At 33.7% G+C, this 62298-nt stretch overlaps 3 protein-coding genes and 1 long non-coding RNA gene across 4 annotated transcripts; all 4 read right to left on the reverse strand.

The window, feature by feature from the left end:
• Positions 1-321: 321 nt before the first annotated feature.
• LOC25497867 (F-box/LRR-repeat protein 3) lies at positions 322-2130 on the reverse strand. Its single transcript, XM_013592590.1, has one exon. The coding sequence runs from the start codon at positions 2128-2130 to the stop codon at positions 322-324; it is 1809 nt and encodes a 602-aa protein (XP_013448044.1).
• Positions 2131-6774: 4644 nt separating this feature from the next.
• On the reverse strand, positions 6775-7882 carry LOC25497868 (albumin-1). Its single transcript, XM_013592591.3, has 2 exons — positions 7744-7882; positions 6775-7317 (listed from the first exon to the last, which is right to left on the reverse strand). The coding sequence occupies exons 1-2, from the start codon at positions 7799-7801 to the stop codon at positions 7001-7003; spliced, it is 375 nt and encodes a 124-aa protein (XP_013448045.1). The 5' UTR covers positions 7802-7882; the 3' UTR covers positions 6775-7000.
• Positions 7883-19381: 11499 nt separating this feature from the next.
• Positions 19382-21569, reverse strand: LOC112416297 (uncharacterized). Its single transcript, XR_003006636.2, has 5 exons — positions 21535-21569; positions 21333-21415; positions 21157-21219; positions 20883-21066; positions 19382-19571 (listed from the first exon to the last, which is right to left on the reverse strand). It is a non-coding gene; the product is annotated as an uncharacterized lncRNA (long non-coding RNA).
• A 34019-nt stretch (positions 21570-55588) lies between these two features.
• On the reverse strand, positions 55589-60809 carry LOC25497872 (uncharacterized protein At3g27210). The gene is made up of 3 exons (XM_013592595.3): positions 60348-60809; positions 56830-56910; positions 55589-56191 (listed from the first exon to the last, which is right to left on the reverse strand). Exons 1-3 carry the CDS (start codon positions 60523-60525, stop codon positions 55773-55775), a joined length of 678 nt encoding a protein of 225 aa, XP_013448049.1. The 5' UTR covers positions 60526-60809; the 3' UTR covers positions 55589-55772.
• Between the last annotated feature and the right edge of the window lie 1489 nt (positions 60810-62298).

Here is a 62298-nt window from a genome sequence, read left to right on the forward strand (position 1 = left end):
TGCAGCAGATAAAATGCTTTTTTGTTTTGTTTACTACTGACACCGCGTATACACACCATTGCGGCCTATGGCGCCACAATGGTGGGCACCGACATTCCTTCACAAATTGCCTATGGCTGTTGTTAAAAATCCGCCATTCCACCATGGCGCCACCATTTAACAATTTTAGCATTACACTGTACATTATATAAAAATATTAAACTATTACTTAGGCAATTATCATGCATAGACTGATGAGTAAATGCACATTTGTAAGTTGACATTTAAAAAAGTAATTTATGAGAAAATTATGAAACTTACAGAGTTCAAACTTTCAGAATACTAGTAAAGAAGATACCCATGCTCTCTCAATTGCATGCAGTTTTCTACCACATGTTTCACTCCTTCTTCTGTGACATTATGAGAAAGTTCAAGTAATAGTTGCAAAAGCCCACTACAGTTCTTCGAGATCACATAGAGTGTTTTATCATTAACCTTCGTATTTGACAAGTTCAACACCTCCAGATTGGGAACAACAACGTTCATTCCAAGTAGCTTCACTTTTTTACAATAGGCTAAGTTCAAATGCCTAATCTTACAACATATCCTTAAAACTTGACAAATACCTTCATATAAGAGATTGCAACGATTCAAATCAAGCAGTTGCAAATTGGGGAAATTGGAAGCAAACTTTATAATGCCTTCATCGCTTAACCACTGATTTTTTCCCAAATAGAGAGACTTTAATTGAGGGTATACACCAAACTCCGCCAATGAATCAGAATTCTCTACACTCGTACTCTTCCCAATTCCTTCCATTTTGATTTCACCAAGTAGAGGACAGTTCTTAGTGAGTGCATACAAAGATAATTTTGTGAGCTTAACACAACAACTAAGGTTTATGGACATCAAATCACCAAGAAATGAAGACAATTGGACAACATGTTGATCATTCAGAAACGGAAGTTCAAGATCCAAATGTTGGAAGCCTTGACACTTGGATAATAAACAATAGATTCCAGCATAACTATGGTGGCCGAAACAATGTCGGAGGGTAAACCTCGTCAAAGGAAGACCCACCCTTGCAATAGAGTAAAACAAGTTATTTGAGATATTCATAAACTGCAAATCAAGACAAGTCAAGCCCTTCAAACTCACCAATGAGTCAATAAAATGTGAAGTAGGAATGGTCATGTTGTCATTCATATTGAAAGGGGAAAACGAAAAAGACCTTAATATTGGTCTATCACGAAGAGCAGAAGCAATTCCCACGTTAGTTATTTTATGATCACAGCTAAACAAGATGACCTCTTCAAGAAGCTTACAGTTGTCGAGCAAGTGGAGAAGGGATTGATTGTTTATGAGAAAACTAGAAAGATTAACCTTGCGGAGTTTAAAAAGTGAAAGTGATAGGGCTTCAACCCCATCGAAATAGCCATCGTAATATTTGGTGTGGTAACCAATGGGGTAAATGTAGCAACATTCGGAGTAACTAATGTAAAGTTCTTCGAGTAAAGGGAAACATTCTGCAATAAGGAACAGATCACTACTATTGAAGTTAGCGATGTGGGAACAAGTGAGAGAGGTCAAAGTTGTAATCTTTTGGGAGAAAGCTCGTAACCCATTTGCGGGAACTGTGGGTTGGTTGGAAATATTAAGTGATGTGATGTTCAATGATGGGAAACGAGAGATTTTGCGGAGAAGAGCGTCAAGGTCACCGTGGAAGCGTGTGAGGTTGAGGGAATTAAGGTTTGTGAATCTTTTAAAGAGGAGGCAAAGGAAAGGGCGTGTTGGATTGAAGATAGTGAGTGAGAACCGGATCCGGTTGGTGATGGAGAGGAGTTGCTTGGAGACAAGGGAGAGAGAATTCAAGTAGCGACATATGTTGCGGTTGTTAGGGTCGTCGTCGTTGAAAATTTCTTCGTGTATATCTGAATATGTTGATGAAATGGATAGTCGCGAAGATTTGTAAAGATAAGTTCCCTTCCCCTTCCTTTTGATTCGTAGAGAAGAATTGAGAGGATAAAAGTAGTAACGATTGTTGTTTTCGTTGTTGTTGAATATAAATTTGAAGATACATTCCCAACACTCATCAGGTAAATATGAATTTGTTATCGTTGATGACTGGATAGAAGTTCTCTTCCTTTTCATTGTGTTGCAGGTGGTGGTGACTCTTCAGTGAAAATAATGTTTTGTCCCACTGGAATTATGTATAAGAAAAGGCGATGAGAAAAACAAAAACACGCAAGAAGATTCACAACAAAACCATAATAATAATAATAGCTTCAAAAAAATTCAAGAAACTTGGAAATATTTCAATCCACAAATCTTCCTACAAAATTGAAATCAACAACAAAACTAGCACATGATTAAATCTATAAACAAAATCGCAAACATTCATTATCATTTCTCCTTCATTATAATAAATAAAAATGATTCCTCTTCAGAACTAATTAAAAGCTACAAAGTATGAAGAACTGAATTAATCAAAATTCAGAATTAACACTACTTATAAATTATCATAAATAATTTAAAAAAAAAAAAACCTGATAATAACACTACCAAATCAAGTTAAGCTTATCTTCAAAGGGTTTCAAGGAGATGTGAAAATCGTAGATGAACACGAAGACGGAGAGTGTGATAACAAGACCAGGGTTTTGATTTAGGGTTTTAAGGAGTTGTTTTACGTTTCCAACGTTTCCTTAGAATGCTTAAGGAGATTCTAAAAGATTTTAAAAGATTTTTAAAAAGTTTGTGGTAATCAAGACTCTTTGCAATTTAAAAAAAGTTTTGTAATATTCAATAAGATTATTTGTCATTTTTAAAAAGTCTTGAGGTATTCGATCAAGATTTTCCATCACTTAAAAAAAATCAAGGATTTTTAATAAATTAGATTTTGATGGATTTTGTGAGATTTTCTAGTGATATTTTAGTAATAACAAGTCTTTCATAAAAACATAAAGATTTTTTGGGATTGCTTTTCTTTTAAAATTTTACTCTCTCTCTATCTCTCTTCCCACTCTCTATCTCTCATACAAAAAAAAATAAAAATCAAGAGTCTGTATTAAAAATATTATGATAGAGAGTGTGTTGTAATCATTTCTTTTTAATGAGTCCTTAAAATTCATAAACTCTTTTGAAATTTTATAAATCCATAAAATCATTTCAAATCCTTTAAAATTTTATGATGTAAATCCATTGAAATTCAAATTGTAAATCATGATAATCTCTTAAAATCATGAAAGTCATTAAAATCCTACGAAGTCTTTTAAAATCTTCAAGATTTTTTTAAGTAAAAATTGTCCTTTAAAATTTTAATCCAAAATTTTATTTTCGAAATTATCCATTCCTATATGCATACATTCCTATCTTCGAGACCGACCGTCGGTGATTGTGAGTTTGACGGTGAGAGTTAGAAAAAGATAGAATAATGGATCCTGAAGGTGGTAGACGGTGGAGATGAATATTCCGATGGAGATTGAGTGTGAGAGTGATGGATACTTAGGGTTAGATTGAGGACTGAAATTGGGATTTTGGGTTTTGAAAATTTGGGATGGAGACTGAGATTGAGAAAGCGGGAGTGACAAAACATATGTGCCAAAAGCTTTCTATGAACATGCACCTGAAAAACAGTCTTAAAACCTATGACGGTTGAGCATACCAGTTGCTATTGTCGCAAAGGTGTACTCTGCAAAGCCTTATGACACAAATCATTATCTAGATTTGTTTAGTAAATCTTTATATAGGAGATATAGGAAATGGGGTTATTTTATCTTTGATTTTAGTTCCAAATTTGAAAGAGATCGTAGAGGCCATCAAATATTTCTTGGAGGTGGGTTTTAGATGGAAAAAAAAAATGAAGGCCTTGTATATACTTTTAATTAGGGCTGAAAATGAGTCGAGTCGAATCGAACCTGTCTGAATTGGACTCGATAAAAATTGGTTCGGTTCGAAACTCGACTCGAGTGCGATATGAACCTTTTTTTTAACTTGAGTTCGGCTCGTTTAAAGTTCACGAACAACTCAGTTCGCCTCGTTAGGTTCAACTCGTTGCTCAAGTAACATAACTCAAGAGTGTTTTTGTTTTTGTCAAAAGGCCATATCTTGACCTTTTTACTTTATTTAAAAAAAATAATGAACTAAGATAAAACTATGGTTTTTTCTAGATTACATTTGAAGAATGGTGGGTAATTTATCCACCAACCAATGAAAATGAGCAATTTGTTGGTGGATAGTTCATGAATACCACTTAAAAATATGTTTATGTGGCTAATGTGTATTGGTTGGGATAAATTACCCACCATTCTTCCATGGGTACCCTAGTTATCACCTAAAACTATAGAACATGTTTGTTTTAAGACTACAAAGAAGAAAATAATACGTAGTCAATTACAACTGCAACTATAGAGTACCATGCATTCACACAAGCGCTTTTGTTTTATAACCACCACTCCTCACTATTGTTTTTAAACTCCCCGATGTGGGACTAATTGTAATACACATATATTTAGTTAAAATCCTGTTAAAATCCTGCAAAAGTATGTTACCCCATTTGCTTCTTTTTTTCCTCTTTTTTTGGTGATATTATTTCTCTATTTTATTATAACTATCATTAATTGTTAATTAAAATAGAAATAATTTCTCTAAAAACAAGTACAAGCTTGTAATAATCTTGTACTTTTATTAATTTTTACTAAACTAATATAGATATTATCGAAAAAATATTTATATTATCGATTAACGAGCCAGCTCATGAAGCAACAGAGTCGAACTATATACAGCTCAAGTTCAGCTCATTTATTTAACGAACTTAATTTTCAGCTCAAGTTCAGCTCATTTAGTTCATGAACCAAGTTCAACGAGTTAATTGTCGAATCGAGTTCCAAACTATTGTCGAGTTGATTCGGTTCATAGCCAATCCTACTTTTAATAGTTTTCAAACTCTCTACTTTGTCATAATGGTCGATTGGGTGTTTGTGTTTTTGTGGGTCAAATACCCCTTCTACGTTTTTTTGGTTGTGGGTTAAATTGTCTTTGTACACCTCTCATATTTTTATTAAATTTTGATGTTAAAAAAATATCTACATATAAACATTTAAACACTCTTGTGCTCTTTTAAATTTCATTCGAATCATTCCGATTTTTTTAATTGGAAAATAATTATTAAATTGCGACATCCGGCACCAGATGGCATGCACTACCAAAACAAGTTAGGGTGCTGCAACACATTCGAATCATTACAGAGAAGTACTAGCAACACTTTTTTTTTTAACATTCTCTCTAGCATTTACTCTTTTATTAGGTGAAATCAATGTTAACTTACACTTTGTCAATGGAACCCACATAAAGTGATGGGATATATATTGATTTCACCCAAAAGAGAGTAGGTGCTAGAGAGAGTGATCAAAAGAGAGTGTTGCTAGCATTCCTCATCATTCTAATAGGGCAATGATATTTGAACAACCATTTGCTAACAACTTTTATGACAACCTCCTTTTTCTCTGTCCAGACATTGATTCAAAACAATGGAGAGAGAAAAAGGAAGAGAGAGTAAGAATATAATGTGAGTATGAGAGAGAAAGTTGTCAAAAAAAGGTTGTACAAATACTTTGTAATGGTACAAATTGACATTGCATACAACCGTTTAAATATTTTATAGGTCAAATATCGTCTTTTTAGTTTGACAGAATTCCTAAATTAGTCCTTCAAGTTTCAATTAGGTTCTTTTAGTTTGACACAATTGTCAAGTTAGTCCTTTAAGTTTCAAAAGTTTCAAATAGGTCCTTTTAGTTGATAAACTATTTCACCGTTATCCCTGCTGCCAGTTAATAATTAACAGATGCTGATGTATCTGTTAAGTTGTTGACTTGGATCAAAATGTTGCTTTTAAAAACTCCAGGCTGTCAAAAGCATTTGTTGTTGTTAATAGTTGCCTTTCTAAGACTATAAATGATCATTTGTGACCATTAAACGTAGCGTTTTGACACCCTGAAACTTTTAATCCGAGTCAACAACTTAACGGTTACAACAACATCAATTAAACGGAGGCCGACAACAGGGTAACGGTGGAATAATTTATCAACTAAAATAACTTATTTGAAACTTAAAGGACTTACTTGGAAATTCTGTTAAACTAAAAGGGCCTAATTGAAACTTTCGATATTAGGACTAACTTAAGAATTCAGTCAAAATAAAAGGACCAAAAGTGATATTTGACCTATTTTGTAACATATAATAATGAATTTTATAAAGGGTTAAATATCTTTTTGGTCCCTATAAAATTGAAAACTTCTAAGTTTAGTCCTTACTTAATTTTAATAGGTTTTTTAGTCCGTACAAAAAATAATTACTTCTAATTTTAGTCCTTGCTAAAATAAAGTTTGTTTAATTATTCTTAAACTCTTAAATTTTTGAACGATTTCATTAAGACAAGTTTTGAACACTATGAAAAGTTCATTTACTAAAATTTAGAATTTTTTAACATGAAACGAATTAAATATGATTTTTTTAAAACGACAAAAGTTAATGATAAAAGTAACAAAATATGGACGTATAAATCAAATTTTGTAACAATTTTTTTGCAGAGAAGCTTTTAGTAATGTTCTTAACATGTATACAAAATATTATCCAAAAACTCAAGAGATTAAACAAATTTGAATTGTGTAGGGACTACTACTGAGTGCAGAATTTTTTTAGGGACTACAAAAACTATTAAAATTAAATAAGGATTAAACTTCAAATATCACAATTTTATAAGGACCAAAAACATATTTAACCCTTTTATAAATGGAAGAATTAAAGCCAACAAATATATATGGATGATTGATTCATAATATTACTAGGAATAATGTAACAATATATATTAAAGTTCCACCACACCCATTTACATGCATCACTTATTGAAATCTGGATGGGTATAGATCTAAGAAATCCAACTCATCGATTGGAAACAAAGATTGTTTATTTAAAGTAGAAGATGCATCATATCATGGATGTAGATTTTTTGGACATATCAATATTATTAAACTATCACTGACATCCTCAAGAAGTCTTCTTCCTCAGATATAGAGGCAACACACCTACCATAATCGACTTTAGAACTAGGATAACGAGCACAGAAGCTCCCACGTCCCTTCTCCTTGCATTCCACATGAGATTGACAAAAGTTATGATTTTTTCCGGTAATCTTCACAACATCTTTATATGATGAAGGTTGGCATATATTACTAGATCCCATAGGGATACAAATACAATATTCACTACCGCATGTTGCCCATGGTGTTGAACAAGGACCTATGGAACAATGGTGTGCTTCTACCTTCTTCACCGGGAACATTACTGCAAATAAAAGAAGCGAATTAAGAAGAAGAAAAAAAAGCTTAGAGATCAATTTTAGAGAGGATAGTTTATATTTATCACTCTCGTAGCTAAATTTAGTAATAAGATAAGAGAGATTTCATATTTTAGTTTCTCAAAAATGGTTATCAGCATGGCCAGTTCAAGGGGGTCGCCACTAAAACAAGGGTTTAGGCCCTAAATCAATGTATTTTCGTAAGTCAAGTTAAAAAGGAAAGTCGTAGTTCATGTTGCAAGTTGGATCTTAAGGCTATCTATTTTATTGGTTATCAATGACACTGAGGTAGTGTATAATCAAAGTTTGATAGTCCTTTTATTGGTAGTAGATTATGACTAAGTTCTTAGTTCTGAAAGACAATGTGATTGGAAATGCATGGTAATGGTGAGAAAAATGGTTAAAATACATACTCAACGTAGCAAGCAAGAACACAGCCAAAGCCAAAGGAGCGTGCTTAACGTAAGTCATTGCTTGATCGAAAGAAAGAACTGGCTACAATTATTTGTTATGAGAGTTTAGCTTCTTTTTGCATTTGTTCATTCTTGGGAGCAGCAATTTATAGAGTCATTATTTCATGTATCTCGTGTATTATTTTTATAATAACTTTAACTTATTGAGCAGTGACAATTATTTATCTCGTGTATTATTTTTAAAATAAATTATCATTCTCAGTGAAACCTTTAATATTTTTTTATCCCATGTATGCTTTTTATTTTATAATAAACTAGAAAAATGCACGTACATTCAATAAGATACATTGATTTTTGTTTGATAGTTAAGTTCGACCTTATATTAAGATAGAGAATATATAACGAAGATTTTAGAATTATTTATAAAATATTATCAAGCTATATTTGAAATTATTGTGCAATTTCGTTTAAAACTTATTAAATCAATAGACTTGTTTTATTAAAGATATCGTCTCGTTTAAAACTTATTTTATGATTGTGTTATATTGAAATTCCGCATTTTATTTAGAAGATAATAAATAATTAGTAAATTTAATTTTGATCAGTGACAATCATTTGTTCCGTGTATAATTTTGTAATAAATTAAAATTATCACAAATAAATATTTGTCACTTTTTTTTTTTTTGTATTTATCAATAACAGTTATTTATAACTACTGTTTTCTCTTTCTCAACCTTTAGAGTCAATTTTGATTCTAAATCACCCATTCGAATTGTTTTTCTTCATCTTTTAGTTAAATAAGTGTTATGTAGTTTTGAGTAAGACATGTATGTTTGTTGAGCTCTTTCTCTATTCTCTCTCCTGTGATACATCAAACCACCAACTCACCGCCACCCACTTCCTCCTTCAAATCCAAACTCTTCCAGCACGATGTAGATTCTCATCGTGCTGGTGTGACGAGATCTCAAATCTCCACATCACCTTCTCCGTTCGGTTGACGCCGTTGTTTGTCCCTGTTTTGGCTTGGATCTTCCTCCCTAGTTGTTGTGTTCTTGTCGCCGCCTTGCTGGGTGATTCGTAAGATTTAGTTGTTTGAAGATCTGTCGCATCTTGGTGTACATGGATTTTTGAACCAGATCTGAGTCATGTCTCATAGTGGCGGTGGTTCATGTTCGCGGTAGCTGTTTTTGGTTTGTGACTCTGGTTGTGGAACTTCGTCGCTGCTCTGTTGCCGGTCGTGTGTTTTGCTCACCGGTTGTGTTTTGTGTTGTTGGCGTCTCCGTTCGTTGGTTTGTATGCTTTTATTATTCTGTTTGTTCTGTTGTCGTTTGTTTTTGTTGTTCGATACGAGATTGGGTGACTTAGACTTGTACTCACTTTACAGTAGCTGCGTGTTTGTGACTCAAAAACCCGAAAAGGTCTGGTTCTATTAACCCGATAGGGTTTGGTTACTAACGTATTGGACTCATCCCTCGATCTGAGTTCTAACGCATTTGTTTGAATTGTGTTTGGTGGTCTAACTTCTTTGACTCTCTGATGTTTCCAGATTTGTTGAGATCTGCAGGTTTCAAGTTGTCTTGTCTGCCTGCACATTGGTATTTCATGCTCGAAAGAGCTTCATGCTTGCTGCTTTGTTCAGGGAGTTGTTGGCAATTGTATTTTGACACTGTGTTGGCAGTCGATCCATTCGCCAAAAATAAACCTTAATTGTTCTTTACATATGTTCATTTTTCATATTTTTTGTAATCTGGTTTCGTGCCCGTACGTAGGTTCACTAGGTTGCGCCTGTGATTAGTGAATTTTTTTGTTAGGATAGATTAAGGCTAATCTCTAGGTTTGATTATAACTATGTATCTTTGTATTCATGGGTCAGGTCTAATGCTCCCAATCGTTGTATCTCGTCTTTTTATTTAATTTAATTGTCTTTTGACCAAAAAAAAAAAAAGTGTTTCTCACATAGTTTCGGTTTTCTTTCGTTTGTTTTTGTGGTTTAGTCATCTCACACTACTTTGTTTATTTTGATTTCCCGTCTTTGTGCGGTGTGTTTTCTAATTCACATCTTAGGCAATGTTTATTTGATTCAAGTTGAAAGATTAGCTTTGATCAAGTACAAATTCAATCAATGACTTTTGTGTCGTCAACGTTGTAGATTCGAAAACATGAGTATTTTAGTGGCTTGAATAAAGTCGTATTTGTAGACATATGTACTTTGTCGTTTAATCTGTTTAACATGGATGATGTGAGTTTGTTTGCAGATTCATCCTTTTGTTTTTAACAACTTTTAATTTGTCTTGTATCGATGTACATAATCAATTTAAATGAATGAATATCGTTTATTTTTATTTTATAAATAAAATAACAACTATTTGTTCCGTTTTTAGTATGTATAAGTGACAATAGTATGTTTTGCGTATTTTTCTATGAATGGGCAGCCAATATTTTTTTGCTTATGTAGTTTATTATCATTATTTCGTAAATGATGTCAAAAAATTTATGTATCAATGATAAACATTAAAAATAATATTTTCATATAAAAGTAAAAGAAAATAGAATAAAAATTAATAAAAAATAAACGAATAAAAGTCTAAAAACGAAGTTATATAAATAATAGAGAACAAGAAAGAGAAGTAAAAAAGAAAAGTAGTTTCCTTAAATAAAAAATATATTATAAATAGTAAAAAGAAAAAAATATGGAATGTAAATTTAGGTTGTATGTTATTTTCTTAAATTTATATAGTTGTAGAGGATAGTGAATTTTATATGTCTATTTTGTATGTGGATCTTCCAAGATGAATTTGTAGTATTAATAAGGGAGAATATATTTTCTCATGTGTAATTTACTTATGAGAAGTCTTTTTTTTTTTTGTCAAGTAGTCAAGCGGCTAGAGAAATTCACCTTAAAGTGAATAAGTGCGGTGTTTGGGGTTCGAACCCTGACCCCTGCATGCAAATGCATTATCCCTTATCAAATGAGAAGTTAAAGTGTGATTTCTCACCATTCAAATTAGGGTCTTGTTAACAAGTGTTCTAAGGGCATTGTTTAAAGAACCCACAAAAAGAAATTATGTCTTGAAAATACAAGTCAAACACTTATTATAGTCATAACCGTACAATTTTCAATGCAAAAGTTTCTACTTTTATATGCTGAAACAATGCCCTTAGAGCACTTGTTAAAATTTTCCTTCAAATTAAATATAGGCTAAATTACATTTTTGGTCCCTTAACTATTTAGGTAGTATCGTGTTGGTCCCTTAACTAAAATTCGATTTATTTACACATTTTGGTCATTTCCGTTAGTTTTAATTCAAAAACGTTAGGTTTTCTTCATCTTCTTCTCCACTTTTTCATTTTCATATCATCTCCATCAACCTTCAACAACAAGAATCCCAGAAAAATTCCAGAAAAAAAATGAAGAAAACGTAACGTTTTTGAATTAAAACTAACAGAAAGGACCAAAATGTGTAACAGAGAGAAGTTAAGGGACCAAAATAAATCGAATTTTAGTTAAAGGACCAAAATGATACTACCTAAATAGTTAAGGGACCAAAAATGCAATTTAGCCTTAAATATACTATCTAAATTCCTAATGTGTTTCTCTCTCTTGATGAATGATGAAAGATCGCATTTTATACTCTCATGTGTAAAGTACACATAGGACAATTCATTCTTATTAATAATAGATATAATTGCATAGAACTTATTTTGTCTCATAAGTGTAATTGAATTGATAAATACCAAAAGCATTTCGTGTTGGGGTTGTAGTTTGAATGTCAGATTACATACTTCTTTATAATTAAAATATGTGAATCTAATCACTAAAGAGCTTGATAAAAAAAAAAAAATAGTATACTACTTATATTTAAAGACAATTTTTTAAAGAAGAAAATTTATAAAAAAAAAATGTTAATAAATACAGTAGGGACATTTGTTAAAATGTTTAAAATGAAAATTTTATCTTAAAAACTGTACGTATTAAACAACAATAAGTAACTTTTTTTACATAAAATTTACAAATTATTTCCAAATTTAATATTTTAACTAACAAGCGTCCAAAGACATTTTGTTAACATTATCCAATCCAACTTATAGAGAATTGATAACAAGTACTCTTCAAATATTGTTTAAACAACTAAAATAGTAATGTTTACATAAAAATGTAATACAAGATTAAATTTTTATCCTCTCAAAAAAAAAAAAAAGATTAAATTTTTATAATGGTTTCAAATAATGTCCTTAGAGAAAATGCACTTAACCTAACTCTAATCATAATTAAAAAAGAGAGAATTATTACATTAATATTGACGTGTATGGCAAACACTGCTATTATAATTGCATTGATTGGCAACTACCACTACTGCTGCTATTTCCCTTGCATTGGTACCAACTACCATTATTAGTAGGACCAGCAGCTTCAATTATTTGTTAGAGTTTAATAAACTAGCTTCGTGTTGCATTATTGTCAAAAAAAGGAAAGCTTCGTGTTGCATCAGTAGTTCATTCTTTGCATGTATAGCGACAACAATTTTTATTATTTTTTTGTCCTAGATGAAGTGGTGATCCACTAAAAATAAACTCACATATAACTATGAAGTTTTGGGTTCGAACTCAAGTCACGACTCTGTCTTTTAATTTCGGCATTTGCCAGTTGAGCTAGCAATTTTTTTTATCATGTTAATGTGTTTTTATTTTTTTTGAATAAAGATTAATAGGAGTATGTGTTTTTAGAATAGAAGTTAAGTGTAAAAAATAGAAAAATAATTTTTTTATTAAAAAAATAAATATTAATTTCTTTTTCTGAATAAATATTAAATTTTTTAAAACATTAAATACATATTTTTTTAAAAAAAGTATTTTTTCTTCAATTTCTTAACTTATGCTTAAAATAAAAGTTAACATGTTTCTTTATTTTCTTTTTGGGTACAAATCCCAATTACTTTTTTTATTAAAAACAACATCAAGTATTTAATAAACTCCATCAAATGATAAACCTTTATGAAGAACCCAAATTTAATTTATATTTGAAACAACATTTTGCCATGCTGTTTTTACCTCACGGGCAAACATTAGACTACCATGACCCACTTCCCTTAAGAGTTGGATTATTAAGAGAATAAAACAAGTTCATATGAACAATATTTATGCATGCATATGCAAATGATCCATCCCTAATATCATGAAAAATGGATACAAATTGTTGAAATTTAGGACTCTGTGAGAAACTCAAGTTAACAGATGGTAAAAAAAGAGCATTTTGATAAAAAATAAAAAAGCTACAGCTATGCTAACATCTAATTTGGATAATTGTTTGCTTGCATTTATTTACGACAAATAGGCATTATATAGCCTAGGAATTACAACAGAAATCCTGACATGAGTGGATAGGCTCTAACGGTGCAATACAGTTGTTGATATATGTCCTAGTACTATTGCTAGAGTTATTCCTTCTACTATGCAAGCTTTTGTCGCTATCTATTGCAGCTTCTTTGGGACCTGATAGTTGTTTAGCCACTTGGGCCTTCTCTTGTTTCTCTTGGCTCTCCCAAAAGGAATTGGACCTATCTCTTCATTCTCTAAGCCCATATCTTCCTCCTCGGCTAATTCAGGATCCGTAACATCTCCTTCCCCTTGGAAAAGGACCTTGTCCTCAAGGTCTAAGTTAGGAAAGCGCATGCGCATTTCTGCCAGATTTTCCCAAGATGCACCTTCTGGGCATAATCCACTCCATTGCACCAATACCCTATCTTCATTGTCCGCTGTCTAGTGAGCCACAATAGCTGTTGGCACAGGAATTGGTTGATTATGGATGGATGCTGGTGGCAGGTCCAGTGAAGGCAGAGTTTCCCCAAAGCAAGGTTTCAACTGTGATGCATGAAAAACAGGGTGAATCCGGCTTGTTGCTGGTAAAGCTAACTGAAACGCAACATCACCTATGGAACGTAGTATTGGAAAAGGGGCATAGTAGCGTTTTGCTAACTTGTTCACGCGATGCCCTGCCACAGAAACTTGACGATGAGGTCGAAGCTTTAATAAAACTAAGTCACCCACCTTGAAAGGGTGTGGGATCCTTCGTTTGTCAGCAAAGTCTTTCATCGTTTGTTGCGCTTTCAGCAACTTTTGCTTAAGTTTCTGCAGAATTGCGTCCCTTGTCATTAGTTCCGATTGCACTGCTTCAGTTGTACTGGATCCTTCTACATATTGTTGTAATGTTGGAGGAGGTTTTCCAAACACAACCTGCAAGGGTGAAAAACCAGTTGAATCGTGAACGGTGGTGTTGTAATGCCATTCAGCCCATGGAAGATACTTTCCCCACTGGTTTGGTTGCTGATGAACAAAACACCGGAGGTATTGCTGCAATGCCTAGTTAACAATCTCGGTTTGGCCGTCACTTTGAGGATGATAGGCTGAGGACATTCACAGCTTTGTACCACTTAGCCGGAAGAGCTCCTGCCAGAATTTGCTCATAAATATGGGGTCACGGTTTGAAACCATACTCTTTGGCATCCCATGCACACAGTTGATCATTTTAGTGAAGAGTTCTGCTACCTTTGTTGCAGTAAAATGTGTTGGTAGCATGCCGAAATGAGCCGCCTTGGACAGGCGATCTACTACGACAAGGATGACTATAACGCCCTCTTTAATTATTTAATTATTTTATAGAGTTTAGAGTCTACTTTGATGATTTATGCGATTTTATATAATTATGTGTTTAGTTGTTATTTTATTATTTACTAGAATAAGATTTGAAATTAAATAAATATAGAGATGTGGGGCTGTTTTGGAATTTAGAAGAGTTTAGTGGAAATAGAGGAAATAAGATAAAGTGGATTGAGGAGAGATATAAAGAGGAAACTAGGTTTAGAAAAGTTTTCACGTAAAAACAGTTTTTGGGAGAAAAACCAAGAGAAAGCTAGGAGAAGAGCCAAGAGGGGAGAATCTAATTTTTGTAGAGCTTTGTTCATCAATTCAAGGTGATCCAGAGTAGTTGCTGTTATTTGCTGTTGTGAGTGAACTTTCCTCACATGTGTCTTAGGGCTCTGATACGTAACGGGATGGGGAAACCTTGTCGTTGTATTTTCATCATTCCTTATGTATCAATATGAACCCGTAGGTGTTTGATTAAATCTTTAAAGATATTTATGTTTAGGCCATGTGCCAGAATTTATTGGAAGTTGTTTTAATGTTGAAAATAATCTGCTGCAATGAATTATTATGTTTTACCGAAGACTATTACTTAATAAATAATATTTTATTCTATTTATGGATTTTTGAAAAGTAGTGTGACATTCCGTTTGTTGATTACTCTTATTATTTAAATGAAATTTTGATGTTGGGAAAACGGGGTGTTACAATGACGGTATGATTTTGGAAGGAAGGCAGCCCTGTAATAAAGTCCAGAGAAATGTCTTCCCACACATTTTCTGGTGGTGCAAGGGGCTGAAGTAAACCGTATGGCAAGTGAGCGGGTACTTTTCTTTGCGGACATATAAGGCAGGCTTTGACAAAAGTAAGGACATCCTTCTTCATGTTCTCCCAATAGACATTCTCTTTCAATCTGCTCAATGTCTTGGAGATACCACTGTGCCCTCCAATGGGGGATGAATGAAATTCCTCTAGCATAATTTGTTTCCAAGGAGATTGGGGAGGTAAATAGGTCCTTCCTTTAAAAAACAAAATTCCCCGTTTAACTTGAAAATGCTGGTGAGAATCTGGATTCTGCTGCACATCAGTCAATAAGTTCATATACTTCTGATCTTGTTGCAAGCTAGCCTGTAGTTTGTCTATGAACTCACAATGAGCAACAGTAAATCCTAGACAATGGGATGACCCTTCATGGATTCTAGACAGAGCGTCAGCGACGCGGTTTTGAATGTCCGGTTTATAGAGAATCTTGTAAGAATAACCCAGTAGCTTGGCCAAGTAAAATTTTTGTTCTGGAGTTTGTATTACTTGTGTCATGAGTTCCTTCAAGCTACGTTGATCAATATGGATGATGAATTTGCGACCCAATAAATAAGTACGCCATTTCTTCACTGCCGTAGTAATATCGCACAACTCACGGACATAAGTTGAGGAAGCCAAGAGTTTTGGACAAAACTTCTTGCTGAAATAACAGATAGGGTGTCCCTGCTGTGAAAGAACAGCACCCATACCCAATCCTGATGCGTCGATTTCCAACATAAATTCTTCATCAAAATTGGGTAACCGTAAGACTAGAGTCTCTGTCATAGCTTGCTTGAATTTCTCAAACGCAGTTTGAGCTGCTGTGGACCAGTGGAAAGCATCTTTCTTCAATAATTCCGTGAGTGGAGAGGCAATAGCAGCATAGTTTCGTACAAACTTACGGTAAAACCCAGTGAGACCCAAAAAACCCCTAAGTTGCTTCAAATTCTTTGGGGTTGGCCATTGGATCATTGCAGCTATTTTTTCCGGGTCAGGACCCACACCTTCGCCAGATACAATATGTCCCAAGTAGTGAATTGACCTCTGAGCAAAAGAACATTTTGATTTTTTTAGAAAAAACTGATTGTCCATTAGTGTCTGGAAAACCAGCTTCAGATGCTCCAAATGTTCTTGCAGAGAACGACTAAACACCAGTATATCATCGAAAAAACAATGACAAAATGTCGCAGAAAAGGCTGGAATAAGTCGTTCATAGTGGTTTGGAAAGTTGAGGGGGTGTTACTCAACCCAAATGGCATAACCAAGAACTCGTAATGGCCCCGGTGAGTGCGGAATGCTGTCTTTGGCACATCATCTTGAGTCATTCTTATCTGGTGGTAACCAGATCGCAGATCGAGTTTGGTGAAGAACTGAGTTCCAAATAATTCATCAAGCAATTCATCTATGGCTGGAATTGGAAAACGATCTTTGATTGTGAGAGCGTTCAAGGCACGATAATCGACGCAAAACCTCCAAGTACTGTCCTTTTTGCGAACCAATAGCACTGGCGATGAGAAAGAGCTAGAACTATATTGAATGATACCTTGTGCCAGCATCGCACGAATTTATTCCTCAATTTCTCTCTTTTGGAACTGAGGATAACGATAAGGCTGCACATTTACTGGATCTGAGTTGCTCAAGAGAGGTATTTTGTGGTCTGTGGGTCGGTTGGGAGGAAGATGAGTAGGTGGCTCAAAAATAGTGAGAAAATTTGTGAGGATTTGGTCAAGTTCTGGAGGAGTTGTGGTGTCTGTTGGTGCTTCAGGAGAATCCAGTATGTGAAGTTGAAAAACAGAATCAATTGCATGCGTGTTGACCATACGGCGCAATTGATGTAGAGAGGACTCAGTGGATTGAGGCTTGGGAATACCTTGAAGTTGAACCAATCTATCTTCATAGATGAATTTCATTATGAGAGTATTGTAATATGTTAAGACTGGTCCTAGGGTTCTTAGCCACTGAACTCATAGAACAAGCTCGGCCCCACTCAGAGGAAGCACAAATAGATCCACCAGAAATGTGTTGGGTCCCAGTTGGAGTGGAATTTTCTCACATATTGATTCACACTTTAGTTCTTCTCCGTTGCCTACCAACACCTGGAAAGATTGGGCTGGGTTATGAGTAAGGCCCAATAGTCTAGCTGTCCTATCTTGAATGAAATTATGGGTACTCCCACTATCAATGAGGACTGAGACAGAATGCTTGCCAATGAGGCACGTGACTCTTAGTGTTTGGGGAATAGTATGACCCATGAGTGCATGAAGGCTAATTTGCGTTGGAGCTGGGTCGGGTTGTGGGTCTGGCGGGATAGTTGTTGGGTTGGAGTGTTCCAACAACAATTGAGATCCAGCTGTATCTACCTCATCTGGTTCATCCGGTTCCACAATAAGTAAATGAAACTGGCGCTTACAACGGTGACCGTTAAAGTAAAGTTCATCACAGTTGTAACATAAACCACGGTCACGTCTAGCCTGTAGTTAAGCCGGAGAGAGACGGCGTATGGTGGGAGTAGGGCAGTTGGTGTTTGTTGTGGGTGGGTTGGTTGGAGTTGTGGTTAGGGTAGGTCTGGGGTTGGGGTTTGGTCGTTGGTTATTTGGTGTGATATTTGGTGTTGGTGTGGGGGTATTTTCTGTGCGACGGTGAGGGTATAGATGAGAGCGGTCGTTGAGCTTATCTTCCTGCAAGCGTGCAAGGCTGATAGCATAGGAGAGTGATATTGGTTGAAAGGCTTGGACCTCCCTTCTAATGGCTGGTTTAAGGCCATAAATAAAGCAACTCAAAAAGAAATGGTTTGGGAGTCCCGAAATGCGGTTGGCCAAAGACTCAAAAGCTGTTTGGTAATCTTTGACAGTGGTGGTTTGACACAATTTAAACAGAGCCCCTCTAGGGTCATCAAAGTGAGATGGAGCAAACCTGAGTTCTAGAGCATTCAGGAACATTGGCCAGGACAGCAGCTGATTGTTGGAATGCATCCATTAGTACCAGATGAGAGCTTCCCCCTCCATGTAAAAAGAAGCTATTCGCAGTCGTTGTTCTTCAGCGGTGTGATGGAAATCGAAGAATTGGTTGATTTTGAAAATCCAACTCAAAACTTCCGATCCATTGAAACGAGGTATGTCCAGTTTAATGGAAGTGTTTGCGACGCCATGGTTTTGGTGGGTATCGGTTGTGTTGAGGTTAAATCCAGTAGGTGGTATACGGGTCCGGATCTGGTTTACTTCAGTGGTGAGGTTTACCAGATCTTGTTGGAATGAGTGTTGGTTTTGTTGAAAGGCGTTTTGGTTTTGAGTGAAAGCTTGTTGAGTTTGGAGTATTTGGTTTAAAGTTTCTTGGATGTTGTCGTTGCTGTGGGTAGGAGAGGCCATAATGAAAGCACCAATGTGAGAAACTCAAGTTAACAGATGGTGAAAAAAGAGCATTTTGATAAAAAAAAAAAAAAAAAAGCTACAGCTATGCTAACATCTAATTTGGATAATTGTTTGCTTGCATTTATTTACGACAAATAGGCATTATATAGCCTAGGAATTACAACAGAAATCCTGACATGAGAGGATAGGCTCTAACGGTGCAATAGAGCTGTTGATATCTGTCCCAGTACTATTGCTAGAGTTATTCCTTCTACTATGCAAGCTTTTGTCGCTATCTATTGCAGCTTCTTTGGGTCTTGATAGTTGTTTAGCCACTTGGGCCTTCTCTTGTTTCTCTTGGCTCTCCAAAAGGAATTGGACCTATCTCTTCATTCTCTAAGCCCATATCTTCCTCCTCAGCTAATTCAGGATCCGTAACAGACTCCAACGTAGTATCGTCAATAGATCTAAAAAAATATCTAAAAAAATTTGTACCATTGTAATATTCAATATTTTAATATTTATGCATATGCAAATTTCAGCATATAATTGAATTTAAAGTACCATTGTTATCCTTAAAAAATATAAATATAATATATTATACGTTTTGAAAATGCAAATATATTTTGTATATATATATATATATATATATATATATATATATATATATATATATATATATATATATACACATATTCTTTTAAACAATTTTTAATTTATGTAAATGTGTTTGATATGGTACTTAAATAATTTAATTATCTATGTGACATTAACTCAACTAGACTCTTGACCCGTGCTATCGCCCGGGTCTGTTATAGTTTAGATCAATAAATACACTTGCCAAACGTGGAAAAAAACAGAAGCAAAACTAAAAGCTATGTAAAATTTTGACTCTTGTTACATAAAACATTTCTCACTAAGCTGTTAACATGAGAGGCTTTTAACTCCTTCATAAACGTGTGATTATTAATTTTGTTGGGAGCAACTTGCATTCCGATTTCTCTTGCAAATCAAGCAAAGCAGGTATAGCTTTCCCTTGCACTAAAAAAAAGAGTAGAACAATTAATAATTCATAGCTTCAAATTTGGTACCATAACTTAATAATTCATGTTCATATATAATTTCTAATGCTTTACTATTATTCATGTTCAAAGAACAACGCCATAAGAATAGCCTGATGCAATCTTACTTAAAACTGAGTTGATACTAACACTTAATTATCTGAAATTACATGCAAGACAAAAGAAAGATTATGCTGAACAATTTCCATGAATGAGCAATAAAAAAAATTAGAACACAAAGAAAAACTACTGTGCTATATAAATTTAAGCAACAAACGATCAACAAAGATAAATTTAATCCATGCCAATGCCATCAATTTAAGATGTATTTAGACATCTTTTGTTGGATTTATGCATAGGAGAAGTGTGAACCATAACGATAAATAAGCAAGAGAGCTGATGTGTAACTATTAAAGGATTTCGGCCTAAACAAAGGAGGGATGTTGATGCCAATTTGCTGATATGAAGAACATGTTAGCTTGCCAATAGCACAAACAAAGAAAAAGTTAGTGAAGTTGCTGTTAGCACAACTATTCAGTGACTTTAGCGAAGCTGCAAGTAAACCAAAGTGTATTGATCTCATTTTTAGTTCTATCTTGTTGTTTGGTATCAAAAGCTTACTGTTATGGAATGGAATGCATCTTCGCTTGTGCCTTGTCCTTATATAGTGTAATAAGTTAGAATGCTAGCTAGCCTTTACATTAAATGATATATCTGTCATAGGGCAGCTAGCCTTTGCATAGACGGAACTTTTGGCAAACACTAAGCTCATGTCCGGCACCTCTAACTATTAAAAGTTCACATTGATCAAGATAAAAGTAATTATAATACGGCTATACATGCTTTTCTATCTATCGATTCACAATGTCCAAGAGCAATTTAGACGGCCTAATTAATTAGTGCTCTTGATAACACAACATCGACTTACATCGGAATCTATATTTAATGGTATATGTCTGTTAGTTGGAAGATGTCAGTGCTCTCTAATGGCAGTTATATATGCTTATCACAAATCATGTTAATAAGGGAAATTTTTTGCATTTTTCATATACAACCATTCCAATATGTTAGTCCCTTTGTAAATCCCTTCCATCAATTCAATGGAGAAATATAGTTGTTATCGGTTATCTTTATAATTGACGAATCTTTCATTTTTTAGCAGATAACAGTCATATTCTAGCACAATAACACCATTCAGATAGCAGATGTTATAAAACAATTTTTTAGCACAATAACAGAACTGATTATGCTACCTGACTATTAAAAACACATAAAGTAAACCATCATATACGTTTCAGACTGTGAAGTGCAACTGAAGTGTCATGTAACAACGCAATGCGATCCATGTCTTGATCTGATTTTGGGTTATCGAGTGAGAAAGAGAGTATGCAGTCGCTAATCTAAAGGCAGAAGAGTAAAAGAGGTCTACTATAAATGGTGATCAATATGAATGGGAAACCCCTATTCTTTAGTCTCTGAAAATAAAACATAATAGTAAGAATGAAAGCGATGATCATGAACTATTTATATAGAGATATTAACCACTTCAATATCACTTTACTTACACAATAGTCAACAATGACACACGAACCTATACTCCAAAGAGGGAAGCATCAATCTAAATGTCACTTAAAGAAAAGAAAACATTATCAATACAACTCTCATTCCAAGTCTCATATCCTATTGGATTTTTGATTAAGAGAAAACCAAAGCAAAAATATTATTAAAAATGAAAGCTTACTTGATAGAGAGGACTAACTTTGGAGAGAAAGTTTCCCATTCCACTACAACATTTTATCAGAAACATGGTATACATATCTAAAACTGAAAGAGAACAACATAAAATTCGAATTGATTAATAAATTAATCTAGAAATCATCACTTTGCAATACCAATAAAAAATCAAAGCAAAAATATTATAAAAAAAAATAGTGAAAGCTTACGTGGTCAAGAGGGCAATCTTTGGAGAGAAAACTTTGGAGATCCAATTGCTCACTAAAACATTTTATCAAACACGTGGTGTGCATATCTAAAACTGTAAAGAAAAAACATAAAATTCAAAGTGATTACTAAATTAAATTCGGTGAGTGATTGTGAAAAAGTGATTGAAAACAGAAATACCAATTAATAGTAATCATAATGCTGAATTGATAAAGGAAATCACAAAATTGAAATGAGAGTTGAAAAATTGAATGGATTTAGTGAGTGATTGTGATGATAATACCCATGGTATTAGTTCTAAATACTTATATAGAAATGAATGGGGTTTTAGCATATATACATGCCTTCGATTTAGTAAGAAAAGGGTATGGAAATGGAGATTTATGCCTTCGATTCAAGGAAATGAAATATGCAGAGGGATAGAAAACTATGGAGAAGATGGATAGAAAACGTAGCTGCATTCAAGAAAATGAAAATAGGCTGGTGTGAGTATTAATTAGTCTCTTGAGGAGATGAAAAACCTAATTAGTGAAGGCTTATTGAGTAGTGTGCTGCATAGTTAACAGAGATATGTGCATGCAATGTGGGGAAGTGTACAACGTAAGATTATGATTGGGTTATCTAGGAACATGAATGGTCATCAGATCAAAGGCTGAGATTTAGGGTGTGGTTGGCAGATGAGATTAGCATTAATTACGGATTTGGGAGGGAAAATAAGAAGTGATTAGGGCAACACTGCCAGCTCATCAAGTCTGGCTTTTAGAATAAAGGATTGGTAGGGATATTGCATATTTTATGCAAGGGTAGGGGTTTGAACCTCGGACACCCCACTTCTCCACATAAAAATAATTTTATTAAAGTTATAAATTAATAAATACTATAAATAAATTGACGTGTTTAATTACTCCGTAAGTCCTTTAAATTTTGTGGTTGCAACACATTGGTCCTTTTAATTATTTTAATATCATATTCATCCTCTAACTCTTCAATGCACTATTGTGCTTGTGGGTATTAACTGATGACATGGAAATTCTTTTGGAACAAAATTGGTTTTTGTACGATTCTTCTGAGATTTTGATAACAAAGTATTGAATAACAATTGGATATGTTAACATATGTTCAAGTGTGCAGGACCATATAATAAAATTTAACAAGGTCTGAACATGTATAAGAGCATCAGAAACACAAGAGAAGCTAAAAGACTATGGTAAAAGATCTGAAGAAATGTCAACCATAAGTCAATCTGAAGTTCTGCATCAGACTCTAAAGACCTCCAGACTCTGAAGATTAGAAAACCAGAGGGACCCAGAAGACACGTCAGAGTTGTCCTTTTTTGTAGCTGTCTCTACCAAGACTCTGATAGTATAGTTTGTCATCTTCTAAGTAACTGTAGAAACAAACAAAGAACTTCAAGGACAAAGAGAATGAACAAATAATTCCAGTTACAGAAAAGGAATTTCAAATGTCTAATCAACGACATTATCCATAACAGGCAATGACCCAACATCCTTGATTTGAAGCTTCTCAATGACTCTTAGCGTCGACACCCCTTCTAACGTCTATAAAATCCTTGCCTATATAGGGAGTTGAAATCTTGAAGTACGATAACAAGACTCTTCTGTGTGCACTGTCCCCTTAGTTCCTCAAATTCAAAAGCGCATAGAACACTTAAGAATTTCTTACTAAGTTCATATCTTAGAAATTCTAATTTCATATAGTATGTTATGTACTTAAATGTTTACACCTCTGATTGTATATCAAGTGTAAGAACATATGTTTTATTGTAAACACTTTTAAGTCTCTTGCTTGTGTGCTTGAACATTGGAATTCTCTTCGTTGTATTCTTGAGCAATTTGAAATCAGTTGTGATTATAGTAAATTTAATCCCATGGAATTGCAAAGGAACTGTACTACTCCTGGATTGTAGGAGGAACCAATATAACTGTTTTGTATCTGCTTTCTTTCTCTCTCTCTCTCTCTCTCTCTCTCTCTCTCTCTCTCTCTCTCTCCTTCTTTATCTCTGTGTTTGATTTTATCCGCTGCTATTAGACTCTACGTCAGACTCTGACCAGTGCTTGAACACTTATAGCAAGGTTTAAAACAGCACAATCCAACCCCTCTTTCTTGTGTTTTTCTCACCTTTAGTTGGTATCAGAGCATGATTTTTGCTCAGTCACTTATATGTGACACCATTAAAGATTCAGAGTGAAAAACATGTTTGGTGACGAAGGCAACAACGTTGCTTCTGGTTCTGGTAGTCTAACGCCTCATTTCCCTTAACATTGGACAATAGTGTTACATCTTAATACTTAAATACCTAATGCAGATTAAGTTCATAAATCTTACTTTTACTAGTAAATTGATTAGGTTACCTAAAACTTAATTTAAATAAATATCTTTCTTGCTTTTTTATTTATTAAGAAAAAGTATTGGTTCTCAGTAGAACATAAAAATAAATAAACATAAGTATATAAAATATGCATCATATATATCCTGCATATAATTAATTATCATGTCTGTAGGCTTACATATTTGAGCTTGTCAGGGTAGTTAGATATTTTACAATACCTGCAAATTAGAGTAAATTCTACTTAAGTCAAACTAATTAAACATAAACATCTGTCATATTTCTTGTCACATGGAAGTCACTACCATAAAAAAAGAGATCACACGAGTGTAGAGTTATTTAGTCTACAAAGTATTTGAAATAGCTCCACAACTCTAACCCACTAAAAGTCAATAGTTACATATTGGACAAAATACTAGTAATGACCATTAAGGAGATCCTTGTTAGCACCACCAGCACCAAAGTCTCCAGAGGGATCCACTTCAGCTCCAACATGTCCACTCACATCAATATCAGGCACAATCATATATGTTCCATCCTCCTCAAGATCATACTCATAATGATACGAAACATGAGGACGCGCACTAATATACGAGCAATACCGCAAAAACGTGGCCTTGTTCCCTTAGTCCTCTTAGAGGTTGATTCCTCCCTAACTCTATCAAGACCCAATGTACTCAACATTTCCCTTATGGTAGCACTATCTCCAAGGTAACATGATGTATGACAGATGAAACAACTAAACCTCCTACTCCTTCGGTTGGCCTAACCAGCCCTGTAAAAGTCAATGTTTGGGACACCCTATTCACGGTCGGATTAGGAAAGCATATCAAATCGTTTACCAAGTAATAAAGTGATAAATAGAGTATCATATGCGCACGGATTGTCGTTTCATCTAAACAATTCGTGTTACTTATTTTAGAACAAAATAATACAATAAAGAGTTGAGGGTTAAGAGATTGCAATTTTTATCTGTTTGCAACAAAGCAAGTTACATGTTTTGGTTGCAGAAATATTGGCAACAGTGGATTCTTTAAATTTCCTTTATTCATTTGTTGGATTTACGTAACAATCAAGTCTTATTCGAGTTAATTCACGTAAGGGATATTTAAGTAAAAAGTTCGTGGGACATGATAATCTAATCAGTTGTCACACTGTTGTTAGCCTGTAATTTTCAACATGCTCATTTAATGTGGTCAACATTGGTTGACTATTATCTTTGCAAGAATCGAAGTCTTTCCCTTTCAACTTGAGGGTCTAAAGGTCCTGGAGTTCGACAAGACGAATCCAAGAACGCAAGTTCGTCTAAGTCAAGAAATTATTTGAAAGGCGGGAAGAATTTCAATCCAAGTAGCAGCAGTTTCCTCAATGGAAACGTGAGAGACTAGCGGTTGTCCAAATGGAAGAAGTGATGATTGTGGACTTATGCTTTTTCCAATTATTTTTCTATGTATAAATAGTAGTTGTCCATAGGGAAAATGAGTCGCAAATCACTTATAGAAATTTCAAAACACTCGAAGTACCGGCACGAGAGAAAAGAGTTATAAAGAATGTATGTAAACTGATTTTCCAAACCACCTTTATTTTAATGTAGTGCAATTTATCTTTCCTGTAAGTTTCTGTGTTTTAAACTTTTAGCCTTTATTTTGCATTTACTACGTTTCCTTTTGGTTTAAAATTTTTTCTTCGAAAGACGCCATACGGACTCATCTTGTTCATAAAGTACCCTATGAATTTGATGAACGCACACTCTTTTTATGGAAAAACCTTGCACAAAATGTCATAGGATTTCTGGTTTGATTCTGCTTGTAATAACAAAAACCATCCTTCTAGTTCGCAAAAACACCGGTGAACAGGTGCACCTGTTGATCGCTCGGTGATCATTATGTGCGGAGTTTATACTATCTTGATTGATTAAGGTTTATCCCTCTACATGTTGAGTTGTACCTATGGATCACATGATGATCCTTATGTGTGGGGTTTATCTCACTCATGGGTAATTGAAACTTAAACTTAGGGTAGAGTTCCTAGATTTCGAAAGGTATGATGGCCAATGTTCCTGAAGGTTCTCTTATCTATGAATCTTAAAAGTACATAACACATTCTCTATCTTAATAGTTATATAAACAGTCAACCCTATTAGCGTCTACTTTATCAAGGGAAGATAATGGAGTCACTGAGCTGATTTAAGTCATGAAGTCATAGTTTCCTTAATTACTAACTAGTTACTACTTGATTTCAGCATATGTTCATCAATATTTGGTATGTCACCTTCCTAAGTACTTACTATCAGGGTACACTCTCTTTCGGTTTGTTTCACTAGTTAATAATTAATTACTTCCAGGTTAGAGAGATATAAATATCAAGATATAAACATCAATATTAGGTCCTGCCACTACCTAAGTACCTAAGTGAGGTTTATGCTCCATAGGAGACAAATCTTATGCACGATAGTAAAACTAAACAACGAACAAAAAATAATTGAATAAAAACTTTAAATTAAATAAATATCCAACAAATGAAATTGAGGTTCATCTTAGAACCGTAGCCTAAAAATATTTAATTACTCATAGTAACTAAAAACAAATTACAAAAGAATATACACATACCCAATATGAACCTCTTATGAATGAATTTAAAATTATTTTAACAATGTATATATTTAGTGTATTAACCATGTTATTCTATTGGTTTTTGCTAACCCATGGTGACACTATTAGAAACTCTTGATTTTCCTGCGGAGTTTGGTTAAAGTTTCGTAAGTAATGAGTTTCCTGCGGATTTTGCCAAGGATATACACTCCCAGGTAATACCTTTGTGTGTAATTGTTACCGTAGAATTTTAGGATCCGCAGGAAAGGTACAACTGAAGGAGAAGGAAAAGTGAAAAAATCCGGTCAGTATTTGAGGAGATTTCCTGCCCGCAAGCACCTTTCCTGCGAACATACTCGCAGGTACTTCCGCAGGAAGCGTTATGATAAAAGCAACTATTCGCAAGCAAATCCGCAGGAGAATGAGTCACTGATTTAAACAAAAAACCTTTCCAATGCGTTCCAGAATGATAAAAATAAAAATTTTAAAAGGTACAAATTATATACATTCAGTCATTAGAACAAATTAAATGTGTAGGACAAAAGAATGTTTAACAATGGCACTCATCATACAACAATGGCACTCATGCTCTCCAAGTTTATTACACTAACACCACCTTAGTGGCTTACAGATTCAAAGCAGCTCAACTTACCAATAAAAGTGTTCAGAGTTAACCACCTTGACCAGGTTAGAAAAACGGACACAAACAAACCCTTGCCTATCTCTTTGTCATCTCGCATACATTTTGCAGACAATACTAATGTAGAGTGAAGAAAATAATATAACCAAAAAGAAGAAAAGAATCTATCAAATTATGAAGTACTCGCTATTGCTAACAACTGTTACATTCATCCTTAATTTCTATTTATAAAGCTCATACTCCTATTTCTTTACTAAATATACTAGTAGAACAGAGACCCACTAAGACACTTATCTATCATACAACATGAACTGAAACCAACTATCGTTAGCATTTCAACATTTTCACTAAAAAGTAACTTCCAACGTTTTCATTAACTCTGCTATTCAGGATCATAAAACCCAGCTTCTGGAGTTCAGATGCTGATGTCATCTTCAGAAGCACATTTTCCTCAGAATCTCATTTTAGAGCTTCTGATGGACCATAGCTTCTGAACGACTTCAGGACCTAAATTCCTATTCAGGAGCAAGCAAATTTTAATCACTCACAAAGTGCATGTTCAATTTTTTCTTTATAAAATCAAATCTTTCTACAGTTAAAGGCTTACTAAATATATCAACTCATTGATGTTCATTATCAATGAATTGTATATCTAAAATTACTTTTTGAACAAAGTCTCTAATAAAGTGATGTTTGATTTCAATATGCTTGACTCTTGAATGTAGAATTGGATTCTTTGACAAACAAATAGCAGCAGTATTATCACCATAAATGGGAATACTGATAGCATTAATCTGATACTCTTCCAACTGATGTTTCATCCAAAGTAGTTGTGTACAACAACTTGCAGCTGAGATGTATTCTGTTTCTGTTGTAGACATAACAATAGTTGCTTGTCTTTTACTAGCCCAGGATATCAGATAGGAACTGGCAGTTGCCACTGTTTGATTTTCTTTCAATCATATCACCAGCATAGTCAGCATCACAAAATTCAACCAACTAATAATCTAAGGATTTTCTATAGAGGAGTCCAAGATTAATTGTTCCTTTCAAATACCTGAAGCTTCTCTTAACAGCAGTTAAATGAGATTCTTTGGGATCTGACTGGAATCTTGCATACAAGCATACACTGAATAAAATATCTGGCCTAGATGCAGTGAGGTATAACAAAGAACTAATCATACCTCTATATATCTTCTGGTCTACCTTTGCTCCAGTATCTTCTTTGCTTAAGGTGCAGGTTGGATGCATTAAAGTGTTCATCACTTTACAATCTTCCAGCTTGAACTTCTTCAGAAGCTCCTTTGTATATTTTGTTTGATGAACATATACTCCATCTTTGCTTTGATTGATTTGAATTCCAAGGAAGAACTTCAACTCTCCCATCATGCTCATTTCAAATTCACCCTGCATTAACTTAGAAAATTCCTTGCAAAGAGATGCATTAGTAGAACAAAATATTATATCCTCAACATATATCTGCACAGCAAGAATGTCTTTCTTAAGGGTCCTTCTGAAAAGTGTTGTGTCAACTTGACCTCTTTTAAAATCATTTTTAATCAAGAAATTACTCAGTCTATCATACCAAGCTCTAAGAGCTTGTTTCAAGCCATATAGTGATTTTTATAGTTTATAAACATGGTCAGGATGCTTAAGATCCTCAAAACTAGGAGGTTGCTTGACAAACACTTCTTCTTCAATGACTACATTAAGAAATGCACTTTTAACATCTATTTGATATAATATTATGTTACGATTAACTACATAGGATAGAAGTAACTTGATTGTTTCCAACTTTGTTTCAGTGTAGCAAATGTTTCAGTGTAGTCAATGCGTTCTTGTTGACTGTAACCTTATGCAACAAGTCTAACTTTGTTTCTAATTAATTCACCTTGTTCATTCAACTTGTTTCTGAATACCCATTTTGTTCCAATAATGTTCTTCTGCTGAGGTTTGGATATTAGATCCCACACATCATTTCTTTGAAACTAATTGAGCTCTTCTTGCATAGCTAATATCCATCCATCATCTGAAAGTGCTTCATCAATTGTGGCAGGTTCAATCACTGATAATAATCCTATCATAGACTCTTCTTGTTTGAAGTATGATTTTGTTCTTCTAGGACTATCTTTGTTTCCAATGATGCTCTGAAGTTTCACTTCCAGGCTCTTTGTCATCAAATTTAACGTGCATTGATTCTTCAACACATAGTGTCTCTGAATTATACACTCTGTATGCCTTTGACCTTTCAGAGTAACCTAAAAAGATTCCTCTCTGGGCCTTGGTATCAAATTTCTTTAGGTAGACCTTGTTAATTAGAATGTAACAGGTACATCCAAATTGATGAAAGTAAGAGATATTGAGTCTTCTTCCTTTAAAGAGTTCATATGTTGTTTTCTCCAAGATAGGTCTGATATAGATTCTATTTTGGACATAACTTGTTGTATTCACTACTTCTACCCAAAAATGTTTAGCCAAATTGTTTTCATGAATCATGGTTCTAGCCATTTCTTGTAAAGTTCTATTCTTTGTCTCTACAACCTCATATTGTTGTGGAGTTCTAAGAGACGAGAATTCATGGACAATTCCATGTTTTTCACAAAAAAAAAAAAAAATCAAATGGCTCATTTTCAAATTCACCACAATGATCACTTCTAACTTTTAAAATTTTTATTTCTTTTTCAGACTGTATTTGAGTGCAGAAGCTACTGAATACATCATATGCATTATCCTTGCTTCTTAGGAATTTTATCCAAGTCCATCTTTTATAATCATCAACAATAATCAATCCATATTTACTTCCATATAAAGATGCAGTGTTAACTGGTCAAAATAAATCAATATGAAGTAATTCCAAGGGTCTGGAGGTTGAGACAATGTCTTTTGTTTTAAAAGAAGATTTCAAAATCTTCCCTTTTTGGCATGCACCACAAAGTGCATCTGAATGATAATCAATGTTAGGTAGGCCTTTAACCAGTTGTAACTTAATAAACTTAGAGATTAATCTTCAGTTAGCATATTTTAACCTTCTGTGCCACATCCATTTCTTGTCATTTACTGATAGAAGGCAAATTACCTTCTGATCAACTAGTTTAGAGAAGTTAATTTTGTAGACATTCTCTATTCTCTTTCCCTTGAATATTATGGATTTGTCGTCCTTTTTGATTACTGTGCAGCTGGTCTTTCCAAACACCACATCATAACCATTATTACAAAACTGACTGATACTCAGAAGGTTATGTTCAAAACCATCTACCAGCCACACATTATTAAAACTGACTGTTGTTGCTGGTACCTAAAGGAAGCAAAATAACAGGTACAACTATGTTAACTGTGTTGTGTTTAATTTTATCAAAGATTTACCTGAGTTATTAATTCTTTGCTGCTGAGTGTTGCTAGTTTGGAGACGAACATATCTTTATTGCCTTATTCTGCATTAGGTCCCAAATTTTAATTTTCTGGTGTATCTTAAGCTATAGTATAGTATTTTTGAAGGACATGTTAATGAATTAATTACAATTAATGTCCAACAGAGTGTCAACTGTTGGATTATTGCAGAAACTAAGTGGCACGTTTTTATTCGTTGTCAAACTAGTATCTATCGATGGCTGGATTGTTACAGGGTTATTGTCCCTTTTGCAGAGCTGTTGTGCTTGTGCACATATTTTTTTGTAGTGTCTGCAGCTGGTGGTTTTGTTACTGGCCAATATCCATCATCTATGTTAATGAACATGAATGGTTTCAATAACCATCCATCTTCATTGATGAACATGCTGGCAAGGCATGCTATGCAGCAACTCTTAGGCTTGCTATGATTCAAGCTTCCAAGTCTCAGTATTATGATGCTGATATAATCATTTCCAACACAGGACACTTGTGGAATTATGAAAAGACAAAAAATGGGTAAAAAACAATTCTGCTAAGACACTATTCTTTTATTAATAAGTAGTTCAAAGGCTAACTACTATCAATTTTCATTCTTGCAGTAGAAACTACTTCCAGGAAGGTAATCATGTAGAAGTTTCAAAAGCATTACAACCAGCACTGAACACATGGGCTAAGTGGGTTCATTCCACAGTTGATAGCACACGTACAAGGGTTGATTCCACAGTTGATAGCACACGTACAAGGGTCTTTTTCACTGGATTTTCAGCTTCTCACTACAAGTAAGAAGAACGTGTATTTCTACTTCCTTTTATTTTTACATCTTATCTCTATTATGTAGTTAAGTAATTGATTCTATGGCTGAAATTTGCAGAGGGGGACAGTGGAACTCTGGAGGTAAATGTGATGGAGAGAGACAACCCATTACAAATGAAAGCTATCTTGCAGCATATCCATGGCTAAACTCCACTTTTTGCCCCCTAAGTTTTAAAATGTTGCAGTTTTGGCCCCTTATTAAAAAAAATTGCAAAAATGATCCCCTATGTTTAGGGAAATATGCTCTTTTAATCCCCTAATATAAGAGAAATATTTTTTTAACCCCTTATCTTTACAAAAAGTTGCGATTATGACCCATTTTCTGGGACACGTGGCATCTTCTGAGCAATTTTGGGATGAAAGGGGCCAAAATTGCTATTTTTTTTAATAGGGGACAAAAATTGCAACATTTTGAAACATAGAGGCGAAAAGTGCAGTTTAGCCAAATGAGAATTGTCAAGATGTTATATGTGTGTGACCCTTTCTAGTGTAACAAACTTTTGAGAAGGATGAGACATTATCAATCGGGGTATTTTATTTTGTTGTATCTTTAGTTCAATTGTAAAACATTCAATCGAGGTAAAGTTGTAGTGCAACTAGTTTGCTTTGTCTCCTGCCACGGATTCTAATTACTAAAATGTTTAGAGAAATTGTACCTTTTTTTATTTAGATAAATAGAATGCTTTGAAGTGTATTATATTTTATTAAATTAAATAAATTCAAATGTCTTAGTTACAGATTTACAAGCTTTTTTTTTTGTTTTTGAATACATTTCCTGCGGATTTTCCTGCGTCATTTGCTGCGGAATTACCTGCGGATTGTTCGCAGTAAACAAGCTTATGGGCAGCTAAACTCTTTAAAACTGACCAAACTTTAGCTGCGGATATATTCGCAGGAAGCTTTCCTGTGGATCCTAAAATCCTCAGGAATCAATTATCCACGAAGGTATTACCTGGGAATCTGAATAATTGGGAAAATCCGCAGGAAACCGGTTTCCTGCGGAAGTTTGGACGAAATCTGCAGGACATTTTGCAGGAAGAACGAATATTTCTTGTAGTGTACCCAAGGTAATCAGAACCGGACCGGGCATTGAACCGGTGTTCTCATGAGTTCAAGGTTTAAAGGTTGGACCGGGGTTCAACCAGGGTTCACCCGATAATAATTAAAAATATATATTTACTATGAATAAAATATATAAAGCAGTAATAAATTAAAATTACATAAATGTTTTTAGTTTCATACTATTAAAAAATTAATTCCATATCAAATATCTTAAGCTAATACTATAAATAAAGTCATTTTGTTCGTATTCTTTTTATTTTTTGATTGATCTTTGTTCATAGTCTTATTAGTATTGATTTAAAATATAACGTTTTGTATTTTTTTAAATATAATGTTTTGTAGTACCTGATTAATATTATAAATGATAAATACATTTTTTTAGAGAAATGATATTTGTACAACCAATTTCTGACAACTTTTTAACAATTTTCTTTCTCATACTCATATTATATTTTTATTCTCTCTCTTCCTTTTTATATCTCCATTGTTTTTGACTAATGAAAAGAGAGAGAAAAGAAGTTGTCTCATTCTGTTGTTCAAATAACACTACTCATTTTTTTAACACCGTCATCTTTGTTGGTAGTAATTTTAGCCGTTAGTAGCAATAAATTTTGAATATTTATTCTCGATAGTAACCCATATTTTTATTGGAAGTTGAAATTAATTGAATGTAAATGTTAGTTACCAAGGAAATGCTAATAACTTCTATTCATAATTTCACAGCATACCAATACTCCTCCGTCCTAAATTGTATGATAATTTGAGCATTTCACACATATTAAGAAATGCAATTAATATTACGTGGAAAAGATATATTATGAGTTATTTTTACAAAATTATCCTTAAATAATATGGGAAAAATAAATGAAATAATTGAAAGAAGAGGGAGTAATAAATAGTTAAGGTTATAATAGGAAAAGTAACATTAATGTTGCATTGGTATTGTAAAGCGACATATAATTTAAGACAAAAAAATTTCGCTAAAGCGACATACAATTTGGGACGGAGGGAGTATGTTTTTCCTCTAGTTGAACCGAAAAGCCTATGATATTCTGTCTCTTCACTTCTTTACCATCTCTCTTCTTTCTTTGAATTTCTTATCACATCTTCTTCCTCATATTTTCACCCTCTAAAGTTCCAATATTCCCCACTTATTCAAGCATAGCACAGACATTGATCCTCTCATCTCCCTATAGACTCATGGGAAGAAGATTTCTGGTTTTTCAAAGGAAAAAATTATGACTGCGGTTCAACATGAAGAACTGGTCCATCCGCTGGTTTTCCCGGTTCTTTCCGGTTTTCACCTGATTTTCCGGTCTACTGTCCGGTTCCACTACAGAGCAGTTTTGAGGGCTACTCGGACCGGATATAGGTCTGGTTCACGGTTGAGTGTACCAACAAAGGTGAGAGTTTAATTTTTTTTATACTTTTTTTTTTACATTTCTCAATCACTTGAAGGCATAACAACTTTATTCTAAACTCCAGTTTACTATTCCCTTAAAATGTACTTTCCCTTTTTCTTCTCTAGTTATACCAAAACAAAAAAAAAATCTTTCTAATCCTAAAAGTAAGAGTGATACAATTTGAACTTTGGCCATAAAGTTCAATATTACAAAAGCAGCTATATTGTTTCCTCCAATAGTTGAATTGCCATCTTTCAAAGACAATCAGGTGCAAATAAATACGACCCATGAATTTCAACTCTATTGGAAAGCTATCTATATGAAAAGCTTTGTTTGATCGAATTGAAATCATTAACTTGATGTTGTTATCGATGCTAGGAAAATTCGAAAAAGTTCTTGTGAAGCCATCAAATGTCTTGCACATAGATCAATTTGAAATTCTGGCAGGCTAGCTTTCAGATGTTTTATACGATGTTTCAACATCAGATACGAACATAATGTCGAGTAAGATGTTTTAACAATGAGCTAGCAGAAAACAGACAAAACAAGACAAATATAACAGATGTTGAATGTTAGCGTGTTAGTTAGAAGCTGTTCTATGTGATGTTTCAATTTCAGATGCACAAACAACATATGTTATGTTTAATGTTCCAACATCGTGCTAGCAATAAACATAAACGAAACAAAATAAAAGAGAAGAAAGTAAAAGGCACAGCAAGTTTGTTAACCCAGTTCCGTGACAAACACACCTACTCTGGAGGCTACCAAGCCAGGAAGGAAATCCACTAGTGTAGTCCTTATTCTATAGCTCTCAGCAAACTCCTCGTTTACACTAAAGACCTAGGACCTACCTGTAACACCCTATTTAATTATTTGATTATTTTATTGAGTTTAGAGTATATTTATATGACTTATGTAATTTATATGACTATGTGATGTGTTGTTGATTTATTAAGTGGCTTATTTTATTATTTAATAGAATAAGATTTGAAAATAAAATAAGATTAAGTTGTGGGGGCTGTTTTGGAAATTAGAAGAGTTTAGTGGAATAAGTGGAAATAAGATAAAGAGGGTTGAGGAAATAAATAGGAGAAAGTAGAGTCAGAGTAGTTTTTACGTGAAACAAGTTTTTGGAGAAAAAGGGAGAAAACAAGAGAAGAGGAGAACATAAGAGGAGAAGCTTGCAATCGATTAACCTAAGGTAAGGGTGGGACTAACCTTCTTTAATTCTAAGTTGTATGATTCTGAAATTGGATTTAACATTTTGTAGGATGTAGTTTTGGAGGATTTAAGAATTAGGTTAAAAGTTGGAGAATTGATCAATTAAGAGTAGAAACCTGTTAAATTGATGTAGAATTAGTGTTCAGACCTTAGACTATTCATAGAACAATGATCATAATTAGTTTTAAGGTTTGAACCATGGAATTGGATGAGTTTTTGAGAAAATATGCATTCTGCCCGAACTGACATTCATCGCTCGCCATAGCGAGTAGCTACCCTCGCCTCGCGAGGGATGAACTGCATTGCTCGCCTTGCGAGTAAAACCCCTCGCCTCGCGAGTGACCCTAATTGTTGATCGCCATAGCGAGTGAATCACTCGCCATCGCGAGTTACCTAGTGAGAAAAACATGATTTTGTGAATTAATGTTAAAGGTCAAGTTTTAGATGGTTTCGAGTGCCTTAACCTGTTTAGGAATGATTGGGCAAGTTTTTAGATTAAATTTGGGCATAGAGAAGTCAAAAATTGGATTTTTGAGTGAAAAATGTCAAACTCCCGAGAGCAATCAGATTTAGTTCGCCACAACGAGTAGCTAACTCGCCATAGCGAGTACCCCTTTTCCTGAACTCGCCATAACGAGTAGAGTGGTTCGCCTCGCGAGTACCCAGTGGCAGTCAGCCCTACTTAGTGTTTCTTGCGATCTTTGTCGCACGTGATGTTGTAAGTTGATCTTGGGATAGAAATGGAAGTTGGTACTGAGTTATAGATTTACAGAGAGCCTGAATCAAATGATTAATGATTTTTGGTTAGTTGAGATATTTATATAATGTGTTGAAAATGTATGATATGGAAATTATTAGGGTTAATGGTGCTTTACCCCCCTGTAATATAGGTCATTTTTGGTTTCCCCCCCTGTAAAATATTTTTTTTGATTTACCCCCTGTAATTTTTTTTTTTTTTGGAATACCCCCCTAATAGGTCATAAAAAAACGAAAAATTCTGCAAAAAAAAAAAATAAAGTCGTTTTTTTATGACCTATTAGGGGGGTATTCCAAAAAAAAAATATTTACAGGGGGGTAAATCAAAAAAAATATTTTACAGGGGGGAAAACCAAAAATGACCTATATTACAGGGGGGTAAAGCACCATTAACCCAAATTATTATTGTTTATATCATTCAAGTTGTTATTATTGATGTTGCTATGTTGCAAGATGTTTACGTTGCTGTCTTTGCTGTTGTTGAATCATTATTGTCATTAAGTTGCAAGTGTTGGTCTAAGTTGTAAAGTTGTAAGTTTTCAAGATATTGGAGTCATATAAGTTGTGGAGTTGTCTAAGTTGTACGTTGTTGAGTCCATGCATACTCATTTGAAGTTGAGGGCTTGATGCCCTGTGAGCTTTTGCTCTTTACGTTGAGGGCTTGACGCCCTGTGAGCTTTTGCTCTTTAAGTTGAGGTCTTGATGCCGTGTGAGTATAATTATACTCTATATGTTGAGGGCTTGATGCCCTGGTTGGTACCACATGCATGATTAAGAAGTTGAAGTTGCATTATCGAGTTAAAGTTGTTGATGTCGCATTGTCGTTGTCTTTAAGTTGTCATTTTTCAATGAGTTATTAATGAAGTATTATGTGAAGAATTATTGCTATTAATTAATGATGTTTAAGTTGTTAAATGCATTTGATGAATTATATGCTTATTATTATTGAATGTGAAATCTCACCCCTTCTGCTTGGAAATGTTGCCTCTACGTGGGTAACTTGTCGGTAATCAAGAATAGCTGTTGAAGTGAGTTGACTCTCTCACGTGTCGTCGTCTTAGGGTCGCTCTGATACGTAACGAGATGGGGTTTTTGCTGTTTTCCATGTGTTACGTATTTATTATGAATTTATGTTGAAGATTTGTTTAGACTGGATTTTAATAAGTTGTTTAAGTTGAGGCCGTTGTGCCAACACGATGTTGATTTAAATGTTTTCCGCTGCATTGAGATTTAAATTGATGACATGAGATGATTGAAATAAATAGCAACTTTACTATATTTAAAGTGTAGCATCCTGTTTTAGTTGTTTTACTTTGATTTATGCAAAAAATTTCAAGTTGGGAAAACGGGGTGTGACACTACTCGTATTGATTTCAACCTAGGAACTCCTAGATCTGAGATCCCATCTCACTATCTTATAGTCAGTCACAGCCCCTGTGACCTATCAGACCTAAACACAAACAAACAGTGAAGTTACCTTCAAACAAACTACCTAACACCGTGCTTCACAACTTTGGTGTAGTGTACACAAGTTTACAACTCAACAAACAGTCCTTAGCATGTATCAAGATGATACAAGAAAGGCTCACAATAAAACAGGACTAAACTTGCATCAACACGATACAAGAGTAGAACACACAAAGACTCAAAACCCTAAAAACTAAACCTTTTTAGTTTGACGGCTTCGGTGACAAATTAGGTCTTGAAGTTTTGTTTATATACTGAAGCAATACGGGTCAAATAGTCTTGTTGGGCTTCAGAATAAATTGCAGATCGTTCAGCTGATCTACAAACATGAATCAGTACCAAAAAGGAAAGTACTAAAAAGTAGGAACATCTTTAAGAACTTTCAAACATATCCAAATAATTCCTAAAATATTACCAATCTTTCAGGAATAATAAAACAACTGATTCTGTATAGATATGCGCGTTGCTTGGCCACCAAGATATGAAAACGAGGTTTCCTTAATAAGAAAAGACGCGCGTACAAATAGGCATGAAATCAGGCACACTGAACCGTGCTAGGATGTTGGAACATCGTATCCAACATCTTACATAAATGCCTAAAACATGTTGGAAACTTGTATCCAACATCACAAAATGGGTATTTGTTTTAGCAACAACGAAGCCAATACTCAAATACCCAACAATCTCCCCCTTTGGATTTATTTGTTGATAAAACAAACTGAGGCCATATAGACAAGGTAGAGAGATACCACACATACATTTCTTCAATTCAAACCATGAAGAAAAGTAACACAACTGAAAAACGGACATGTTGAGACATCGTCCAGCACATCATCCAAAACATGTTGGAACATAGTATCCAACATCACAAACATGGATATTTGTTTTAGCAATAATGCAGCCAATACAAATACCCAACAATCTCCCCCTTTGGAATTTTTTTTGCTAAAACAACCTGAGGCCAGTCCAAACATAGCAGAGAGATGACCCACAACCTTTTCTTTAATCATCACAAACAATCAACCATGAAGAAAGGTACACATACTCAGATTACTAACAGATACCACAAATATAGTTCTTCAGTCACATCATAATCTTCAACACTAGAAGAAGTATATTATAGATCTCAGACTCTACTTCCAATATTTTCACAAAATTCATCACATGGAAATATGTAGATAAGAGAAAACAAAGGTATCATACTAGAAAATCAGAGACTTGCAGCAACGGAAACACAAGGGAAAAATAAATTCCCAATAAATATGCAGAAGCTACTCAGAATGTTCCAACATCCAATCAAGCATCCAACAAGATGGAAAAATAAATTTCCATAAATACTAGCAACTGCAATACACCTCAAAGTATCACTCCCCCTCAAGGATGCAACCATAAAGTGATTACTAACACACAAGCTCCCATTACATAAAGCAGAGGGATACATCTTCCATTTCTTCAAACAACAAGAACCCATTCCTATGAAGAAACGGCCAATACATAATATCTAAAGAGATACCTTCGATACACTTCCTCAAGTCATCACGAACACATATTCAAGAAGAAGGAGCAGCAAGACAATATCACTAAAGAAGTGTGCACAAACCAAAAGAATACCTTACACAGTATTTAATCATAGCTTGAACTAACCAGACATGAAGAAAGGAAGCACCATACTCTTAACACTCAGAGTTAAGAGATAAGAAGGTATTACATATATCAGAGACATGCAACAATGGATAAGATAATGGCATAGTCTCACAAGAGCAGAGGAAGAATAAATTCCTATGCTACAATTGGGAAAAAAAAAATCCCACATAAATTGGATGATCCAACATCCTTCACCACATCAAACAGGAGTAACTGTCACACATAGAGGCAAGGAAAACATAAATTTCCCAACCTACAGAGTACTGTCACTAACCAACAAAGAAGCAAGGGAAAAATAAATTCCCACACTTACAAGTGACAGATATGGATGTCTTCAGAGTACTATCACCAACCACAAATACAAGCAAGGAAAAATAAATTCCCATACTTACAAGTGACAGACAAGAATGTTTAAACATCTAACTTAACATCCTGTCAACCAGCTTGAACTAGCGTAAGCATACATAGAAGTATCACTCCCCCTAAATAATGAACCTATGAGTGACTACTTACAGGAATATTCCATAACTTCCATTACTCCCCCTAAATACATGTATATGAAGAATCTTGAAACCAAAACTCTTAACGCATAGAATAAAGAAAAACTTCAGGGCTGATCCAACTAAATCTCCAAGGAATATTCAACAACTAGCAGACTTAAGCTAGCAGACCTTTCAAGGTCACACAGACATGTTCCAACATTCTATAGAGCAACAACAGGGAACAAGTACATCAATATTATGAGGAAAATAAATTCTCAGAGTGCAGCATCAAGATGGCTTGGATTATGATGGCCTGGATTGTGTCATTGCATAATCATTTCATTTTAATTACGATGGCCTAGATTGGCACCACGATGGCCTGTATTGGTGATTTATTAAGTGAAGGGGGTTGTAGCCTGTCAAAGTTGAATCACGGTATTAAGCGAAGGAGGTTGTAGTCAGTCAAAGCCGAATCACGACATTAGCGAAGGGGGTTGTAGCCTGTCAAAGCCGAACCACGGCATTAGCGAAGGGAGTTGTAGCTCTGTTTGTACCACATGCATAATTGCATTGCATTGCATTTGTTTAGTCGTGTCGTTGTACTGTTGAGCGAAGTTAATTGATGATTTGTAGTTGGACTTATGTGAAGCATTTTTAATGATGAATTGTTGTTGTTTTGTGTTGTTAAATTCTTTTACATGAATTATTTCTTATTATTATCGAATGTGAAATATCACCCCTTCTGTTTGAATGTTACCTCTACGTGGGTAACGTGCAGATATTCAAGAGTAACAGCTGATGTGAGTTGAATTCTCGTGTCGTCATAGGAGTCATGCTCTGATACGTAACGGAATGGGGATTCTTATGTGTTTTATTTTCCATTGTTACGTATCTTCTTATAATTTGATGTTGGACCACTTTTAGGTGGATTTTATTTATGTTGTTGATGTTGAGGCTTAAAGATTAAATATTTCCGCTGTAACATTATTTTGAATTATTGAAAGCAGTTGTTTAAATAAATAATGAATTTAACTCTATTTGTGTTAAATGATATTTTGAAGAACGAAATGTGACATCATGTTTGCGATGAACTCTGATTTATTTTATATTATTTATATGTTGGGAAAACGGGGTGTTACAGCTCCAGCAGGTGGTGCCTCAGGAATGGGTTCATCAAGCACATACAGTTTTTTCTCGTGGGTGAGGACAATCCTCATGTTACGACACCAGTCCAAAAAATTTGTTTCAATCAATTTTCCTTTTCAAGGAGTGAACGCAAAATGTTGTTTGATGCGTTATTGGCCATCTACAATTTTAAAATATACAAAATGAGTATCATGAAAATATCATATTTAATTTGGCCTTTAATTAAATACGCTCCCACTATTTTACTCAAATCAAATGACCTTCAAACACTTGACTCGGAAAAACCCGTTGGAAGATTTTCTACTGGATTGAGATCCTTATTTCACCTTGCTTTTAAGTCAACGGGGTTGTACTCAAAACTCAGTTATTTAGGTAGGAACATTTCCAATTGTATCCTATACAACTTTCAAATCAATTAGGTGAATAACTCTTACTCAAGTCTATCATATAGACATTACCCAATTATAGCTTCTAAATTTATTCTAATCTTATGAAAATTAATTTAGTTAAGTTAAACCCAAAAGAATAACACTTGGGTAAATTGGATTATCGCACCGCAACTTACTAGTATAGAATATGCGCTTCACAGATGCAAAACCTACATATTCGATATTAGTCTTGAAGGGTGTTAAACTTTTGGAAAGTATTAAACTTAACATTTCAAATTGAAAGATTTTTATTAAATTTGATCTCACCTCACCACGACTTATATATCATATATATTCGCACTCCAATCATAGCATGCGTAACAATTATACAAAATAAAAGTGACATGTTATGGCCATCCTAACGCTATGACTCTCTCAAGCCAATGAGAGAATCTAAACTAATCCTAGAAACGACCTTGCTTCTCCAAGCTTGACTTCAAGGACTATCCTAACGTCATGAGCCCTATTACCTGCCTCCTTTCATTCTATTTACATTACATATGAAAGAAACTAGTTTTACATACGAGGGAGTGGATGAGAAGAGAATGTACTATAGATATTTAAGAGAGAGGCACGACACATAAGCCGCATTTCAATATCCAAAAGAAATAAAATTAAAGGACTAAGGCCATAATCATTCACGCGATAATAATAACAAACACACTTTTATTATTATTAATTATACCTTATAATTAAATAAATTAAATTAAAATTCGACATATGATCACTTTACGCAGATTAGCCGGGGGTTCCGCTAACCGTATTTCGCATCAACACTTGATACGTTTCTGATTATCCTAACCGTTTTCGAAAAACACTAATTCTGTCACAACAATATGATCTTATTAAACAAGTACTCTGATGATTTATTCAAATAACATGGTCGAGTCTAGGATGCTTCACCAGAGTACACATAATCGGTTACGAAGGTCCATACATCAGATCAATTAATATGAACAAATATCATATGACTTATTTAAACTACGATCAAATCTAGTATATCACATATACCGTTGTGTTACAGAATATATCAATCATGCTTCTGTCGATATGTATAATCAAAATATTGATGTTTCACCAGAGTTCTAAGAATCGGTTACGAAGCTTCAAACCAGTTGATCAGCCATGCACATACACATGATTGATATCATTATTTGCGTTTATGATCGATCAATCATGTTGTTGTCGATATGTATAATCGAAACATTGATATTTCACCATAAACGGTTTCTGAAACATCGAATCAAATCGAAAAGTCATGCACAAAAAACATAATATGATAGGATGCCAATTTTAATTCTCTTTATTATTTAATTTCATTCGTTTACGTTTAATCAAATTAAAACATAAAGCAGTAACAAAGAAATCTGATTAAAGGTTTCGTAATTGGCTCTGATACCACTGAAGGAAAATCGAATTCAAAACAGAATAAGCAGCGAATAAAAAATTTTGATTTTCTTTCCTTGGATCATTACGAATTACACATGAATCAATTATTTGATTGTTACCTCGAAGTGTGGAATCTAAAAGCTGGAAACTGGATACTAGAATCACGATCACAGCAAAGCAAGCAGCAAGCAGCAAAGCCTCTAGCAAGTCTACATGAACAGTGCTCCTCCAAAACCCGGTGCTAGCCAAGGAATCATAAGTTTCACAGAAGTAGGGTTTCTCAAAAACGTGTAACCAAACACTTCAGCACTAGGGTTCTATTTATAGAACTCCTAGTGTGCTCTGCAAGTCAGAAGTCACTATTAGGCTTCATTAAGCCCAATAACGAGTTTAGTAATTCTGCTAACTAATTAGCGTTATTTACTAAACGCATCCCTTATATAAGTCATACTTATATATTTTTCTTTTGACTGTTCTTTGTGTGTGACCCTATAGGTTCTAGTCACGTTGAAAATAATATTAAATCTAATATTTAATACACTACAAGAAACATTACCTTTTGCCAATGATTTTGATAGGGGGTTTCAAACCCTTGGTAAATATGTCAGGGAAAATGCCAAGGATAATCCCTGGGAAAAAGACGTGGGACCGCATGAAGTAAACCAGGGATAAATCCGTCGTTTTATGTATGATATCCCTGGGTTTTTTTTGGCGCCACATTTGAATTCAGAGTGGGAGACAAGACTGCAGAATAGCAGGCCATGGCAGGCAATAAACCAAGGGTAATGCGACAGACAGCCCGTCAGTCTGACATAATCTCTGTAAAATTGCAGTTGAGTTGACCTGCATGCAAAAAGACAGGGAATATGCGACGGAAAGCACCTCGGACGGCGTGGAATCTCTGCAAAATGCAGATGAGTTGACCGGTACCTGCCAAAAGCTGATAAAGGTAATAACCAAGGGGTAAGCCCATGGCTTTTTGCATGATTTCCGTGGCTTTTTGTCTGAAAAATATGACCATTTTGAGCTACCTATGCCTAGCCTGTGCTTGCAAAAAGTGAGGGGCTATTCCGTCGGTTTTTCCCTGGTTTTTGTTTTGCCTTATAAAAGCATGCACCGGTGCTGTTGCTCATTTGCAGAAGACTTAGAAAAAATTTCATCTCATTTATCTCATATAAACTACTCTTCTCAGCAACACTAAACCTCTTAAATTTGGTAAAACTCTTTTAACTTATATTTTCATGTTTCTATTTTTTATTTTTATTTTTTTACAATTCCACTAATATTTTTAATTTCATTTGTATCAGTGTCAAAGTTATACCGCCTCCTGTTAATTCTTGCTAAGCTTGTTCTCCGGATCTGTTATTTGTCAAGTTTCAACAAGTTATACATGCTGATTGTTGAAGATGATTTTTTTAGAATTTATTATTGTTTTTAAATATATAATATTGTTTATTTTTTTTATGTATATATATGATGTTATAATTATTTGCATGGTCTGTTTTTTTTCTGCAAATATATTACGGATTTTAGGTAATAAATTAGCTTTATGTTAGTGAAAAATACTGCAATTAGAGAAAAATATCATATTATTAATTCTGTAATTTTTATTTGTGTTAGTGAAAAATACTGCAATTAGCTTTATGTTTTTTATTTTAAAATATGTTTTTAGATTTAAATTAAAACTATGTTATAATTATTATTTTTTAAATCAAAATATGTTTTTAATAAATTAAAAACAGTTGCATAAGAAAAAAAAAATAAAAACAGTTTATAAATTAAAACTAATCAAAGCTAAGGAAAATAAAAATACTTCATAAAAAATAATATACTAAAAAGGTTTATTGTTGGAATTTTTTTTTTTAAATAGTGTATTAAAAATCAGGTATTAATTGTATTTGAAAAAGAACTTAAAAAAAAAAATCGATTTTTTAATTAATTTAAATACGTTTTATTAATTAAAATAATTTATAAAAAATTTAATTAATAAAAAATTTGGTTTTATAAATAAAACATTTTTTAAAAATAATACACCATTTATCAGGGGTTAAACCCCTCGCAAGTCCCTGGTTTTTTGTTGATCTGATTTGACTTTCCATCAGTCAGTTAGTGCGTCAGTCAGAGCAGACTGCACAACAGAAAAAGTGAGTGAATATGTCAGGGGTTATGACAGGGATAAAGTCAGGCCATATACCAAGGGTTGAGCCCCTCGTTTTTTTTCCAAGGGGTGTAACCCCTGGCAAAATGTTTGCGACGGGCGCTTTTGCCAGTGCTTTCGTCCCTAGCAAATTCCCTCACAAACGTCCCTTTTCCCAGGGATTTTGTCCTTTTCTCAGGGATTTTGTCCCTGACAAAAGGTAATGTTTCTTGTAGTGATACTATAAACAATGAGAGGTATCTAGCAACACATTGCCTACCAAGTGACAAGAATGTCTTGTGATCTGACGAAACTTTTTCATGATAATATTCATGTGTACAATTACTCCTTTGTCTCGATATCTTTGTTGATCCCAAGGCATAGATATTGTCATCCTTGTCTAGATCAATGTTTATATTTCTTGATTCCGAAATATATTGAATAACGAATAAGTCCAATATCTCATATTGACTTAGTTCGGCATGGACATGCAATTTTATAGTCGTATTCCATCAAGAGGCCTAAAGATATATCTACTGTTTATGAGGAGGGACAAATCCCATCTGGGACACTCATGTCCCTCAGCATGATTCATCAAGTACCCATCAACCAACGTTATGGTTATCCTTTTACAGACAACGTTAGAATGGCAACAAAGCATTTGAGTCCACATTTACGGATCATAGTGGTTTCAGGTCTAAGAGCGATATACACTATTATCAATTGCGAGAATATCTTATGACAATTTCATAACTTACTATGTAGTATTCTCACGGTGGGTCAATCTAGTATAAATATTACTCCTAATATTTATACCTATGTATAGACTTAATATCTCATATCTATGACCCATGAGATGCGGTCATTAGTCTACATACATAATAGTCTCGACGCTTTATTATTATCATTTATTAATATAAAGATTGACTACGGATACATTTAAGAATAACGTTCTTTATGATAATGTAATCTGATGATTAAGTCACACTTATTATATTATTACACGAACTATCTATTCTAAGGACTTTATTAACATTACTATAAATATAATAAAGAGTGTCATATATTATTCAATAATAAAAGTCATGATACATAAGATAATTTCAACATAAACTATTGACCTCTAGGGCTTACACCAACAAGACAGTGGAAAGATATTGTGAGGATATTTGATGACTTAAAATTGAATAGAGTTGTAGGGTTGAATTACTATGCCAAATGCAAGATTAGGTTTGTGATTCAGATAATTAACGATGGTTAGGGAATGTTTTGATTCCCCCTTCGTCTTTGTTGTAATTAAACTTTAATAAATAAATAGTTATTTGTGCTACTTATGATTTGATGAAACAAGCGGATAAAACTCTCACGAAACTTCTCACAACAACTATGTGTCGCCCTAACCTAAATTATGTACGGTAGTTGTCCAAAGAAGCGGGAGTATTTAAACGACTGAAATTCAAACCTAAACTTCCTAACCTCTATAAGAAGGGGTAATTAGAAAACCAAATGAAACTGATATAATTTTGGGTTATCATTGCCTACTTTTATCTTATGGAACATTCTTCAAGATTACACACTTAGTTAACCAATTGAAAAAAGCATTAAAGAACAAGCATAATCTAATTTAAATCGGGCACAATAAAAACATAAACTAAATAAAAACTTTATTAATAATATTCAACAAGTGGTTTAGTTGCTCATGGCAATATATATCATAACAAAATAATATATGAATATACCCTAAAGAGAACAAGAGAACGAATAAATCCTGCCTTGAAGCCCTGATGTTTGACCCTTGCTTTGAACCATCAATGTTTTGAATGAAAAATAATGAGTGCAAGGGTCTCTATTTATAGAAAATGATTGGGTAGGGTTTAGGAGAAGATAACTGGGTTGTTTGCACTGATCAAGCTTGGAAAACAAGCTACATGTAAAAATAATACCCGTAGTCGGGCGCTACTGGCGCACACAGGGGTGCTGAAGGCGCCCAGGGAAGCAGCAACACTACCTCAAGCGCTAACGGCGCATGGCCAAACTCTAAGGGCGCCTGAGGTAGTCCCTGATGCTTGAAATATTGCGTTTTTCTCACGTTTTTGGTCGATCTTCCGTCTGAAAACTCCTACGAACTTGAAATGATTTTTATTCACTTTGTATTGTCTTAGAAAACCTTCTAAGAACCATTGACTTCGATCTTCATATCCTTCTAGGAAAAATTTGGTAGAAGCTGCCTTTGTAAGCATGTGAGCCAATTGATCTTTAGACTTAACAAAAGAAAATCTAACTACTTTGCCTTCAAGATTTTCTTTTATAAAATGTCGATCTACCTCCACATGTTTAGTACGATCATGTTGCACTGGATTGTCTGAAATAGCGATGGAAACTTTATTATCACAAAACAAATTCATTTCAACACTAGGAGGGAAGCCAATTTTAGTTAGCAATCTTCTAAGCCAAAGAAGTTCACAGAGACCCTTAGACATTCCTCTAAACTCAGCATTAACACTTGATAATGCCTCTACCTTTTTCTTCTTGCTCTTCCATGAGACTAAATTACCTCCCACAAATGTCATCAACATCACCTGCCCGATCTGCATCAGTGTAACCATAAATATTTAAATGACTATTTTGGAGAACATAAGTCCTTTCCCTAGAGAGGACTTTAAATAACGAAGAATCCGGATAACTAGATTCATATGTTCTTCACCAGAGCAATACATAAATTGGCTTACTATGCTCACCGCATATGCAATATTTGGTCGAGTATAAGGTAAGTAGATTAAATTGTCATCGAGTCTCAGATATATTTCTTTATTGGCTAGAATCTTAGTTGTACACTTTCCAAGGTTTTGATTTTGAACAATGGGAGTGTCGACATGTTTACAATCCAACAATTCAGCTTGAAATGGGAACTCCAACACATATCTTCTCTGAGAAAGAGATATACCTTGTTTTCTTCTAGCTACTTCAATCCCCAAAAATTGTTTAAGTCTTCCAAGATTTTTCATCTCAAATTCAGTTGTCAATTGCTCTTTGAGTCTTGATATTTCTTCCATATTATCACTAGTAATGATTATGTCATCCAAAGATATTATTAAGGTTGTTACCTTTCCCAAACGGTGTTTGAAAAATAGACTATGGTCATAATTACTTTGTTGAAAACCATATTTTCTCATAGCTGAACTAAATCGATCGAACCATGCATGTGGTGATTGCTTTATCCCGTGTAATTCTCATTGTAACTTACAAATTACTTCAACATTTGAAGATGTGTTGTACCCTAGTATATAGACTTCTTCTTCGATGTCTCCATGAAGAAATGCATTTTTCACATTAAATTGATGTAATGGCCAGTCTAAATTCGCTGCTAATGACAACAAAACACGAACAATGTTTAGTTTTTCTACTGGTGAGAACGTTTCTTGATAATCCACACCATATGTTTGGGTGTAGGGGTGTTCGCGGTGCGGTTTGGTTCGGTTTCAAGCATAATAATCATCCAAACCGCGAGAGAAAAAAGCATGCGGTTTGGTTTGGTTCGGTTGATTTTTAAAAAGTCATCCAAACCAAACCAAACCAAACCAATGCGGTTTGGATTGGTTCAGTTGATGCAGTTAATCGCGAGATAAATAAAAAAATTACATTAACTCTAATATTGCCAACTAGTACCAAGCAATTTTAATTATTCAAAAAAAGAACTTGAAGTCCAAAATAGCATTACAATACCAATAAAAGTTATTTATCTAAAATAACATTACAGTACTAAAATAATATTTAAGAACCATAAAAGAACAACTTGGGCTTGGGCTTGGGTTCACTTTGGTATTGGGCTAGTACAGTACTTACTTAGTTTAATAACATTGAGTATTTTTGCGGTTTGGTTTGGTTTGGTTCGGTTGCTGAGATGCAAACCGCAAACCGAACCGAACCGCACGGTTCAGTCTAAAAGTCATCCGAACTCATCCGAACCAAGTGCGGTTTTTTGCGGTTTCGGTTTGGATTGGTTCGGTTTGCGGTTTTTCTATTGGGTTGGTTTGGTTTTGAACACCCCTATTTGGGTGTACCCCCTTGCCACCAGTCTTTACTTGTACCTTTCAATGGATCCATCTGCTTTTTGCTTAAAAGAGAAAACCCATCTACACCCTACTGTTTTTTTCCTTTTGGTAATAAAACTAGACACCGTGTATTATTCTTCTATAAGGCATCCATTTCCTCATTAATTGCTTGTATCCAGTCTAGATATTTTAAGGCTTTTTATTATTCCATTAGGAAATGATAGGAGGATAAATTATGCTTAAATTCTTTAACATATTCTGATAATTTATGAGTAGATACAAACTTTTCAATTGGATATTTTGACATTTTCTTCTCAAAATTTGGGGAGTACCGCTTACGTGGCTTAACACGATTCTGTCTAAAAGGTAAGTTGTAACGAACAAATGTATTTGAATCAATTATACAGGGATAAGGAGTAAGAATACTTACCTCAAGACAATTCTCAAAAGATGGGTCATCATGTACTAAGAAGTGTGGGGGTGATGATTTGACTTATTTTCAATTTCAACTTTTGGTTAAACAACTTGTGTCGCACAACAATCATTCCTTTTTCTCTGCTCTTCATCAGTCATCATAAGATTTGGTTCAACAGATTCACAAATAGGCCCATCTGACCTCATTATAGAATCAGCTTCATATGGTGGCAAATTTACCCAATTTTTCTCTACATCTTATAACTCCCCCTGAAGAGAAAAATTGGATATGTGTGTAGAGGAAAATAAATACTCAGATTCCACAAACATGACATCCATGGTGATGTAGGTCTATTTCGTGACTAGATTGTAATAACGAAATCCCTGCTCATAAACCATAGTTTTTCTCTCTTTGCCTCTTTTCTCCATAACCCTAAGCTCTTCTCTCTTTGCCTCCTTTGCCTCTATTCTCCACAACCCTAGTTTTTCTCTTGCTCTCTCTCAACTCCTTTATTTTTTTGTATCCCTAATTCTCAAATGCTCTTCTCTATATATAAGCACTATTTAGACTTAATTTTGTTACATAATCATTAGACACATTTACTATATGCAGCCCCAGGTCTAGTTACTATTCTTTTTGTAACTACACAACTTTGCTATCTACAAATCCCCCTGTCTAAATCACTAAAACACTACATGGATTATTTTTTACACCTCATTTTCTATCCAACTTCACTAGTGCACCACCTCTTATGTTCACTTCTTTATTCTCGCTAAAAATGTTATTTTCTTTCTAAAATTTATTTTCTCTCATTCTTCAACCAACTAGTTAACCCACCTACTTCCTTATTACCTATAATTCAAAAATTGTCAATAATTTAATTAATAATATCAAAAAATCAATACTAATGATAATAATAATAATAATAATAATACTAATAGATTATTATTTTAAAATAGGGGTGTTATAGTAACATTGCAGGATAATCTTAAATTGAATTCGTCTTTGAAAAAGTTCCTTACATCCTTCACAATAGCCCCATGTTTTCTCACAAGAGAGTGAACTTGAACTAGGTTTAGGAGACTTCCCACTAGCTGTTGGGATATAGTTAGTATTTGTAGGCTTGAAATCAAGCAATCTATATTGCAACCCTGAGTTAAAGTAAGTGATCCTACATGTACCATTAGTCCTTATACAATCTTCAATGCTAGAGTTGTCATCATTAAATTCAAATCCTTTTGCAAGCACATCCACAAAACTGGTCATTTGACACAGAATAACAAGGGACGAATCTTTAAGAACACCAGCTAACGGACCCCAGATGCCAAAGAAAATATGTTACTCCCTCCGGTACTTATTATAAAAAACATTTGACTTTTTAGGTTCATTGAATAATTAATGTATCTTGTTATAAATATAGATTAGATACATCACTTACATAATGAATCTAAAAAGTCAATTGTTTCTTATAATAAGGATCGGAGGGAATATCATCCGATATAACAAATCTTGAACTCTCATCGTGAACTCTTGCTTGCAAATATAATATACTTTTCATGGGCTATGAACAACTTAAGTTTTAAATTCAACGTTGCCGGTTACTCTAAAGAGCGGTTATTAGTTGCTATAAATTACAAAGCCATTGGTGCAACTCAATTGTAACAAATGAAGGAAAGAGAGGAAATTCAACTAGATTCTCAATCTTATCGCAACCAACATAAACTCAAATTATGGGAAGTGATATCCCTTAGTAAAAAATAATAATTAATATTTTTTTTTTTATTATTATCAATTATTTAAAATTAAATACCCTTTTTTTTTTTTAAGGATGGAGCAAAATTAAATATCCTATTTAAACACTATTAATGTGTGTATTGTATTTTATACGAGACTCTCGCACTCTATCTTTTCAATTCACAAAACACTATATCAAAATCTAATTATTTGGTATTTTCAACTTTTTAATTTTCTTTGAACTTCACACTTATACACTAATATTCCAACACTTACTAAACAGACCCCATCTCCCACTACAAGACTTCAATCTCATCCATCATCTCCATCGGATCCTTAATCACATTAGACGAGAGTAAAACTTTTTTAGAAACATTTGTGATTCTTGCCAAAATATATTTAAGAGAGCTTCTACGGTGCAATCAGGAAACTAACTTTTTTAAAAAAATTATTTTGTTTATTCAATAGTATAACTGTTAATGCCATGTCTCAACTAGTGTTCTGCTTGTGGATCACTCTAAGACTAAACTTTACTTTATTACAAATTAGTCCTCATACAAAATATTAAGGGGAATTTAAATCTTAATACACAAATGGGAATCCATGTGTTGAAGGCGAAAAACGATATGGAGGAGGATGTGATGATTTTTTAGAATTTTCATTATTCTGTTTGTTTTCCGAGGAAATTGAAGAACATTAGTTTATAAAGATTTAATTTTTAGGATTTCTAAAAAATTGGGGGTTTTGTTAATTGAAGGATTGGAACCTTATGAAAATTAGTTTACAATTGTTCAATTTTAGGTGTATAATAGGGTTAATTTCATCAGAAAAGTCATTATCATGACTTCACCATAGAATTTATGCCAAAATATACCACCTGAATAACATCGAAATACGAATAGAAATACTTTATTTTCCATCCAATAGCTACCAAGCTTTGTCTGCTTGCTCAAAAGGATAGCTAAGTTAAGTAATTCAGATACTGTATTTTTAGCAGCTTATCTGATGCCTACAACACTACCCTTTTAAAATTAACTGATTATACATTCCTTGTGCAGCAAAAATCCTCTTAGAATGCAATCTGTAATGCGGAACAAACGGACAAGAAGACAGGTATACTACAAACAAGGTGAATATTAAAAGCCAAAGGTCCAAAACACAAACTAACAAGTAGGTATAAAGTGCAAGAAATAAGTTTATACTTATAAAAAAAAAGTCGAACAAAAAAAAAAGAGAGACTAGTTAGCACTCAACACAATTATAGCACACACTACATGATCATGCAAGTGCTGTGAAAAGATTCAACTTCCTTTGAATTTCTTGGTATGCTGCTCACTTCTTGGTTCTCTTCGGCGCTCTACATAAAAGAGATAAAGTTAGACGGCAACACCAGTAAGACAGAAATTCTACCGAAAACCGCTGATCTAAACATGTACTTAGTGTCTACCTTCTTCAACATGTTTTCTATTTATCTCTTAATTAATGATAATAATTTAAGGGTCCTTCACTGACATTGCAAAAGTGACCAAGGAACCAAAAACTTATCTCTTAATTAATAATAATAATTTTCCGGCGAAGACATTCTATTACGGTGGCGAGCTGTAGTTTTTCTTTTTTTTTTTGACCAGAAACCAACAAGGAAAGGTTTAGTGTGTTGCCGCTAGATATATTCGGGTGAGAAATTAATGTATTAGGGTTAGCTCTTTATATAGGATAAGTTTTTCCTTATTAGTGGAGGAGACGTAGAGGGTGTATTGGATTAGGATTTTAAAAAAGTGTCAAATATTTTAAAAGATTTTGTAAGATTTTAATGACTTTCATGATTTTAAAAGACAATTAGGATTTTTAATTTGGATTTTATGGATTTTAACAACACTTTCTATCATAATATTCTCAATACAACTGGTTTTTTTTTTTTTTTTGGAGAGATAGAGAGAGAGGGTGTTAAAATTTCACAAGAAAATTCCATAAAATCCATCCAAATCCAATTTATTAAACAATCCTTCGAAATTTGAATGATTTTGAATACAATGAGACTTTTTTTAAGTGATGAAAAGTCTTGATTGAATACCACAAGACCTTTTTTAAATTGCAAAGAGTCTTGATTAAATACCACAAGATTTTTTCATAATTAAAAAGTCTTTTAAAATCCCTTAGAAACCTAATCTAACACATCCCCCTTAGCCTCCAAATCAGTGCTTCATTAAAAAAAATTGAATGCAAGAAAAACACAAGAAGGGTTACCTTTTTCTGAAAATCGTTTTCTAAGAGTTTAAACAAACCAAAGCTAGTAAGATAATAAAAAAGAGACAACACGCGGTTACCCTATTTTACCTCACAATCCGAGGTTAGTCCAGTCCCCTTCCATTTTTAAGGGATTTTTCACTAGACAAGCAAGTCTAACATTTCCTTGTCTAACACAAGATGACTTCTACAGTTGGAGATTACAAATAAAGTTTGATTGTTTACACTATGTATTCAGAGAGTGGTAAGCTAACATTAAACTTAATTGAATTTTGATACTTCAAAAATTCTAAGATATGAAGTTTGTAAGAATTTTTCAAAGTGTTTGTGTGCTATATAATTTGACAGAGTTTTGACACATGTAAAATTACGTGAAGTATATTGTGTTCTTTAAACTACAAGTCCTTAAATAGGAGAGGATAAGAGAACATTTGTTTGAAGAATGTCAGGGCATCAAAAACGTCCTTGAGAAGTTTTAATCATGTTTAAAATAGTTTGTCTTTAATGGATACTTATGTTGAATAGCACTTGAGGGACATTTTGCTTCATTGGGAATGATATGTTGCATTCTATTTTCCTTTGAAATTCTTTGTTTGTTTTTGCACGTGGTCGGAAGAAGACAAACAATATGATCATAACTTGAAAGTGATGTTCCTTCAAAACAAGACAAAACTGACCATATTATTCTCCTAGACTGCTGACGTGTCCATCAGAACTTGCTTTCAACAGAATCTGATTCCACCATAACTTGTTTTCTTCAAAGTCTTCAAGACTTGATGCAACTTTTGATTAGAGCTTTGACTTTTTTGACCTTACTTTAGATCATCTTCTATGTCTTCAAAGCTTCTCTTGAGTACCAAGATGCTTTACTTTGCGTTCAGAGCTTAATGTTTCAGAACCAATAACTTGACTTTGGAGTCAAAATTTAATTATATGGTCATGCACATTTAAACACACCTTAAAGTACCCAATTGTTCTTGCATACCTTGTTATCATAAAAACCATAGTGTGTCTGTTCACACGTTAAAGTGAACACAGATGTGCATTTCAATGAAGCAAGGATAAAGTTTCTTAAAATTGCATCAAAATTGACATTGGGACACGGTATTAGCAATTAAAACGTATAACCAAACAAACTAATAGATTCTAAAACCCACTTTTGTTCAATTATCTCCCCATTTTTTATGATGACAAACTTGTGTATTTTCAAGAACAATTGTCTAATCTAATTAGCATAACTCGTCAGAAGGAGAAGAAGTTTGTAAGCTCCCCTGAGTCTAAACTAGGTTAATTAAGACAATAATAATCAATTACATCAAAGCTTAAACAATCAGATGTAATAAATTTAAAATTTTGCAGAATATACAATTATTAGCAGATAAATTAAATTCTACTTTACTCCCCATTTTGTTATCAACAAAAAGAATAACTTGCATATATAAGATACCAACTATGAAGCATGGACTCCGACACGGACACCTGATACGAACACTTCGACACCACTAGTTTAAAAAATATAGGACACCGACATCGTTAGATATATATTAATTTATTTATATATGGTCTAAAATGAAAATAATATATATATATATATATATATATATATATATATATATATATATGTATGTATCTAACTCTAAAACAAGATATCGTAGTATTTGAGCTTTATTTACCCCTAATTGATCAATATTTCTCAAAACATACGTAACTCTTGTATCTACGGTATGTGGAAGCAAGAGAAAAAGAAATGTTTAAATATTTGTCTGAGTTGTCAGACACGGTTCGTATGAGTGTTATATAGGTGTCGGACACCAGTCCTAGGAGTGTTGAATTAAATAAAAAAACAATTTTATTCAGGACACCGATTTTAATTTTCCAACACGTGTCGGACAAGTATTATAGGAGTATCGGACACCGCGACACGGTTAGTCCTAGAGGTGTTCGTGCTTCATAGGATACCGATAAAAATGTCAAAATACAAGTTAATCATGTTGAAAATTATTACAGAACTTGTGCAATAAAAAAAAAAAAAAAAAAAAAAAAAAAAAAAAAAAACTAAGGGTTTTCTATAGGTCTTGGATGTTCTTTGAAGCCAGCATGATCAGAATATCCAATTTTCCATCCATTTCAGCTTGCTTCTCAGATTGAGCTTGAATCTGAGCCCTCTGAGAGTCCAGTTTAGCCCTTAATTTACCAATACTTGATTCAACAATAGTATAAATTCTACTCTAATCCCCTTTGATAAATGAACTTAAATAATTTATTTGTACACTGGTATTTAATCCTTGTTTCATATATCATTTAAGCCTTGTTGGATATATTTGTCAAAAGGGAAATGTTAACTGCTCTTAAAGCACATGTTAAAGATTCCAATAATAAAAATATTGTATCGAAAATTGTGTTAATTTATTGCTCAAAAAATTCAATATTAATTTTTTTCAATTAATACTTATTATTAATGACAAGAAATTTAATGTTTAACATGTGCCCTAAGGGCACAAGTTAACATGACCATTGACAAAAATTATAATAGCCAATTGTTAATTAACTATGACAACTAACCATTAATTAGTAATGTGCTAAAAAATTAAGTGACTGATGGACCTTACTCAATACATCAAATTCAAGCAAGTCTTCCATATATAGCACAACACCTAATTGCATACAATATTTTTTATTTTTCTTTTTGAAGATGAAGTTATCCCCTGATAATGAAACAAAATCTCATTGCTTATTGACATAACATCCCTTTCTTTAAAGTTCATATAGCTATTTAGCTCTTTACAAGAACATGATAAAGATTGTACATTATCATATTCAATTCATTGAAAGCTTTATCTTCCAACATGTTTTACAAATACACAGATAGATTGCACTACAAGTCAAACTTTTCCACTTGCTGCGATAGCGAGACTAGCTTTCCTCCTTCTTTCACTAAAGCTACGACATGAAGCCAAGCTTGGAAGGCAACACTGCATAGGTTTAACGGATTCGTTTTCATCATTCATGGTTCTTTCAATACTGCTACATGTAGAGTTACCACCTGAGATATAAGGAGTGCTTTGTGCAGATTTAGTATGAACATCATGTATAACAATTGGTTTAACTTCTTTCTCTTCATTGTTGGAAATTTTTCCAAATTCATCATTTTGGTTTTCTCTGACACTTTCTCTAAAAAGTTCCAACAAATTCTTCTTCTTTGGAGATGGTTCAGGAGCTACATGATGAGAAAGGTTTTTGTTGATGGCAGGAGTCCCAAAAGAGTGGTGCACTGGAGTGGTTCCACGAGATGGGGTGAAATCTGAATCAAAATAGAGAGATTTATATGTTGATTAGAGTGAGAAAAATCATGAAAAACATTGAACAAGAGAAATTACAGCTCAAAACAGAAGTATATACAGAAAAGTTCTCTGTAGAAATGATGGTTAAGCTATAGTCCATATGAGGCACCGATAAATGGAACACCTGACATGACACAGAGAAGTAAATGAATATAATTACATGTCCTATCCTGACACGTGTCAGACACACCTTCAATCTAAAGTGTTAATACAGCATACTCCCAAGTCCCACCCGTACATCAGCACATCCCCTCAAATCTCAACCATTGGATTGATAAAATAGCACCTCTACGAGATTAATCCAACAATTAATAAGATTTGGATGGAGCAGCAGGAGAGCCTCCACTCGCTCCATTTAAATCTCAGTCGTTGGACTAATCTAATAGTTGAGATCTCTCTCAGCCATTAAATTAATATAATGAGTGAGGTTTGGTTCGAGCAGCAAGATAGGTGACAGAGGACTAATCTCCCTCTGTACAATTATGAACTATGCAAAGTTTCACTTCCTATTCTGTGTTGAGAGCATGACGAAGGAAACAGATTCAGATACTCTAGTTGAAAACTACAAAAAGAAGAAAGTACTGGAAGGCATCCTTACCGCCATTGACACTATAGAAATCATCTTCACAGTCTGAGTCTAACCATCCCTTGGAATCAAAAAATGCTTCCTCTTTGCTACCTGTATCATAAAGTTCAAAAGTTTGTGTTAGAAACACCGAAAACTTATGAATATTACCAAAATGGAGTAGCTTAAATGAAAACTCAATTAATGCAACAAGTGAAATAATTAGTTGACTTCTACATTGGGGAACATTACAAGGGAGATGCACAAACCTAATTTTTTAGTGATTACATTATCTATTGATTGACATGTAATTCATACAAACATAGTGGTCACCTCTATGAAATACTGTAACTGACATGGATATTGGACACGACGCTGTTACTGGCAGCAGACATACCTTCAATCTAAAGTGTTGGTGCTACATAACCTCCGTCCTTTACAAGAGTATGTTAAACAACTTGTATCTAACAAGTCCCTCTATTCATTTTCTACTGATATTTAAGATTGAGGTACATAGATTACAAAATCATTAGTTGATATATATTTAGATCAAAATATCTTTATTTAATTGATATTTATTTTTAAACCAATAAGGGTATAACTAAATAAAAATTACTAATAGAGTCTTGAATTTCTAAAACATCAATAATTTCAAACAAAATCAAAGATAAGGAATGCAGGGAGTATTGTTATAGGCAACTCTAACAAGTTGCAGTCAATAAAAATTGAAATTTGACTTTATTTCCATCATAACACAAAGACTTTGGGTCAACAAACAGTTGAATCAATTTGATGCTACAGTCTGCAATCAATTATTGCAGAAACAACAGATGAGTCTATTTTCTGTTATAGTGTGGCAGGATGCCTCAACCGGAAATATAACATCCTATAGTAATTAAGGACCAATTACAGTTAGCTAAGGGAAGAAAAGACTATTTATAGCAACTGAGCGGTGAGCGGCTCGGCTCAAGTAGCTAATGAGCTTCAGTTAAGGCCAAATCCATTGGCAGTACCCAAGTTCAATCCCTGGCTGGAACAATCCTTGGCCAGAGGCCGAACTCCAGATTATTATGACCTCTTTCACATAAGAACCGGTAGGATAAGACAAAAAAATACACATAAAAAATTTAGACATTTCTCTTGTTTTTTACTATAGGAAAGCATAAAAGAGGTACAATGTACCACCAAGCACCAACAGAACTTTATCTAAATTTATGTTTTACATTAAATAGCAAAGTTTGTTTCACCTAATTTCTAGATATTGAAAGCTATACAACTATTCCTTAGTAATTACTCTCACGTGACAATCCTGTTGTGGTCCATAAATTGAAGTAGTCTACATATATGAATAGTTCTAGGTGAGAAATGAGAGTTTTCATTCAAAGCTAGAGATAGAGCCTCAGAGTGGTGCTAAACTACTGGTCCCAAGCTAACATAGTAAAAGCTACAATAGTGGAGGGACCATGTTCACAAAAGCCTTCAATATATGAAACTAAAAATCACAATAGCAATCACAGATATCATGAAATATAGCCATTACATGTCACTGAGAAAAATGACCATGGTGCATGATCTGTCCTAAACAGAGTTCCGGTCTACTCATATTGTTTGTTTTTGTTAAACTCAACATTACACAGCCAGCACAAAGACAAGATGCTCAAATTGAAAAACAAAAATCTTGGACACTCAGAGGTTTTATTTTGCCATACTTTTAAACCAACCATTTTTATAATGAATAGCTTAAAAGTTACTCTAATAGAAAAACTATAGAAGTGGTGCTAAACTACTGGTCCCAAAGCTAACATAGATAAAAGTTACCAACATGCCATTTAAGAAAAAAAGATATAGAAGTGGTAGATACATAGTCCTTTAATTATTTGGTCAAAAGTTTGATCCCTGTTCAAATCAAAACATAGTATATTGAGAGTGATCAACTCTTTAAATAAATTTCAGTTACCTCAAGGGTTGATTATTACGGATTAAATGTTCTTTTGCCCCCTGTCATTTGAGTGAATTCTGGTGTACACCCTTGTAATTTATTTTTGGGATTCCAACCTTGTAATACAAATATTCTTTACTTTTAGACATTCGAGCAATCTGAGTGTACAAAACAGATGATGTGGCAGGGGTAAACCAGAATTCATCCAGATGGCAAAAGGCAGGGTACCTTTAATCTCATAATTTGATGTCTTAAAGGTCTAAAAACAAAGAATATTTGAACTACAAGGTTGGAATCCCAAAAAATTATTCTACAAAAGTAAATTGAATATCGCACAAATAACATGGATAAAACTACATTTAACCCCAATTATTAGTAGTTGCATGCCAAGAATACCTTGGTCCAAAAATACTCCCTCTAGTCCTATTTATAAGAGACGCTTGGGCAACAAAAGTTGATTTATCTGATCCAATTTTTTAGACAGATCAACTTTTATTGACCTAAATTTATCTTTTAAATAGAACCCGAGGGGGTAAAATTTTAAGAAACAACAAGACAACAAAGTCATGCCCCTCACTGAAAATAGTCAAATTTGATCCATAATTGAACAAACTAACGAACAATAAGTCCTAATATCTACCCTAATAAATTGCTAGTGTCCATAATGTCCCTTAAATCTCTACCAACAACAGCCACATATATCAACACTTTTTTCATCAAGTAGGGTCAGCTATACTCTATTATGAATCAAGTTCAAAGGTAGGCCAACAACTACATAGATCTGTCTATTCAACCTATAAGGAATTGTATTCTCTATAGCCATCTCATCTCACCCAGTAACAGATTTTGTCCTTTGCATAAAAATGAAAGAAACATATTCTGAGTTGTACTTATAACACTTTTTGGCATCTCTCTACCTTCTAATCCTTTCAATTCAACTTTTACCACCTAAACCATATTATCATACAAATCAGTTTTAACCATATAAACAAATATTCCATGTTAAAATTCATATTTGGCTTCATATTCACAAACACATAAAATGAAAAAGCATCAAGAAACTGAAGAGACAACCACCAACCATAGCATATATTTGCAAAAAGGTAGTGGAAATGGACTGTGTCATGATTTATAAAAAAACCAGAATACTTTTTCTACCAACAATTAGTTACAGAAACAATAATAATATTATTTATATTAAAAAATAATAAGATTATATGCTTTTATCAAAAAAATAAGATCATATGCTAGTACAACAGAAATTGAAAATAAACATAAATCATATTAGATAAATCTAACAAGTAATTAACAAAGATTAAGATAACCAATATAAGCAAGCTAATTAAAAACATAAAAAAGAACAACATAAAAAAATAAAAAATCTGAAACATGAAGACTAATAAAAGATAAACAAATCATGAGACCCCACAAAATATAAGATCAGTGGTCAATTGAAAACCCCCAGAAACATTCATAAAAGTGCAAAGACTCAGTTCTCAAGAAAAATATATTAATAAAAATAGTATCTTTATATGATGATGATGATGATGATGATGATGATGCATGAGAATCAAAAGTAGTGAAAGAAGGGACAAACCCAGAAGGGCCCTACCATTGAAAGTGTTGGTTGATGGAGAAGGTGACAACCGAGGCTTAACAGCAACATGATCATGGATGATAAAGTTATCATTTTTGGGTTTATTATCTTTGATAGGTGATGGAAGAATCACAAGCTTATCAACAGTTTTAGAACAAACAGAGTCTCGATGAACAGAAGAACAAGAACCCATTTTACAGAATCACTTTTTTTGTTCTTAATCACCACAATTCAGCGTATAAAAAGAGTACATGTTGTTAAGCACTTGTGCAGAAAAGGGTGAGTGGAGTGAAAGTGAAAGAGAAAGAAAGGTGAAGAATGAGCAAAAGGGTTTGTGAGGAGAAGATGATGTTTTTGGCGTTATTACAAAGTTGTGGCAAAAGAAATGCGTTTGTTAGAAAGTAAAGTTAAACTAAACCCCCCAATGGGAGTGGAAAGAATAGAGAAACTTAAGAGGCGTTTGGACTTCAAAGGAAAGCCAAATGGATATATTCCAAATTAGATAAAGTTTTTTCTATCATAGTGTAAATAATACTCCATCCGTTTCAAAATAAGTGTCGTTTTAATCAATTACACATATATTAAGGAATAAAATAAAATAGTTAAATATCATAACAATTTTACTAAAATAACCTTACTTTATAAGAAAAAGACAAACTTAAAGTTGAATTGAAAATTGTGTGAGAGAGAAAAGTTTTAATATTTATTAAGGGTAAAGTTGGAAGAAAAAAATTAAAGTTGCATTGAAAATGTAAAGCAGCATTCATTTTGAAACAAATTATTTTGGCTAAAGCGACACTCATTTTGAAAGAGATGGAGTATAAGCTTTACTTTCTACTCCCTCCATCTCTTAATGTAGGCACTCATTGTCTTTTTTCATATTTCTTAAGAAAAGTTATCAGTGTAATTAATGTGTCTGTTTTATGTGTTAATATTACGAAATTGTCCTTTGTTTGTATGTGTATTAAATTTGACTTTTCATATTTCAAGACAAAATAGTAATATTAATTATGGGTACGTTTAGAAAAAAATAATAAATGCATCTAGTAATTTGAAAAGGGGTTTACATTTAGGGACAAAAATAAAATCAAATGAGTGCTTAGATATAAGGACGGAGGGAGTAATTCGGATCGACTATAAAGCCCAAATAAGATTAACCCACGACGAAGATCGAGTAAGTTAAGCTCTGCTGGAAACACCGTAGTGGAGCACGCCTCAGTCCATTTCAGTCGTTGAGGCCATCGCTAACCGCCTCCTATAGAGGCGCCGTATTTTACAGAGGCAGTTATTCTCCTACGAGACTATATAAGGGTGAGCGTCACTCCAAGGTAAGTTTCACTTTTACCTCATTTCACACATATCCACCTCATTTTCATATGACTTAGTGGTCAAAACTTACTGAAATAAAAACACTCATGGAGAAGGGGAATTATGGTGACCCAGATTCAAACTCGATTTTACATAAAATGTTTTCACAGCCAAATTATTAGGGAGTAGTAAGGAGGACAAAAATTCATTTTTTATGTATGTCATATTTTTCCAACAAGTGTCTAAGAGCACTTATTAAATATTTAAAAATAGAAACAATTGATAAATTTTATCTAAAAAAAAATATTTTTTAATATTTAAATGTGTTTGCATAACTTTTAATATAAAGTTTCCACTTTAATCTTCTTAATAAGTGTTCTTAAAACGCTTGTTAACATTTCCCTTATGATTAAAGTTAAAATTTCAATCATCTAACAGTTATAACTGATTGGAAATGTAAAAAAAAAATTATATCTATTGTGAAGAAATAAATCCAAAATTTTATGTTAGTTACTTGTTCTAGAGTGAAGTTTATCATGATGAAAGAATAATGCGTGAATGGAATAATTGTTTGCATTATGGAGGGCAAGAAGTTATGTCAAAGATAGGACAATGCGTGTGGGGTGTCTCATGAGTCATGAACTCATGAATGCTACCT

This window comes from Medicago truncatula, chromosome 7 (assembly GCF_003473485.1).
Source record: "Medicago truncatula cultivar Jemalong A17 chromosome 7, MtrunA17r5.0-ANR, whole genome shotgun sequence".
Lineage (NCBI taxonomy): Eukaryota > Viridiplantae > Streptophyta > Magnoliopsida > Fabales > Fabaceae > Medicago > Medicago truncatula.

Bases quoted from the DNA above. Each gene is read 5' to 3' on its own strand.
- LOC25497867 (XM_013592590.1), bottom strand. From the start codon at position 2,130: ATGAAAAGGAAGAGAACTTCTATCCAGTCATCAACGATAACAAATTCA.
- LOC25497868 (XM_013592591.3), bottom strand. From the start codon at position 7,801: ATGACTTACGTTAAGCACGCTCCTTTGGCTTTGGCTGTGTTCTTGCTT. The intron at 7,318-7,743 runs GTATGTATTTTA...TTTTATTTGCAG, and splicing joins GTTCTTGCTTGCTACGTTGA to TAATGTTCCCGGTGAAGAAG.
- LOC25497872 (XM_013592595.3), bottom strand. From the start codon at position 60,525: ATGGGTTCTTGTTCTTCTGTTCATCGAGACTCTGTTTGTTCTAAAACT. The intron at 56,911-60,347 runs GTAGGGCCCTTC...TTTATGATACAG, and splicing joins ATCAACCAACACTTTCAATG to GTAGCAAAGAGGAAGCATTT. The intron at 56,192-56,829 runs GTAAGGATGCCT...ATTTTGATTCAG, and splicing joins TTTCTATAGTGTCAATGGCG to ATTTCACCCCATCTCGTGGA.